The sequence below is a fragment of the Phalangium opilio genome, unplaced genomic scaffold (assembly GCF_054372755.1).
Source record: "Phalangium opilio isolate 3A_F unplaced genomic scaffold, DU_Popi_V2 ptg000026l_1, whole genome shotgun sequence".
NCBI lineage: Eukaryota > Metazoa > Arthropoda > Arachnida > Opiliones > Phalangiidae > Phalangium > Phalangium opilio.
The window spans coordinates 1,341,100-1,401,271 of NW_028324157.1; the positions used below are offsets into that span (position 1 = coordinate 1,341,100).

Genomic DNA, 60,172 nt, shown 5'->3' on the forward strand with positions numbered 1-60,172 from the left:
ACAAATTTTCTTAAGTTTAAAATTGACCTTTTGGGTCTGAGCTCTAGTTGAAAAGTGATTTAAATTTGGTTAACTATTCTAATTGTAAGGTGTTTTTTGAGTTTTTTAAGATAAAAATTATAGATAAGGAGCCGCGGGTTACAGTTAGACGAAATGACGTAGTCTATAGTCTAAAAGACTAATGTTAAAGGTTTTTTCTTTCATACTATTTTTAAATAGTTGCAATAAAAATATAAGTTTTTACAGATTATTTACTGGTTTTTTATCAAATTTGATTAAAGTCTAAAAATATTCAACACCTTAAAGTGAATTTAGCAGAGGACACAGGATAAGCTTGGTAAAGACTCGGTTTCAATTAAATGAATGGTCATCTTAAGAGTTTAACGACAGAGTAGTCAATCAACATTTTTCATTAAAACCTAGAAATTAAGAATTGTCATCTAAAATAGGGATTATTTATAAACAACTTAAAAATGAACGATAAAAGACGTGCTAGAACGCAAGCCTCGCAAGGTATGTTTTCTTTGGACAACAAATGGAACAATAATGGTTGAAAATTAAGTTGAAATAAAATAATTAATAAATGAATTGATTAAATATGAAATTTAAATAGAATACAAAAGACAGTCGGACTCGAATCAGCGTCGTAACAAGTTTTTAAATCAGGATGATGAGAGATATCAACCTAAACCATACAATTATCCTAATTTTGCTCCACCAAAAAGTATAACCATCTTGACATGAAAATCAAATTAAATTTCCGATTAAACCTTTAAATTAATAACGAAATGCCTTAAATTACCCATATAAAGATAATATTAGCCCTTTTATTTTAAACCTATGCCTTTAAAACAAACTGAAAATAAATTCACGGTTTCCAAAAATAACTACAATGAAAGAGGAAATAGCCCATCAAAATTGACAGCGAACTTTCTAAAACTATCCTATACCCCAGTATCCACAGTGCAAAATGAAATACCTAGCAACGAAAACTTTTTCCAAGAAACCAGAGAAATACTACGCTTATTTAGACCCCCAAGCAACAAGACCTTGAGACACTATCCTGGTACCTGGCCCGAGAAACTTCTAGAACATTTTTTTAACCCTTAAACTGACCAATCCGTATTTGCTCCCAAAACAAAAAGTTTTGCCCATTCGCTGTTAACATGAATACGCCCGGCTACGTCATAAATATGGTCCACTATTCGCCAAACCGAAGGCAATCAACAAACGTCATTATCCCAGAAATCCTTGCGAGAAACTAGAAGTTATATATATGAAGTTCCTCCTGTCCCATCGTCAGTCGATACCTGAAATGTCTACACGAGACCCTGTCGGCTCACCCCCAAGAAATCTCTAAACGGACGGAGATTATTTTTTTAAATCGAAACCTTTATTTTTATTCGATGTTTTATTTTTATTCATTTGATACCTTTATTTTTCATCAAATTGAATTGGAGAATATTTTAACCCCTAGAAGAAGAGAGCGCGCGAACCCTTAAATCGCGTAATCAGAAAAAAAAGATCCTGAAGAAAAACCCTTAAATCAAGAAGAAGAAAAAAAAAAGATCCTGGAAAAAAAGAATATGGAAGAGGAGCTACTTGGCGTAAGAAATTAAAAAAACACTTGAAACTATTGATTAACTGGCTTGAAACTATTGTTAAAGAACCTGGATTATGGTTGACGGATTGATTCATTTTAAAAAATCTTAACTTTCTAATAATCAAAACGCGTCTTGGATATAACCAAGACCTAAAAAGTATCGATAAGAACAAGGTTAATCACTTGACTGAATGCACAGATATTGAAACTTTTTTAATTAAAACTTACATGCTTAAGAAAGTAATATTCCATCACCCTATTCCATTGAATAAACTTAGTTTACTGGTAGTCAATTTTTCCCTCTCAATAATTTGAAAAATTTACTTATCTCGGGTTTTCGAGCACAAGTATGACATTGTGTCGTTAATAGGTTGCTAACATATCCCCGTTCATGCCCTGTACGCTCAATAGTGAAACCTTTTCTTTTAGTGCAAATTTCAACAATGGCAGGACATTCAATAGGGACGTTATGATTTTTACTTTTGGTTAAACTGAATTATGTAATAGACCACTTCGACATATCTTAGAGGGAAAGACACGGGGGTAAAACTTTGCCTTCCATCTCGCTTGATGGAAAGATCATCAATAGAGCAGAGACGGCGAGAGGTCAACCCCCTTGTATGTCCCGGTACTGATTGACATCTCTTTTCTATGTAGAAAGGGTCTATAGCAGCGGAACGACAGACAATGGTCACACGGTTCTATGCCATGGCGTTTGTATGGTTCGCAAGCAGTAGGGGAGTTCATGATATTCGTAATTTTTTGATTTTCTTTGTTGTAATTGTTAACTTAAGCGCGGTCGTAGCCTGAAAATTCTGACTTGGTTATTTTGCAATATAGCCTGCGTTCACCGAGTCGCGTGATCTAGGACGCTGTGGCTCGACTCTGCTACATAGTCTGTATATCTTCAGGAAGAAGGATAATGTATTAACGGTTTTTAATGAAATATGGGATTTTTTAAACTTGTCACTGCGAATGCATATGTAGTATTTCTAGTAGCCCCAGAGACTTCTGGTAGCACTCCGTATGCATTTGGTAGAATAGTTTTATAGAAATTGAAATGGTAGAAGATATTTATAAAATAAGATTTGTTCGAATAATTAAACTTCAACTTGGTCGAATTATTTCGTAGTTGTCCTATTTCAAGGCGAGGAATGCTCTCAAAAACAATTACTATTTGCTGACGAATACCTTAAAAAGCACTATTCACACAGAATTCTCGATCAGCTTAACGCGTAATTGAGTGGGCTATTGCCTTGGTGACGAGGGCACGAGGCATGAGAATGGCACAAGGTGTACTTCTAGCAAGGGGGATGTATACATCCTACTGGTTCGTATCGGGCGCAGCAGAGACTAAAGCAGACTACCCTAAACTCGTTTTGTCATTGTTATGTGTAGTTATATGGTATTTTTCCACACGAAAACTCTTAAAAGTGATAATAAATGTAGTTATAAAATGTTTTCGGGGAATGGAATTGTGCTCGAAAACCCGAGATAAGTAAATTTTTCAAATTATTGAGAGGGAAAAAATTGACTACCAGTAAAATAAGTTTATTCAATGGAATAGGGTGATGGAACATTACTTTCTTAAGCATGTAAGTTTTAATTAAAAAAACGTTTCAATATCTGTGCATTCAGTCAAGTGATTAACCTTGTTCTTATCGATACTTTTTAGGTCTTGGTTATATCCAAGACGCGTTTTGATTAATATCTGTTACTTCGGTCTTAATTTTTATTAATTTTCGTACATGCGGTGGTGATTAATTTATTTCCGTGCTCATTCCCGCTAGCTGCAGAAAAGGAAATAGTTTGTCATTCAATAGACTGAGAGTTAGTAGCTAAAGGGACGTCACATCAATATTTTTAATCTTAATTTGAGCTGATGAAGTAAGATATACGAGGGTGTGATGTCATGACAAAGATTTTAGTTTGACTATTTCTGATGAACCCAGACCAGAATATACCAGTTGCTTTCAGGCTAATTTTGAACCCCATTTCCAATGTCATTGTGTCAACAACATCTTATTCAGAACGGATATTTCTCTTAACCTTTACACAAGATTCAACATATAGAATACCATCTTTTGTGGTGCTTTAACTTTAACCTAATTTAAGAAATTAAATGTTATTTTTTTTTGTTAAAAATGACATGATTTAATAAGACAACTAGCAATAATTTGGCAATATTTCGGGGGAAAAGAAATACAATTTTGTAGTATTTTGGAAAAGATGGCAATTTCATAATAATTTGATATACAATAACAGGAATACATTTAGCCATTCAGTTTTAATGCAAAGGCTCCCTCCTTTGGCGCGTCTTAAAAAGATTTTCTCTTCCGTATAGTGTGGTAGTTTGGCATATTTTATTTTTAGCTCTGTCCTTAAGTACAATCTTAATTGGATTAATTTTTCTTATTAATTGAAACTCAAAGGCATGCTTAAGAAAAACAACGTTCCATTACCGTTTTCCGTTGAAATAACTTATTTTACAGGTAATCAATTTCAAAAATTTACTTATCTCGGGTTTTCGGGCACAATTCCATTCCACCAAAACATTTTATCATTACATTAATTACTTTTGAGAGAGTACGCGTATGACATTGAGTTTTAAAAGGTTCTCCCATATGTGCCCGGCATGCTTCGCAGTGGAACATTTTAAAACAATGGCGGAAAATTTAGTAGGGACAGTTAGATTTTTACTCGTCATTATGCAAAATGATGTAATGTCTAGTGTTTTTTAGTCAATCGTCATACTGTTCACTCTCATAGCTCAGGGCATGATTAATACTCCTCCACAATTTCTATCTCTAGTTTCAAACAAAGGTTAGAGACTATTCAGTGCCGCTGGTCGCACATGGTGATATTTCAACCAGACATGGGCGAACCCCCAGCCTCTCCCACTCCCACTCCTCAAATGTTTTTAGCAGGGAACGAGCAGCTCACTCCAACTGGTTTTCCATAGTAGGCCTTTCAGTAAACCTCGCTCCTTTCCCAAACAAAACATCATAGTAACTTTTCACTCCTCTCACTGCTCATTTTATCTCGTAGTTTTAATAAACCTCCTCTCATCTCAATTAAGACAAAAATTAAAATGTTTCACTCCTCTCACTGCTCATTTTCTTTCGTAGTTTTATTACACCTCCTCTCATCTCAATTAAGATAAAATTATGTTACAAAATTCACTCCTCTCACTACTCATTTTTTCTCGTAGTTTTATTGAACCTCCTCTCACCTCTTATTATGTAAAATGTTTTCCAACACTTAATCCACTCATCTCTCTCAATCTAAAATATTTTTCAGACCTCATCCTTTCATCATTATTTAGTAATTCATATAAATAATTCAAATTTTGACTTATATGTCAAAGGAGTGAAAAATATGAAAATTACTCCGGTACTTTCAGAACCTCACCTACACGGTCTTAAGTTCGCAAACTTAACTCTCCCACTTCATTTCATCTATTGAATCTATCTAGTTTGCCAGGGTTTCATACACTACAAGCCTTCAACGCTCCTCGAACATTCTCGAAGTTTTGTTTCATCCAATAAGCATTCGTATTTCACTAGACCGATTCAGACAAGCCATAGCCCACTCGATCACGCGCGTCACGACGCAAGCTGCTCGCGCTATAGAAGCCCGTTCAAAGAATTCAGTTTACATGTATAAGCGCGACTTTTGAAAAAAAATCAACTCGCCGAAAAATTAACATTAAGTTCTATGGGAGGAGGTCAGGTTTTTGGCCATATCCTCTCTTCTATTGATCGTAATGACCTGAAATTTTAATGAGACGTGTGGTTCTACGAGTTTTATTATTCTGAAAAGATTCAAGCTTCTAGAGTGGATAGTTTTTTTATAAAAATTATTTTCAAAATCAAAATGATGGGTTCAGTGCTAGGACTGAACTGATCTTCGGATCTACTGGCCCAAATGTCCTGAAATTTTAACGAGAGGTGTGTTACAATGTATTCTAATATATTAAAAAGGATTCAAGCTTTTAGAGTGGATAATTATTTTAAAAAAAATTAATTTACAATGTCATAATTGTAAATTAAGTACTTAATACATATTATCTTTGGATCTAATGGCCCAAGTGTCCTGAAACTTTAATTAACTTGCCTTTTAGGGAGTAATAGGTTATAAATCCTAGACGTCTTGAACCAATTTTCTAAGCTTTGTAAACGTGCAAAGGGGCAGATGTCCCGAAAACCCTTGGAGTGATGCCCAGCTGACAATATCATTTTCGAGCCATTGGCCATTTTTAAATGTTATCCTTACTTGTTGGGTGAGGCATTTAAAAGATTAATCGATTAAAATATGGAATCTATCCTCAAAATAAGAAATGATATGATATTCAAGAAAAGTTGACAAATGTTAAAACATAGCTTCAAAACTAAGAAGCTACAGAATGTCATTGAACAAGAAGAGGATCGCTGTGAGGAAGTTTTGTTTTTCTTCTTGGACCTCCCTGACAATTAATTATAGTTTAAAACTATCTCTCCACTAAATCTTTGTTTTTTACCAATTGTAACTGGTATTACAATACTTTTGCCCAACCTTTTTCAGTTTCTTAATCATGATTTATCTATGCTTAATTCTTTGTTTTTGTAAATATGTGATACTTTCAATAAAAAATGCTTCTGGTAGAAACACAAGGGTTCTGAACTTCTCCAAAATAGGAGTGAGCCTATAATTTTGTTTAATTATAAGATTTTTAGCGTAATGTTTAAGCAATACGTTTAATCTTGGAAAGGGAGTAAAAGTACAAAATGTTTTTTGTAAAGCTAATTAATTATGAAAAGTTTTAACCATTTTTAGATATAATCGATTATAACACACATCTAATTAAATTTTCAGGACATTTGGGCCAGTAGATCCGAAGATCAATTCAGTCTTAGCACTGAACCCATCATTTTGATTTTGAAAATAATTTTTACAAAAAAAAACTATCCACTCTAGAACCTTGAATCTTTTTTAGAATAATAAAACTGGTTGAACCACACGTCTCATAAAAATTTCAGGTCATTTCGATCAAGGCCGAAAAAACAAACGATATGTGTGAGGTTTATCAATTGACTGAAGTGTCAGATATTGAAATTGTTTTCTAGTTATTTTTATCCACTCAATCCTTAATCAATATTTAATTCAATCAACTGATTTTAATGTTAATCAATCTAGTCCCTCTAAATTAATTTAAAAAGTAACATATCTACGCTTGTTCAAGAACAATTACATTTTCCGAAAAGATTTTATCATGAAATTAATTATTATTGAAAAAGCGTAGATATGTAATTTTTTCAATTAATTTAGAGGGAATAGATCGATTAGCAGTAAAATCAGTTGATTGAATTGAATATTGATTAAGGATGTATCTAACAGGTCTCGAACCTGGGACCTTGCTGCTGGCCCATTGGGCCGAATCCCATTAGACCGAATGTCCCATTGAACCGAATCCCGTTGGACCGAATATAGCCAAAATGTGCGGGTTTATTATCTTAAAATTTTCATTGCTATTAAACGATATATTTTTAACGCCGTATTTTAAAAGCGAATTAGAAAACCTCTTTTGGTTTAAAGAAAATACCCTTGTCCTTAAGCTTGCGTCTATCAATACACTTTCCTATATAAATAATGATACTGTGATGGTCAAATCCCAAGTTTAAAAGGATGCCTCTATTGTAACCGAGCCGAATCAAAGCCAACCTGAAATGACCCGTAAAACAATCAATATTTTGTAAAAGGCATATATTTATTGTTCAAGGAACATAATAAATGAAGCGTTAATTGCTCCAGAATCTTTATAAAAATAATTTGTTGGAAAAGACCCGATTTATTATGAAGGAACCTCAATGAAAATAAAAATATTATGGAAAATCGGTTATCCTACCACTTCCATTCCTAACCTAACCTAACCTAACCAAACATAACTCAAACTAACCTAACCTAGCCTAGCCTAACCCAACCCAACCTAACCTAACCCAACCCAACCCAACCCAACCTAACCTAACCCAACCCAACCTAACCTAACCTAACCTAACCTAACCAAACCAAACCCAACCCAACCTAACCTAACAAAACCCAACCCAACCTAAACTAACCTAACCCAACCCAACCCAACCTAACAAAACATAACCTAACCTTACCCTACCTAACCTAACCCAACCCAACCAAACATAACCTATTCTACCCTGACCCAACCCAACCAAACCTAACCTATTCAAACCTAACCCAACGCAACCAAACCTAACCTAACCCAACCCAACCAAACCTAACCTATTCTAACCTAACCCAACCCAACCAAACCTAACCTATTCTAACCTAACCCAACCCAACCTAACATAACCTGATTTGACCTAACCTTAACCCTCTAAAATATTACCGTAATTTTAATAAAATTTATGCAAAATATTTTAAATATTCAAAGGCCATTATTGCAATAGTTTTTTATTACTTTATAGTTTCCCACACTGTCAAACGTAACTGCAATTAGGTTCAAATGAAATTAATAATCAATTGCCTGAAACTATTATTACGCAGTTCACTTTTTCTTTCGGGGAATGGATCCAAGGACTATCGCACGGAAGTCCGATACTCTTCCACTGCGCCACGGTCAGACGAAAGTTCCTATCGCTAAATTAACTTATATAGCCTTATAAGTAATAATAACATTCCTAATAAAAAATCCCAATAGACAGAAACCGCAAAAACGGCGGGATTTTAAATCATATTTCAGATAAAATCAGTCGATTGGGAATTCGGTCGAATGAGATTCGATCCAATGGGAGGACACCGGGACCTTCCGCGTGTGAAGCGGACGTGATAACCACCACACTACAGATACGTAGTAACACTGAGTTTTCCACGAGATCTAGCTAATTATTATGTCCAATCACGATGCTCAAAGCTATACTTCTGTAATTAACTAAAATTAACATACTTAGACTTAATTGTTTTGATCAAACTGGCTGATATCACACCCTGAATACTTAATTGTTAATTTAAGATAATTCCGAAAAGTAACTTCGCTGTAGTTTTTAAGTTAGCGGTGGGGAAAAATCACGAAAAACCCATGTTAATCTCCGTAGGAAATTAGCAAAAGCGGGTGAATATTACTTTAACGTTACAAAACGGTATCAAGTCATATCTACAAGGGCCTACCGGCCCTGTAGAATATCTTACCTCGGTTTTAAGGACCATTTTGGAAGTGGTTAGGCCATATAATTTAGACTACCAATATTGACGTCACGTCCCCGTAGCTCAGGGTTCATACAAACCTGGAAAACTCAGGGAAATAAATAGTTGACAAAAACACAGGGAAAACTCGGGGATATTTCGTAAGATTCGGGGAAATCAGGACTCCCATTATTATTACTTCATGTATGGGAACAAAACCTGGAAAACTCAGGGAAATCGGTTTTCCAAAAGTTGTATGAACCCTGAATATTTATTCGCAATAGCGTATTTACTTTCAGTTTAATGTAATTGTTATTTTGATGTTTAGTTATAATCAAGGAATTTATTTTAATTTCAGGTCTTTTTTACATTGAATGACGTCGCGATGGACATTTCTTCGAAGGGCCACGTTTGGCCATCAGCGACGGATCAAGATTTCAGCGGCCTAGTGCACAACCGAGCTGCACGGTGGGTCGCTGGAACCAAACCGTACTATTCTTAAGATATAAAATGACGTCACTATAGTTCCCGAACGCGTTGGTTTTTCACGGTATTTTTAAATCGGGTAGCGTGAACTTTGACTTTTGTGGTGCCGTTACATTTGAACTTGACGCTAATTTTGGTTATCTACGAGTTCATCTGGATGCCGAAAATAGTGGGTGAGTACATAAGTTGACAAGCGAATAAGCAAACTTCAAGGTCAGAGCGCCGCGTCCCATAGACCCTTTCCCAGCTGTTAGGTCATGTCAGAGTGCTGCGTCCCATAGTCCCTCTCCCATCTGTCAGGTCAGAGCGCCGCGTCCCATAGACCAATTGTAAACAAAATGTTGCGCGCGCATTAACAAACTTTCAGGTCAAAGCGCAGCGTCGTATAGTCCATTTCCCTATAACGTGCACATCTGGAAGTCACGTGATCATCTCACCTTGAAACATTGAGTAAATAGAGGCCGATCAAGTTTATTACGGTCCTATATATCTGGAAAGCTACAAACTTTCGTGAACTGTCTATTGAACATCAAAATGCATCAATCGGTTTCTCAAACTGTTAAAACACATTGAGTCGCGTCGCGAGTTAGTTTTTTAAAGCCAGTTTAGCTTTGTGAACTTTTCGCGGGCAAAAATAGACGGCCCTTTGTGGACTCGTTATTTCTGCCCGGGTTGATAATGAGCAAAATACCCGGGCACAACTAGCCATAAATTTAACTTCGGCTATTTTTGCCCGGGTTTACCGCAACGGGGAACCCGGGCAGAAATAGACGGCCCCTTGTGGACTCGCTATTTTTTCCCGGGTTGATAATGAGCCAAATCCCCGGGCAAAACTAGCCATTAATCATTCATCAGCTATTTTTGCCCGGGTTTACCGCAACGGGGAACCCGGGCAGAAATAGACGGCCCATTGTGGACTCGGCTATTTGTGCCCGGGTTCTCGACTTTTGAGAAACCCGGGCACAAATAGACGGCCCACTGGGGGTCCGCTATTTGTGCCCGGGTTTGCATCAGTAAGGAACCCGGGCAGATATAGACAGTCCACTGTGGGCCGGCTATTTCTGCCCGGGACCCGGGCACTTTTAGCCTCGCATTAGTCGGCCGCTATTTCTGCCCGGGACCCGGGCACTTTTAGCCTCGCATTAGTCGGCCGCTATTTCTGCCCGGGACCCGGGCACTTTTAGCCTCGCATTAGTCGGCCGCTATTTCTGCCCGGAACCCGGGCGTGTTTAGCACCCTTTATGCTATTTCTGCCCGCAACCCGGGCACAAATAGACACTCCGTAATTATAATAAAAGACTAATTAATTACAGCTGTAGAATGACCGAATAATAGATTTCATTAAGCCTATTATATTCTGTGATATTAAAAGTTTTTTAATATCACAGAATAGAATAGGCTTAAGTTAAAACATACAATTAAGTCAATTATTACAATATTCGCTAAGCCTTTGTCATTAACCCCCGCGGATATTAGGCCTAATTTTTAATTTAGAAATCGGATTTTTCATGAAACTTTTAACCTTTATTAAAATTTGTACAATAAAGACAAGCACAATCTTAGTATCAAAGAAAAAAAACTCCGAACTGTTAAGTAACAGCTTTAGTATTTGGCAACAAACAATACCCGAGGTAGCTTTTGACAACTTTGTAGTTGGCACTCTTTGGTGTATTTTAAGGCACTTAATTTTGTAGTTTTATGTGTTCAGGCTTATTAACAATACATTAGAATGTATTAGAAACATAAAAAACATTAAACAATCCTGAAAAAATGAAGATCATATGATCATATTTGGAATATTTATAGAAAAACACGAAAATAATACTGTTTTGAAAAATTAATTTTTTTTTCAGTATCAAAACCTAATCGTAAAAAATCAGGGAGTGATAGGGAAGTCAGTGACTATGACTTACTTTTAAACCAAAAACAACAAAAAAACACCTGATTTTTACCTTGTGTTAATAAATTGGAAATAGGAACATTTTAATGGAAAGCCAATTTATGGGCGTATTGACAAGGAGCCGGGACTCTGATGGTTCCTTGCCAATTGAAATACATGTGCGTCAATTTGTAAGCGATTCGCTGCATGTGAACAGGTTTCAAACCAGTAGTATCCTCAATTATGTTGAAGAGTGTCAGAAAAACAGTCCCCTGACGAATGCTATGTGAGATCAGGTAGAAATCATACCTAAAAACAAAGAAATAAAGAACAAAACCACCAATTAAGTTCAAAGCAACACATCAGGGTCCGAATTCCACGAGGTTTCCCTGAATTTTACTCAAACTTATGGTAAACTGAACTGAACCATATCAATAGATTCCGTCATCTGCTAACAACTATGTATAAAGTTAAGTTAGTCTAGACTGTGTTTTTGTCGAGAGTGGATCAAAATGAAATGATTCTAATAACTAATTTATTTAATTTATCAAACTATTAAATTAACTTGCAAACCACAACCTGTTTATTTATTACCTATTATATCAGAGGAAGGAATACATTTTTTCGATCAACCTATACGGGCAATCCCACACGTGGTGCGAGCACCCCCATCGGTAACACGTTAGATTAAATGGTGCTGCCAGGGGTAGGCAACAATGCCCGACCCTGGCCAGACGGAGGAGGAGGCGTCGGCAATACGGCAACCGAAGAAGATGGTGTCGCCAACCGTCGCAGGAGTGCCCCTCGAGAAATACCCCGAGAAGGCACCCCAGCAAGGGTTGGAGCGACACCAGGACTAGGTTGTACATTCGGGGCGGTAGAAGTAGTTACCGACACTTTATGTGTCGAAACCGGTGGTCTTGGTGCTACGATTAATATGTCATCATCTAAGTCCTCGTCATCATGAAGATGCAGCACGTCCTAAATTGTATAAAATATTGAATAAATAACCGACACTTCACGTGTCGAAACCGGTGGTCTTGGTGCTACCGTTAATATGTCTTTGTCATCATCTAAGTCCTCGTCATCATGAAGATGCGGCACGTCCTAAATTGTATAAAATATTGAATAAATAAGGGCAATTTAACGAGCCATCCGGGTTATTTCCCAAGGAGGCGCATAAATCGCTTTTCTTGAATAGTCAAAGTCCTCAATGGCTAGTTGAGGGTTCGGGAATTTTCGTAAATGCTTCGCCACGTCGTTCCGGGATCTTAACATGATCAAGCGAGGCCGAGGTGTATAATCTATATCTATATAAATCAAAGTCCTGACTGACTGATTGACTGACTGACTGACAGACAGACTGACAATCAACGCCCAGCCCAAACCACTTGCCCTAGAAGGTTGAACATTTGCAGGAACGTTACTCATAAGTAGTATTCGCGTACTAAGAAAGATTTTCAAATCCACCGCCATCTTAAAAAATGGCGCCCAGAAATGTAAAAAATATTTTTTATGCAACAACGTCCGCGCGTTTCAACCGATTTCGCAAATATTTAGTACACTGTTTTCCTTTAACCTATAGACGGGCTGAATGCTCTTTTGGGCTCGTTTTGTTGCCATCTTTTAAAATGGCGGCCAGAAATTTAAAAACCCTTCTTTATGGAATAATGTCCGCGTGAAAAGTCATAAAAAAGGTCCCGATGGGCTGACGGGCAACGCCGAGTGCCTTCGCTCCTAGGGTGCTACAAAAAAATTGGTCATCAGTAAAATCTGCCCATTCTTTGTATCATTTTGATGGAAGTTCTTTTTATACGCGAGCGACGCCGCGGGTAACAGCTAGAAGTATATATCTCGCTCCGGACCACCAGGCTGAAATATCCGCCGCTGCACTACCTCTCTGGTGTAACCATGTCGAAACGGTCGTATGGTTCGAGCAGTAAGGAAAGGATATTGTAGAAGAAGCTGAGAGGGAGACGCTGCGACAGGTGCCGAGACGTCTTCCTCAGGTGCAGGATCTTCATTAACAATATCCAAGGCTTCCGATATATCAGAAGCGAGCTTCTCTACCATGATTTAAATAGAACGGTGTACACTTCACGAAACACTTTCAAAAGGATTTCACGAAACACTTTCAAAAGGATTTCACGAAACACTTTCAAAAGGATTTCACGAAACACTTTCAACAGGATTTCACGAAACACTTTCAAAAGGATTTCACGAAACACTTTCAAAAGGATTTCACGAAACACAAAAATAAAGGAAAATAATACCATGATATTACTTTCAAACATATAGGATTTCATGGGACATTTTCAATAATGTAGGACAAAGCTTTATTATTATTACTATTACTACTTTCAAAAATATAGATTTCCACGGGAAACGTTCAAGAATATAGGAATGTATACTCAAAAATATAGGATTTTATAAGAACAAAAGCAACAAGACGCTTACCTGAACGGGTAATTCAGTTTTTCCTTGACTTCCTTCAAATATGAGTCCAGTGCGAAGAGAAAAGCATTCTTAACAGGGTCACTATCATCTTGTTCAGTTGTTTTTGGAGAAGATTCCTTTGTAGGATTTGGTTTAATTGTTTTTGGAGAAGATTACTTTGGAGGTTAAACTTCCTTGCTTGTGACAGTCGGAGTCAGACCCAATGACTTTGATTTACCTTTCGATTTCTAACAAATTTACAAATTTTTAATATTAAAATTTTGTTATTTAGGATTTCTTTGATTTATTTTTAACATAACCTAGACTCATACTATAAACTACAGTTTTCCCTGAATGTTACTAAAAACTACAATTTCCCCTGAATGTTACTAAAAACTACAATTTCCCCTGAATGTTACTAAAAACTACAATTTTCGCTGAATGTTACTAAAAACTACAATTTTCCCTGAATGTTACTAAAAAAACAAATTTTCCCTGAATGTTACTAAAAAAACAAATTTTCCCTGAATTTTACTAAAACAAACAAATTTTCCCTGAATTTTACTAAGAAAGCAAATTTTCCCTGAATTTTACTAAAAAAAACCAATTTTCTCTGAATTTTACTAAAAAAAATAAATTTTCCCTGAATTTTACTAAAAAAAACAAATTTTCCCTGAATTTTACTAAAAAACAAATTTTCCCTGAATTTTACTAAAAAACAAATTTTCCCTGAATTTTACTAAAAAAAACAAATTTTCCCTGACTTTTACTAAAAAAAACAAATTTTCCCTGAATTTTACTAAAAAAACACAAATTTTCCCTGAATTTTATTAAAAAACAATAAATTACCCTGAATTTTACTAAAAAACACAATAAATTTCCCTGAATTTTACTAAAAAACACAATAAATTTCCCTGAATTTTACTAAAAAAACACAATAAATTTCCCTGAATTTTACTAAAAAAACACATTAAATTTCCCTGAATTTTACTATAAAAAACACAATAAATTTCCCTGAATTTTACTAAAAAAAAACTTCCCTGAATTTTACTAAAAAAAATAAATTTCCCTGAATTTTACTAAAAAAAATTTCCCTGAATTTTACTAAAAAAACAAAAAAATTCCCTGAATTTTACTAAAAAAACACAATAAATTTCCCTGAATTTTACTAAAAAAACACAATAAATTTCCCTGGATTTTACTCAAAAAACACAATACATTTCCCTGAATTTTACTAAAAAAAAACACAATAAATTTCCCTGAATTTTCCTAAAAAAACACCAAAAGTTTCCCTGAATTTTACTAAAAGAACACAATAAATTTCCCTGAATTTTACTAAAAAAACACAATAAATTTCCCTGAATTTTACTAAAAAAACACAATAAATTTCCCTGGATTTTACTCAAAAAACACAATACATTTCCCTGAATTTTACTAAAAAAAAACACAATAAATTTCCCTGAATTTTCCTAAAAAAACACCAAAAGTTTCCCTGAATTTTACTAAAAGAACACAATAAATTTCCCTGAATTTTACTAAAAAAACACAATAAATTTCCCTGAATTTTACTAAAAAAACACAATAAATTTCCCTGGATTTTACTCAAAAAACACAATAAATTTCCCTGAATTTTACTAAAAAAACACAATAAATTTCCCTGAATTTTACTAAAAAAACACTATAAATTTCCCTGAATTTTACTAAAAAACACTATAAATTTCTCTGAATTTTACTAAAAAAACACTAAATTTCCCAGAATTTTACTAAAAAAACACTATAAATTTCCCTGAATTTTACTAAAATAACACTAAATTTCCCTGAATTTTACTAAAAAAAACTATAAATTTCCCTGAATTTTACTAAAAAAACACAATAAATTTCCCTGAATTTTACTAAAAAAACACTATAAATTTCCCTGAATTTTACTAAAAAAACACTATAAATTTCTCTGAATTTTACTAAAAAAACACTAAATTTCCCAGAATTTTACTAAAAAAACACTATAAATTTCCCTGAATTTTACTAAAAAAACACTAAATTTCCCTGAATTTTACTAACAAAAACTATAAATTTCCCTGAATTTTACTAAAAAAAAATTATAAATTTCCCTGAATTTTACTAAAAAAAACTATAAATTTCCCTGAATTTTACTAAAAAAACTATAAATTTCCCTGAATTTTACTAAAAAAAAATTATAAATTTCCCTGAATTTTACTAAAAAAAACTATAAATTTCCCTGAATTTTACTAAAAAAACTATAAATTTCCCTGAATTTTACTAAAAAAAACTATAAATTTCCCTGAATTTTACTAAAAAAACTATAAATTTCCCTGAGTTTTCCTTAAATTTTTAATCAATAATATATTAAGGGTGGGCGAATACTCGTCTAAAACGAATAATTCGATCGAATATCAAGACGGTGTTCGTTTGAACCCATTTTTACTATTCCAACGAATATCGAATACTGATTTTACTATTCGATAAATATTCGGCAACCAATTTTTCAAAGGGCCAAGGCCTAACTCCACTATTTTAAGTACCAAAATGTGAAATATTAACCCCTTAAAATATACTTCCACTAAAGCATAGTCATTTTCATTTCCGAATAAATATTTTGTAAAAAAATGGGTACTAACAGCTTCGGGGGGGGAGAATGAAACTGGCCATAGAGCTAATGGTAAAAATCGCGAACAACAAGATTCTGTCGTTGCGCATAGAAAGCATTAGCCAGCCTGTTCATGGACATACAACCTTATCGTAGTGGTTTATATGCTTCTTGGTTTTTCTTTCAAAACTTCCGTTGGCTGGGACAAAGAAAATATTCGCGAATAGCAGGCTTAAGTCGAGTGAGGTCAGATGGAAGAAGAAGTATATCGTTATAAGAGGTTATCTGTCGGAAAATCTTTAAATCATCCGCGAATAGACATAATTGGGAAACAAATTTATCAGGCAGGTCGTTAATAAAGATTAAAAACAAAAGTGGTCCAAGCACGCTCCCTTGTGGGACTCCACTAGTAACTGGGAGGGGGTACTGAGACTGGCTCGATATTCGATTAAAAAATCATTATTCGTCTCGGTATTCGATAAGGAAATTTTTGGGTATTCGATATTCGTCTCGATAGTAAAAAAGTGGTATTCGCCCATGCTTACAATATAGGTTCCTAACATTTCCAGGCTTGTATGAACCCTGCTTAATTCCTTTAATAATTAAATTAAAAACCTTAACTACCCTTGAACTAGATGGTGATCTTGTTTTAGGAACTGCTGCTCTTGGGATTTTACTCTTTCTCCTATGCCCGCAATCTTTTTGATGAGGTTTACGTCCTTTGGCAGGACTGTTTTTCTGAAGTTGCTCTTTTGACTCCGTTTGTAACCATCTTAACTCAAAAATCAAATTAAATTTTCGATTAATCTTTAAATTAATAACAAAATACCTTAAATTAACACTATAAAGATAATACAAGCACTTTAAACTTAAAAGTATCCCTTTAAAATAAACTGAAATGAAATTTTCTCGTACAATAGAAAAGGAACAAGCCCATCAGTGTTGACACAGAACTTTCTAGAACTATCCTACACCCCTATATCCCCAGTGCAAAATGAAACACCTAACAACTAAAATACTTTCCAAGAACTCAGAGAAATGTCACGCTGATTTAGACCCCAAGCAACAAGACCTTGAGTCACTATCCTGGTACCTGGCCGGAGAAACTTCTAGAACATTATTTTTTAACCCTTAAACTGTTCAATCCCAATTTGGTCCCAGATTTAAAAGTTTTGCCTATTCGTTGATAACATGAATCCACCCGGCTACGTCATAAATATGGTCCACTATTCGCCAAACCAAAGTCAATCAACAAACATTATTGTCCCAGAAATCCTTGCGAGAAACTAGAAGTTAGAAAAGAAACTCGGAGACATTTTTTTTAACCCCCTAAGAAGAAGAGAAGGAGCGCGAGTGCGCGAAATATTAAAAGAAAAAAGAAAATGATTAACCCTTAAATCGCGGAAAAAGAAAAAAAAATGAAAAATTAACCCTTAAATCGAGAAGAAGAAAGAAACCTGAACCCTTAAGATGAAAAAGGAAGAGGAGCAACTTGTAAGAAATTGAAAACTTGAAACTATTTTGATAAACTGACTTTAAACTATGGTTAAAGAACTTACATTTTGGTTGACCGATTGATTCAATTTTAAAAAATCTTAACTTTCTATTTTTGAACATTATTGTTTTTAGTGCATAACTGCACGATTTTAACCTTAACACCCCTAAAATTTAACTTAAAAACCTTACATAGAAGTTATAAATTGCAAACCTCCCTTAGATATAACTTTTGATTTTTTGCTTAAATTCTTATTTTGACCCTTAAAACGTTTGTGAAAATTTATGAACAAGATTGAATATTATGTTGAATATTATGTTGAATATTAAAAATTTGGATTAGAATCTATTTTGACTCTCAATTGACACATACCATCAAACGCGGTCACTTTTGATTCAGAAATTTTATGAGCCCCTCGTTCCCGTTAAAAGTCCTTAACTCTCCACAACAGACTGCATTCTAACATCTTGTCTAGCGTTAGCGAGGCTGAATCATAAGTGAAAAGAGGTAGGTGTTTGTCTTGCATCTTCCTAACCCCTCTAGTAAGAAGTCGAACACCCCACCCCACCCCCATAAACAACAACTGAAGAAGGCAGGTAAAGGCTTATACGTTCTAAGATGACTAAGTTCTAACCTAATTCTTTTATATTGTTCCGATAGATCTTCGTCACTAGCATTCTTATCTACACTTTCAATAGAAACACGTGGTTGCTCTTTAGCTAATAATAATTAGTGTTAAAGACAATTAAATCCCTTAAATATTGTCACAATAATTAAACAAACACGTTCATTGGCTTCGGATTGTTTTAATTTTTTTTAAAAAGGATACGTAGAGGTTTTCTCTTTGCTGTACCTTCCCTATAAACTACAGGTGGTTTATGACCACTCATTCGTCTAGGATAACGTTAATTAGTACTGCGAAATGGTGTAAATGAAAAAGACCGTCCTTTAGATGCAGGAGAGTTACTTTTAAACACGGGTGCTGGTTTAGGCAATTTGGCAGGATTTTTGATACGCAAAGAAGTAATTTCGTTCTTCCTATCTAGTAATTGATTATGAAGTAACGACTGAACGTTTTCAAATCGTAAATCCACATCATTCATTGATGTTTCAACATTTGGTGGCATTACCGTCACCGGAGAAAGTGCCACCAAATTATGTGTGTTACCTGTCCCCATTAATTGTGCTCTAACTAACACTGGCATGCGCAATGGTAAAACGTTACGAATTGCGGTAACATTATCACTGGGGGCGTTGTTGTTTACTGTCAAATCTGGCCTAAAAATAGGACCAAGTAATTGGGGTAATCAACCAAATTTTGCAAACGTTCGTCTCTGTCCATAAATGGGACGAGTATGGGTATTAAACCAGAGTTTTTTTGCGGTAAAAACAGACTGGCCAAATTTTCATCGTGACTGTGATTGCTATTGCTAAAATTTACACCCAAATTACCCCCGGAATACAATAAATTAGTTCCAGTTCCAGTTCCAATTTGTGAAAGTTGTGCAACACCATCACCAACATCTGCCTGGCCAAGGCTTAATATTTCGGTTGGGCATTCCGAGGAATCTTCAATAATTTCATCTATGGGAGGAGGTCAGTTTTTTGGCCATATCCTCTCTTCTATTGGTCGAAATGACCTGAACTTTTTATGAGACGTGTGGTTCTACGAGTGTTTTTATTCTAAATAAGATTCAAGCTTCTAGAGTGGATAGTTTTCTTTAAAAAAATTATTTTCAAAATCAAAATGATGGGTTCAGTGCTAAGACTGAATTGATCTTCGGATCTACTTGTCCAAATGTCCTGAAATTTTAACGAGAGGTGTGTTACAATGTATTCTAATATATTAAAAAGGATTGAAGCTTTTAGAGTGGATAATTATTTTAATAAAATTTAATTTACAATGTCATAGTTGTAAATTAAGTACTTAATACACAATATCTTTGGATCTAATGGCCCAAGTGTCCTGAAACTTTAATTAACTTGCCTTTTAGGGAGTAATAGGTTATAAATCCTAGACGTCTTGAACCAATTTTCTAAGCTTTGTAAACGTGCAAAGGGGCAGATGTCACGAAAACCCTTGGAGTGATGCCCAGCTGACAATATCATTTTCGAGCCATTGGCCACTTTTAAATGTTATCCATACTTGTTGGGTGAGGCATTTAAAAGAGTAATCGGTTAAATATGGAGTCTATCCTCAAAATAAGAAATGATATGACATTCAAGAAAAGTTGACAAATGTTAAAACATAGCTTCAAAACTAAGAAGCTACAGTACAGAATGTCATTGAACAAGAAGTGGATCGCTGTGAGGAAGTTTTTTCTTCTACATGGACCTCCCTGACAATTAATTATAATTTAAAACTATCTCTCCACTAAATCTTAGTTTTTTACCAATTGTAACTGGTATTATAATACTTTTGCCCAACCTTTTTCAGTTTCTTAATCTTGATTTATCTATGCTTAATTCTTTGTTTTTGTAAAATATGTGATACTTTCAATAAAAACGGTTTTGAACTAAAATAGTGTTTATATAAAAAATGCTTCTGATAGAAACACAAGGGTTCTGAACTTCCCCAAAATAGGTGTGTTCTAGGCTTTAGAGCCTATAATTTTGTTTAATTCTAAGATTTTTAGCGTAATGTTTAAGCAATACGTTTAATCTTGGAAAGGGAGTAAAAGCACTAAATTTTTTTTTGTAAAGCTAATTAATTATGAAACGTTTTAACCATTTTTAGATATAATCGATTATAACACACCTCTAATTAAATTTTCAGGACATTTGGGCCAGTAGATCCGAAGATCAATTCAGTCTTAGCACTGAACCCATCATTTGGATTTTGAAAATAATTTTTACAAAAAAAAACTATCCACTCTAGAACCTTGAATCTTTTTTAGAATAATAAAACTCGTTGAACCACACGTCTCATAAAAATGTCAGGTCATTTCGATCAAAAGAAGAGAGGATATGGCCAAAAAACTGACCTCCTCCCATAGAATTTGATGTTAATTTTTCGGCGAGTTCAAATTTCCCGCCAAGAATCCTGAAGTTGCACTTTTTGGCCTTTTGAACGGGCTTCTATAGCGCGAGCAGCTTGCGTCGTGACGCGCGTGATCGAGTGGGCTATGGACAAGCAGAGGGAGGGAACCCAGACAGTCACATGACTATTTCAATACACAGCTGTCAGTTTTGTTTCTCTATTTACCTTCCTACCCCCTAGTCGCCCAAACCCCCATCGAGATACAGTGGAAAGATTTTTATTTTCACCCCACTCCAAAGGCGAGAAGGAGAGAACCCCCTCTCCCAATATATTTTTCCTCACACTCACGAGCCTTTGTGAAACGCATAGTTTTCAAACTCTCCCCCTTTTACACCCCTCTTACACCGCCCGTAAAAACTCGCGCTCTTTTAATATAGGTTTTTCGAGTAGGCAAAGAGGTTCACTCCAATGTTTCATGATATTACTGTGTTACGCTCATTTTCTTGCCTATTGTTTTGTTAAAGGCCTACCACTCCCACTCACCCTCCACTCACAATAGTATAATTTCTGAGTCTCTCCTCTCAAAACGCACATTTCACTCCAAAAGGAGAGGAGAGCGCCCATGTCTGATTTCAACTACAGTTTACATCACTTCTCCGTGGTCGTACTACTAGCGAGTTAAACACTAATTTGTTCAGGACATGTCTCGAAAGGGTGCTTGATGTAACTTTTTAAAGCAGTGTTGCCAATGTGTGGATAATTTATTTACCACCAGTCGGTAATCTAGCTTAATTACCAACTATCGGTAATCTAGCTTATTTACCACCAGTCGGTAATCTAGCTTATTTACCACCAGTCGCTAGTCTAGCTTATTTACCACCAGTCGCTAATCTAGCTTATTTACCACCAGTCGCTAATCTAGCTTATTTACCACCAGTCGGTAATCCAGCTTATTTACCACCAGTCGGTAATCCAGCTTAATTACCAACTATCGGTAATCTAGCTTATTTACCACCAGTCGGTAATCCAGCTTAATTACCAACTATCGGTAATCTAGCTTAATTACCAACTATCGGTAATCTAGCTTAATTATTAACTATCGGTAATCAAGCTTAATTACCAACTATCGGTAATCTAGCTTAATTACCAACTATCGGTAATCTAGCTTAATGACCAACTATCGGTAATCTAGCTTAATGACCAACTATCGGTAATCTAGCTTAATGACCAACTATCGGTAATCTAGCTTAATGACCAACTATCGGTAATCTAGCTTAATTACCAACTATCGGTAATCTATCTTAGTTACCAACTATCAGTAATCTAGCTTAATTACCAGCAGTCGGTAGTCTAGCTTAATTACCAGCAGTCGGTAGTCTAGCTTAATTACCAGCAGTCGGTAGTCTAGCTTAATTACCAGCAGTCGGTAGTTTAGCTTAATTACCAGCAGTCGGTAGTTTAGCTTAATTACCAGCAGTCGGTGTTCTAGCTTAATTACCAGCAGTCGGTATTCTAGCTTAATTACCAGCAGTCGGTATTCTAGCTTAATTACCAGCAGTCGGTAATCTAGCTTAATTACCAGCAGTCGGTAATCTAGCTTAATTACCAGCAGTCGGTAATCTAGTTTAATTAACAGAAGTCGGAAATCTAGCTTAATTAACAGCAGTCGGAAATCTAGCTTAATTACCAGCCGTCGGTAATCTAGCTTAATTGCTAGCCGACGGAAATCTAGCTTAATTGCCAGCCGACGGTAATCTAGCTTAATTACCAGCAGTCGGTAATCTAGCTTAATTACCAGCCGTCGGTAGTCTAGCTTAATTACCAGCCGTCGGTAATCTAGCTTAATTGCCAGCCGACGGTAATCTAGCTTAATTGCCAGCCGACGGTAATCTAGCTTAATTACCAGCAGTCGGTAATCTAGCTTAATTACCAGCAGTCGGTAATCTAGCTTAATTACCAGCAGTCGGTAATCTAGCTTAATTACCAGCAGTCGGTAGTCTAGCTTAATTACCAGCAGTCGGTAGTCTAGCTTAATTACCAGCAGTCGGTAGTCTAGCTTAATTACCAGCAGTCGGTAGTCTAGCTTAATTACCAGCAGTCGGTAGTCTAGCTAAATTACCAGCAGTCGGTAGTCTAGCTTAATTACCAGCAGTCGGTAGTTTAGCTTAATTACCAGCAGTCGGTAGTTTAGCTTAATTACCAGCAGTCGGTAATCTAGCTTAATTACCAGCAGTCGGTAATCTAGCTTAATTACCAGCAGTCGGTAATCAACCTTAATTACCAGCATTCGGTAATCTACCTTAATTACCAGCAGACGGTAATCTAGCTTAATTACCAGCAGTCGGTAATCTAGCTTAATTACCAGCAGTCGGCAATCTAGCTTAATTACCAGCAGTCGGTAATCTAGCTTAATTGCCAGCCGTCGGTAATCTAGCTTAATTGCCAGCAGTCGGTAATCTAGCTTAATTACCAGCAGTCGGTAATCTAGCTTAATTACCAGCAGTCGGTAATCTAGCTTAATTACCAGCAGACGGTAATCTAGCTTAATTACCAGCAGTCGGTAATCTAGCTTAATTACCAGCAGTCGGTAGTCTAGCTAAGTTACCAGCAGTCATTAATCTAGCTAAATTAGCAGCAGTCATTAATCTAGCTTAATTACCAGCCATCGGTAGTCTAGCTTTTTTACCAGCAGTCGGTAGTTTAGCTTAATTACCAGCTATCGGTAATCTAGCTTAATTACCAGCTATCGGTAATCTAGCTTAATTACCAGCAGTCGGTAATCGAGCTTAATTACCAGCAGTCGGTAATCTAGCTTAATCACCAGCAGACGGTAATCTAGCTTAATTACCAGCAGACTGTAATCTAGCTTAATTACCAGCAATCGGTATTCCAGTTTAATTACCAGCAGTCGGTATTCTAGTTTAATTACCAGCAGTCGGTAATATAGCTTATTTACAACAAGTCGGTAGTCTAGCTTAATTACCAGCTATCGGTAATCTAGCTTATTTACCAGTTATCGGTAATCTAGCTTATTTACCAGCAGTCGGAAGTTTTGCTTAATTACCAGCAATTAATTAATTAATATTTGATTTTTAAATCACGACATTTATATTGATTACAGAATTTTGAGATATGTTGAAATATATACCCCAAAATTTGAATAAAGCGGGCAAGAGGGGTACCCGTCACTTTAAACGTCAATATTAGCAACGTTTATTGTATGGTAGATCTTCCTCGTTGGTGGATGTTTTGGGGGTATATTTTAGCGTCTTTGGTGATGCTTGTTGTCGATTGTTGCGCCACCTGGGGGTGGGGTTTTTTATTTTATTTTATGATGTGGCTAATTTTAGGCTTTTTCTATGGCAGATCTTGAAAAAAATAGGCTTATGCTATGGTAGATCCTGAAAAGATAGGCTTATGCTATTGTAGGCATAATTTATGGTAGATCCTCTTAGGCTTATGCTATTGTAGGCTTAATTTATGGTAGATCCTCTTAGGCTTATGCTATTGTGTATCCTCAAAAAGGTAGGTTTTTTCTATGGTAGATCCTGGTTGGTTTATGCTACACACTCAAAACTAACTGTAAATCTAACCGTACGTTCACAATTTTTTATACAGAAAGTTGCCGTAATTATGATAAACAGCTCAACACTGTAGAATTTACAATAGTTTGCTGTTTTTTATTAGTTTACAGCCCATGCTGTAAAAATACAGCGTAATTTGCCGTTATTTTAATTTACTACCGTAAAAAAACAGTAATATACATTTTGTGGTGTTTAACAGCAGGAAAATGTAAAATGAACCACACATAGATGTTTTATTTCTAAACAGCATTAGCTGTGAAATAAACATCTAACCATACCGTCAACGTGACAATACAGTCGCACAAGAAAACATTTAGCAGTTATTTTATTCATTTCAGAATAAAACTCTTTCCCTTAATAGGCCTTTTCAAAAAGTCCCCTATACAAAATATGTAGCCGGGGGAAAAAGCAGAGATGGAAGGCATTTTTCCCTCCCTAATTTCTGCGCGCGCATCTATGAAACGTCATTTTTAAAATCGCCTATTGTTTCCAAGTGCAACCTGACGCAATAGAGTTGTTACCGCGTTGGCTTGCACTGTCAAAAATCCGTAATCGGTGTAATTTGAGAGTGATTAGCCCCTTGTCAAATTCCCTTTCGAGTAACGTGACCTAATGAACAAGTTTTTTCAGGTCGTATTATATAACGTGTGCCCGTATTTGTTAGGTATGTTTACCGTTTCATCTACTTTTAAATTATGAATTTGGGCGGTTATATTTTACTACTGCGCTTGGACAAAAAAGGGGATAAAATTAAAGATAGTACTTACACTACATTCTTGGAAGATTTAAGAATTGACGAAACTAAAAACTTTGATGACAAAAGATATGTGAGATCATCCTTTTTATATTGGTGTATTAGGTACATATATTAGGGGATGAGAAGGCAACCTGACCCACATAGTACTCATGGTGTGTTAGATTTTGTTACGCTATATAGTTTAGGTTTGGTTCTGTTAGCTTTGCTTTAACGGGGGATAAGGTTGCCGTCTTTTATCCCTATAATATATTGTTTCGTTACCTTTGTTTAAATTTACTTTAGAGAAAACGAGCTTTAAATTTTCGTATTTTTAAAGATCTTAGCGAGGGGCCAGTCACTCAGCGTAATTGTTGTACACGCTTGTACCCTTGATTGTACTAAATTGATTACGCGTAAACTTTAAAGGCCCTGCCTTTGAGAGTTCTAAAATGATTACGCGTAATCCGTAATCGGTGTACAGCATGGAGGAAGAAGGGCTGTGTACAGGGAATATGAGAGTGGATATCCCCTCGGATCTTAGTACTAAAAAGATTTGTTGTGCTTCAATACTAAGTACGATACTATTTAGTATCGAATATCAACGTTATCATAATAATAATAAAGTTACGGTAAAACTATATGTATATATTAAATATTTTAAACTAAGGATGGTAACGATAGTTTACAAATTATTGTCTTTTACGCTGATATAAAACAAGATTTAATATTTTAGATGTTTAACTGCTCATTCGAAATGCATGTAGAAACTGATGAGTTCGAGATTATTATGTAAGACGTCACTAATCACTATAAATTGAGGTTCCAGCATTACAACTGTTGAACGTTACTAACTGAACTAAAGTGGTAAGTCTATCGTAATGTTTTAAGTAGATTCATAGTCGTTTTATTATCAAATTTACTGAATTTGCAAAAATTCCCAACATATTTTTGAAATAGAGAGTTTCGCTTTCGTCAGGGAGAGGCAGCGTGAATAGCGCCAAAGAATTTAAATGTAAGGAATGGAAAGTTTCCATTGCTTGCTTTTAACTTCTTTGTTTGCATTAGGCAGCCTCTCCCTCTCTCCCGCGCCCCCTAAACGTTCCTGCTTCAAAACTTCTACCTGGGGCCTAACCTCTATTGAGTTCCTTCGTCACTCGTCAGTACGGTCACTCGAATTCGATCAGTTTACTTTTTTTTTTTGCAATCGCGGTTATCGGGAGGCCGCAATTTTTTGGTTTTTTAAATCGTGATTACCGATTACGCTCGATTTAATTGGACTTGTGAAGTTTTGACATTGAAATAGGAAGTGTGGAACGTCTGCACATTTGGAGGTGAAACATTAAGTGTAAGTTTGATTTTTGTAATCATTTGTAAGAGTGCATGATTCTTTCAACATTTAGGCTCTCATGGTTAAACGCTTTAGGTAAATGGTCCATAAAGGTTCACTTTTGTGCTGCGTACGTTGTTTGAACAGGGAAACGAAAATTAATAGAAACTTTAGGCTTAACTCTAGCTCGTTATGTATGTTCCCTAAACTTATTTTTCCCGAAAAAAATGCAAATATTCATAGCTGCTCTAGTAAATTCATAAAAAACGGAAAGTAGTAAAAGTAAGGGAATTATAATTATTGAGAAAAAAGTTAAAAATCCTTAATATTAATTTGAATACATAGATGGAGGGAGAACCCGAAGGTCTAATCACTCTCAGATTCTTTGTACACCAATTACGAATTACGCTGAGTGACTGGCCCCTCGGGAGAACCAGTTCCATTCATTCACCCAAAATAGCTGTCTTCACAGAAAACAAAGTTATGGAATGGAATTCCTACCAGAGCTTTATAAAATCCGCTGAAAAACGGGAAAATAGGGGGGGGGGGTAGTAAAAACAATTTTCGGTACATTTCGTCGTTTAGTTTTAGTCCTTTTCGCATGGGGCATTGACCTCCTCGTGTTATCTCTGTGATCCCCTACATCAACTGTGGGCAAGAAAGCAGCGCATAGGCACCGCGGGGTTCCCTAGATTTACCCCCGTTTTCACCACGCATGGATCACGGCTGCCTATACTGATTCTCTCTCGCTCTTTCTCTCCTCTCTGTTCCTACAAAAGCAGGGAGAGGAAGAGGTCGCCTATGCTAACATAACTCTAATCTAGCGGGAAGGGGTAGAAAACGGGGGTACGAAATTATTATGTTCCTCTCGACACCTGGAGGATAATTCACCATGCCCAAAGTGACGTCACGAATTCTTTATATTTATATTCTTTGGCGCTATATGTGGGTTTCCATATTCACTACGTAAGAGCTGAACTCGCAGGTGCAAAGAAGACAAATAGATCGCCAAAATTTCCCTGCAGGTGGCTGTACAATAGCAATGTAAAATTTCCATAGAACCGCTCCTTGGGACCAACTCGCGAGATGTTTTAGCATTAAACCCGTCTTCTTAACCCCTTTTAGCCTATCTCAATACTTCACTGAAGATTGAAGAATTTGGAAACCCACCTATTCACGCTGCCTCTACCTGAAAAGGCGAGCCTTTCTCTCGGGCAAAAATAAGTTGGGATTTTTACATCATAATTTTTACCCTTTCAAGGACGGATCCTAGTATAGTGTAGAACCAAGTTCTCCATCCATCGAAATCATTACCAAATAGATTAATTATAGATAGTTTTCACACATGGAGGATTCATACCATTTACACCAGGAGGCCGGGCTATCTGGCGGACAAAAACCCGTCTGCTTTTGTCCTCCAGATAGCCCGGCTTCCTGGTGTAAATGGTATGAATCCTCCATGTGTGAAAACTATCTATTCTAGCTTTTTCGCTTTGTGAAAGCTTCGACTGAATCTTGTTGTTTGACGCTTCTCCGAGGGGCCAGTCACTCAGCGTAATCGGTGTAGAAGCATGTACCTTTGACTGTACTAAATCGATTACTCGTAATCTTTAAACGTCCCGCCCTTAACAGTGCTAAAATAATTACGCGTAATCCGTAATCGGTGTACAGGTAATTTGAGAGTGATTAGCCCCTCGCGCTTCTTCTCCATGCCTATATGGGAATTTACAACTAGTGCAACGTACCTATTTCTTTCACATTAGATTTCGTCGAGGGGCTAATCACTCTCGGATTCCCTGTACACCAATTTCGGATTACTCGTAATAATTTTAGCACTGTGAAATGCAGGGATTTTAAAGATTACGCGTAATCACCAGTCACAGGTACAGTGTGTACACCGATTACTCTAAGTGACTGGCCCCTCGGATTTTAAAGTATCATATTTATAACTGATAAATCTATAAGTAGTATACTTCAACCATAGCAAAATATTTAGATAGAAATTTTACATCTCTTATTTTCTATAGACTTCCACCCCTCCCACCGCCCAGTTTTAAAAGGTTTCTGATAAAATGAAGCCCACGAGAAACTGCGCTGTTTGCTTTTCATCTTTCGAGACAATCGAAAATTACATGAAACATTACAAACTCCACCAGAATGTGCCCAATGTTCAATATCCTTGCGGCTTTGATTCATGCGAGCAAACATTTTCAAATTATAACTCTCTAAAAAGCCATTGTCAAAGACAGCATAGAAAAAGACCACACGTTGAAAACGACACAAGAAATATACCTGGCACAAATTTAGCGCATTCTATCCAGTGTTATGTTGGGGATTGCAGTGAAGGTTTTATGAATTTTAAGGGTCTAATGAGACATCTAAAATCTCACATAATGCAAGGCATTGGCGTGGCCTGTCCTTACAAATGCAAAGAACTAAAATACTTCACAATAATATCTTCCTTTACGGCACATATATCACGATATCACAAAGGGGAAATAGAACCCCCCGAAAAGCGTGATCTCACAAAAAGATCTTTATCTTCCCCGGAAAAAATTGCCCAAAACTCCACTGAGTTTAATTTCGACAACAGTGATAATAATGTTTCAAAAATAAATTATAATGAAGAAACCGACTGTACTGATCCTGAAACCCACTTTGCTAGAAATTTAGGGCTTTTTTATTTAAAACTTGAAACGAAAAGGCTAATTCCGGTATCAACCATACAGACCATAATCGAAGAGTTTCAATTTTTAAGAGATATTGAAAATGATTACAATGAAAAAAAATTAAGAGTTAAACTTAATGATATGGCACTTGACGAAAACGTTGTTTCGGAAATTTTGAGAGCAGTAAAAGAAAGCGATTTACTAAAAACAACAAATGACTACAATTTTAAAACTGCATATCGCCGTGACGCATTTAACGAATCACATCTGAACTTTGTATCTCCAGTTAGCGTTTCACTTGGGTACCACGAAGGGAAAAAACTATTTTACCACTATGTCCCTATTAAATCTTCGCTTAAAACATTCATATCTAACCCCGAAGTAGCAAAAACTCTTCAATTTCCAAAGCCCACTTACGAAAAGGGCTCCAATTATGTTCTAAAAGACGTAACAGATGGTAAAGTTTATAGCGATATTTTTGGGTCTTCGGAATTAAATACAATCTACTTAATAGTGTTTCAAGATGGGTTTCAGATAGTTAATCCACTTGGCTCAGCAAAAACCAAAAATAAACTAATTGGGGTGTATTATACGGTCTTAAATCTTCCCCCAGAAAAGAGGTCCAATATCGACCATATTCAATTAATATCTCTTTGCAAGGAATCGGACATGAAAAAAAAGGGTGTGACGAAATTCTTTAGTAAGCTGGTGGATGATCTTAAAGATCTCGAAACAAATGGAATCGAGTTGTCTAACGGAAAACTTGCAAATGTCAAGCTTTTCTGCCTAGTAGGGGATAATCTTGGTTCTCACGAAGTAGGGGGTTTCCAACTCGCGTTTGCCAATGGGAAAATCTGTCGTTTTTGTGAAATTGACCATGTAGATATTGAAAATGATGTTGAAGCCCCAAAAAGATCTGTTGAAAATTACCAATCTGCTGTACTAGAGTTAAACACGGGTGAGAATGACTCTGTAAGAGGAATTAAATTCAATTCCCCATTTCATATTTTGAAAGTCTTTCACGTTTGTAATCCCGGATTACCACCCTGTTTAGCCCATGACCTCTTTGAGGGAATCGTGGCTTACGATCTACGTCTTTTTCTAAATAACTTGATTAAAGTTAAAAAATGGATTACATTACCACACCTAAATTTTCTAATTACCCACTTTAAATACCTTGGAAGTGACGCTAATAGCAAGCCGTGCCCCCAAATAGATACATCAACAAAGCTAACAGGAAATGCCTCTCAAAATTGGTGCATGCTTAGGATGCTTTCCATGATTTTGCGGGATTACGTTAAAGATGCATCCGATCCAGTGTGGTCTCTTTATTTACAATTGAAGTTAATTGTCGAATTCATTTGTGGCCCAAAAATATCGAAAGACGATGTATCTATTCTAATTGGGCTGCTAGACCAATACAAATCAGATTTATTAGAGTATTTTCCTAACTATAGACTTAAACCTAAACATCATTACGTCTTTGCACATTATCCAGAGTTAATATTGCAATTTGGTCCGTTAATAAGGGTTTTCACTCTAAGATTCGAAAGCAAAAACGGTTTTTTTAAAAAATTCGCTAGGCAAACAAAGAATTTTGTAAATCCAACGAAATCTCTCGCAGTCAAGCACCAAAAACTCCAAGCCTATTTATCAAGCGGATCATATTTTGGCCCAAATTTGGATTTTAATTTTCACGGGGGTACAAAATTTTCAAGAAAATATTTTGACGATGAGTGTGTTAAAGAAGCAGCGGGAAGGTTTCATCTAAATGAAATAAACAGTATATCTATCCCCAAGCTCTCTTATTTGGGGACAGAGTACGAAGTAGGCCATTTCATTGTCATTCGCAGTACCGAAGATGGCATTGATTTCGGGAAACTTGAGACTTTAATAGTAAAGAACAATGAGATATTTTTCCTAATGCGGAAATTTTCGTCAGTGTTAAATCTCACTCTCTTCGTTTATGAATTGTCTGAACTGAATGAATCGACCATAATACCGATTAAAGATGCCAATGACTACTACCCTTTACGAGGGTACCGATTTAATGGGAAAGAACACGTCTCATTAAAGCACCGAGTACATCACAGTCTTAGAGATGTCTCGTTGTAAAATGTAAGACAGACATTTATGAAGTATTGTGGAATTACAATAATATTTAATAATAATATCATTAGGGTTAGGTACTTGTGTATAAGGAAACAATTTAAATGAAAATAACATAGATTTTAAGCATGCCTCTGAATGCAGTATGGCAAAACAAGTCGTCTAACGTTCTTAACGGTTTTAATATTTTAATAAATGCATTAAATGTGTAATTAACGTCTTTTTTAATGAAAACTATTTAATTGCTATTAGAGTCAATGTAAAAAGGATAATTAGAACATTTAACAGTTTTAAAACTTGTATAGGAAGTAAAAATTTATTTACAGATGGCCAGTAATGAAGCTATGGAAACGGGTGAAGAGGAAACTAAGACTCTCATTGAAAAACATTTGTTACTCGCATTGCCGCAACTGTCAAAAAATCAAACTAGTCTAGCCAAGGTACTCGATTGTATATTAGCGCTAGGAGTTGAAAAACCGTCAGAATTTCACCTTATCAACCAAGATGATATCGACAAATCAATTTTGAAGCCTATTCAAATTAGAAAAATTCAGCAGTACGTAGAAAAAGACACTGGGACAAGTGATGAAACTATATCGAAGATTTCTGACGATCAAGCCAGTGGCTCAGCCAAAAAAGTAAAAATAACCTTTTCTAATTAACTTCCCTAAGTGTTTTCCACCATTAATTAGCAAAACTCTTATACTCCAATCAATTTTATAAAGGCAGTTGAATATAATTTAAAAATAAAGATACAGCATTGACTACCATATCTTGTTCCCTGCCGCTAACTTTAAAATTATCAAATTTATATCAAGCGCAACTGCACATAACCTTTAAAAACAGTAAACAAATAAGGGCCATTTGCAAGAATCACTTCATTTAGAGTTTTTAATTTTTACTTTCTCAAAAGTGGAAAATTTCTTAGATTAAATTTAAACATTATTGTTTTTAATCTTCATTAAATGGATTTTTTTTTTCAGGTTTGTCAAACCAGAGCACCAAAATCTAATTGGGTCGAAATGTATAAGATTGATCCAGAAATGTTTCGCAAAAGTGTCAAATGTGCGTTATTAAGTGGGAAAAATCTCAATAAAAAAACCCGAAAAAATGCTGTACAGGATCTCTTGAACGATATTTTAAAAGTTTGCCCAAGACCATTGACAAGCCAGCTTATGGAAATTGCTAAGATGTTATATTGTGCATACCCGGAAGCAATATGCGACAAATACGATGGAGCAATTTTAGGTTGTGGATACTCAAGATTTGGTTATCAATTAAAAACCCGGATAGAAAATATGACCAGGGATAAGGATAACAACATACCAAATGTTAGAAAATCGCAAAAATCCAAGTATGTTAAAAGAGCAGACTGCATCAATTCTCACCCTCAAGTTGAACTATGCGAAAAAGAGAGTGCATTAGCGGCTCAAACCGACCTTAAGGCCCTTTCTCACGAACTCAATCCAGACACAGAAGTAGTGAAAAAGAAGCTTCATGAGAGTTATGTTTTACAAAGGGCTGATTTAAACAACGAGCTCCATGGGAAACAACTTCATGAAAATTGGCCTTTTCTATTTGAAATCTATGGCATTTACTTGCATAACCAGTTATTGCTCCAGAAAGATATAGGAAGTCTCTTCGCGAAATTTTTCATGGAAAATGGAAAGAAGATATTGGGTTTTTTTTCTCGAATAAAAACCAAGGAAATCAGAGAAATCATGAAAAAATATGATAGCAAATTTTCATTCGATAGTCAAAATTCTGTAGCCTGCATCATCCAATTACTTCTGACACATTTTAAAGAAGACCAGCAATGCCTTTTTCCTTGCTACGAGGTACTATTTTATCTTATTGTCGGAAATGATTGTAGACACTTTTCTGTATATTGTTTTCATATTTTATAGCCAGGAACTGATCTGAATTCTATTCAAAAGAAAATTAAAGCCCATCCATGTCTGGTGATATCTGGTTCGTTTTAACTCCATGTTTTTTAATGGTTTTTTCCTCGTTCAACATATTAATTGTTTTTTTTACAGGGAGAGACATATTTACGGCTGACAACTTCATGGTTGCATTAGATAACCATATTGTGAATGACCATGTGAAAGGAGAACATCTGATGGATGCTTTGGGAGCGCTCTTAGGGACGTATTACATGGTTAATGTTAGCTATCCACCTGACTGCGCTTGCTTTTTGGAGTTTTTTCAACGGTAATGTCCTATACTCTACCGAAAAATAATACCCCTTATTTACAAAAATATTTTTGTTTTTGAAAATAGTTGTGCGGCCAAAATTAACCCACAAGAGGCGCAGGCAAGAAAAAAACCACCACCAATAAACCAAAAGGTTTTGGCTCTAATCAACAAGCTAGGAAACTATGAATGGTCAAGCGAAAGGTAATATGTATTTCCAAAACTGAGCGCCAAATTACGACTAATTCAAAAATGTTTTTTTATAATTGTTAATCGCTTTTTACAAATTTAGAGAGTTTTAAATATTTATGAAAGGGTTTATATAATATAAAACTGAAGAAACATTTTCACCATGCATTTTCGAAATACACTATTTATTTGAAATAAAATAATTTTGAATTATGTCCTATTTGACGTCTCACAACTTAAGAGAAATAATTAGGAAAATGTTTTAATACTTGATCTAACTTTTATTTTATCATTTTAGTGATATCAACATAATTGATAATTTGGAGGAAGACTAACCCTCGCCGATTTTTAATACGTTTAATAACTTTTAAAATTCAAAATAAACCATTTGTTATTCAATTGCTTTTCAAATTTCTTCCTGACTTATACAAAACAACTGTTTAAATTATGGTAAAATCTCGAAAATTAAAGGCCCTACTATTTTCAAATTTACAAGTTACTCCCAAGAAAACAGCGGGCTTTAGGGAAATGAAGGAAGGGTATGGGGTAATAAAAACTACAATTATAGTAAAATATATTGTTCAAGCTAATATAAAAAACTGCAACGAAAAGAAATATTATAAGAGCTTGGTGTGAACAAAACAGCAAACTTCATAAAATTAACATGGTAAAACGTTCAAGATAACAGCAACGTTTGTTAAATAAAGAGTTGAGGTTGTCTTACAGAAAACCCAACAATTTGTAACAAAAACAGTAAGCTTTGTTAAAATATACGGTTAAAATTGATGTCTTATGTACATCAATTAATATTAAAATTTATGGTTTAAGCGCCATCTTTTTAACAGCAACCAATAATATAATTTACAGTTTAAGTGGTGTTTTAAAAACAGCAAGCAATTTTGAAATTTACGTTTTGGTTGCTGCCAAAACCACAACAACAACACTAATAACATTGCCTATTAATGTTTTTTTTACAGTGGCTTCTGTGGTTTTTTAAACCTTAAGTGCTATTATTTTTACTGCTAGCATAACTGTAATAGTGATAGTTAACTAAACACTTAAATAAACATTTACTACGCAGTGAAAAAAACTGCCAGTGTACTTAGTTAAATTAACAGCAACCTGCTGGCATCAGGTGCTGCCAGTAGGTTGCTGTAATTTTGAAAGCAAGATTTTTCTGTGTGTATATTAGATCCTGAAAAGATAGGTTTATGCTATTGTAGGCTTATATTATGGTAGATCCTGGTAGGTTTATGCTAAATTAGATAGGTTTATGCTATATTAGATAGGTTTATGCTATTGCAGGCTTATTCTATGGCAGATCCTGGTAGGTTTATGCTAAATTAGATCATGAAAGATAGTTTTAGTCTATGTTAAATGCCGAAAAAGATAGGTTTATGCTATTGTAGGCTTATTTTATGCTAAATGCCGAAAAAGATAGGTTTATGCTATTGTAGGCCTATTTTATGGCAGATCCTGGTAGGTTTATGCTATTGTAGGCCTATTTTATGGCAGATCCTGGTAGGTTTATGCTATATTGGATCGTGAAAGATAGGCTTATGCAAGGTTTATTCTTTTGTAAATGCTGAAAAAGATAGGCTTTTGGTATTTTAGACTTATTCTATGGTAGATCCTGGCAGGCTTATGCTGTATTAGATTCTTTGGTAAATGCTGCAAAAATATACTCTAATGCTAGGTTATTCTATGGTAGATCCTAGGCGTTTTAAAATAGCTTCGTACATGCATTTTATAACTTGATCATTCAAAAGGTTGTAGTGAAATTTCATAAAATTTAATTTATCGTTCAGTTTCCATGCCTCGGTCTTTGTTAGAGTGAAGACGCTACCCGCGTTGAATACTATCTCCCCTCCATAACGGTTACTTTTATTTTCAAGTTTAAGTAACGATAATTACCCCAGTCGCTGAATAGCTCTCCGTCCACTCCTCCATAAATTCCTTCAAAACGTCTTCTGATATGGTAACAATGAATCTATCCTTTTCTGTCAAAAGTAGACTTGGCTCGTATTCACCCCGAAAACGGCATAACATTCATCCCCATAGTCTAACGAGTGCATTTGCACGGTTTTCTTGAGAGTTCGGGTTGATAATTAGCCTGAGGGTATATTGACTGATGCTTTTTTATTGTCCTTTCTTGGCTACATACCAGGTGATTTAGGACCTTAAAAGGGGGCGTGGCTAAAGCGTAACGAATGGAATTTATCCCCGTCGGCTTTTTATTTATAGGTAGAATAACCTGGTGGTGGTTTTCTTGATGGCGTCAGCCCTAATTTTTGATGACGTCACGTGGCTGATACCTGTAGGGGTAGGCTTATGCTAGGCTTATGTTATGGTAGATCCTGAAAAGATAGGCTTTTGCTAGGTTTATTCTTTGGTAAATGCTGAAAGATATGCTTATGCTTGGTTTATTCTATGGTAGATCATTAAAGATATGCTTATGCTAGGTTATTCTATGGTAGATCATTAAAGATATGCTTATGCTAGGTTATTCTATGGTAGATCCAAGTTGGTTTATACTATATTAGAGCTTGAAACATGGACTTTTGCTAGGTTTATTCTTGGTAAATGCTGAAAAATATTGTCTTATGCTAGGTTATTCTATTGTAGATCCTGGTAGGTTTATACTATACTAGTTCTTGAACCATAGGCTTATGCTAAGTTATTCTACGATAGATCCTGAAACAATGGCTTATGTTAGGTTATTCTAGTTGTATAGGCGGAAGAATCAGAGTTTGTATTAGGTTAAGAACATTTAATGAGCACGAAAATCTGATTTTTCATAGAAAAATTACTACCGTTTTTTCATACGAATACTACTAAAATACACAAGAATATTGATTAAAATACTGGCATTTATATATTACTACCTTAAAAAACACCAATTTTACCCTGCACAAGTGGCTTATTAGAGACTAATACCGATTTTCTATACGAATAATAATACTAAACTACATGGGATTTATATAAAATACATGCAAAGGTTATAGCTGACTACTACAAAAATACCCATTAATATTGAAAAAAATACTGGCATTTATATAATACTACCTTAAAAAACACCAATTTTACCCTGAAAAAGTGCCTTATTATATACTAATGCTGAACTTAATACAAACAATACTAAATTTCACGTGATTTATATAATATACATGCAAAGGTTATAGCTGACTACTACTACTAAAATACCCATGAATATTGATTAAAATACTGGCATTTATATAATACTACCTAAAAAATCACCAATTTTATCCTGCACGAGTGGCTTATTAGAAACTAATACTGAATTTCATACGAATAATACTAAATTACACGCGATTTATATAAAATACATGCAAACGTTATAGCTGACTATTACTAAAGTACACATGAATATAGACTAAAATACAAGCATTGTTATGATGCAAAGAGAAACATACCTTTTTTTATGAAGCAAAAGTTGATTTGCATTAACTATGATGCTTCCAAAATTCTATTCCATCTCAAAAGTCACTGCCGTACCTGATTTAAATCTCTGGTGAATCATCTGTCCATTTGTAACACGGGCACAAGTCCTTAATCCGGTATTTAAACTCACCGCACAGAGTACAAAAGTTTCGCTCGTCAAGAAGATGTCTTCGCTCTTTATGGGTCGACATACGGTTAAGGTTTTTTGGTTTTAACTAAAACGCAACGTCTGAAGTGCGCACAGTCACGTGATGTGCAGAAATAATTTAATTGGCCGCAGTCAGGCACGTCTTTTAAAGTCCCATCACAATGAGGGCAGTGTAGATGACCCGTACGTGGCATGGGGGCATACCCTAGTTTTTTGAGGTTTTCATGAACATTTTCGGCCATACCGAAAGAGATGTGGTCAGATGAATGAAATATACCGGAATTAAACTTATTATGCTAAAAAACTTACCGATCTTAACATTTTCGAGTAAAGTATACACGAATATGGCTAGACTGTCTCACATGTTTTCTATTTAGCACACATTTTAAGGGACATTTTTACCAAAACAAGAATTACATATTACGTAAGGTGCATCGGAGGAAACACGTGATTTCTTAATAGCCTTGTCAACAACCTTTCTCTCCGGAGTTCGGAAGTGAAATGACTCTCTATAGTTTACAAAATCGCCTTTTGGCCACCCAGGTGTGTGTTATATGACATTAAGGGGGGAGGAGGGGGGTCGAACATGGTTCATAACAAAAGAATTTACCCCAATCTGTTTTTTACTTATACGTAAACACGTTCAGACGTGTCGTAATGGCTTTTGGGGGCGTGGTCGAACCAGTTGTATTGTTATCAATGGAATTTATTTTGTCCTTTCTTTAATTGGACCACCCACCAGGTTTTATGACATTGAAAAGGGGGGGGTGGTAAACCTATATCCCCATCTGTGTTTTAGGTATACGTGAACATGTCCAAGCGTGTCTTAATGGCTTTCTGTAGAACCATTTGTAGTGCAAGGTTATCAATGGAATTTATTTTTAGAGTGATTTATTGCTTTATTAATAGGGGCTGGTGATTCGCCAAGGACGCTAAAATATGCCGCACAGAAACACACCACCAATTCAAATTTCCCACCAACAACATCACGTGACGTCATCAACTCCCCCCCCCAATCCCCCCAACCCATTCCTATTTCTAATTTGGTCTATGAGAGTTCACAAAGTGATTTATGGCCATTTGGGTGGGCACAGCAGAAATTACACTACCTCAGAAAAAGTTTAAATATTATATTAAAAAACTCTTAAGGCATGACTCAAGCAAAAATATATTAGCACGGTAGAATGTCATTAAGAAAATACACTATTATAGGTACTACTTTAGACAAAATTTATATATAATGTAAGAAAACATCATAGAAAAGTTACACTGTAATATATTCTGAAATGAATAATAGCATTTAAATGAAAGGCTATTTGTAAAAAATGTAAGAAAAAATCTTAGAAAGTTACACTATAATATATCCTGACAATTTTAGACAAAATTTATAGACAATTTAAGAATACATCCTAGAAAATTTACACTATAATAAATTCCGACATGGATAATAACATTTAAATGAACGGCTAGTTGTAAACCCCCAAAAGGCCATAAATCACTTTGTGGAACTCTCATAGACCAAATTAGAAATAGGAAAGGGTTGGGGGGATGGGGGGGGGGGAGTTGATGACGTCACGTGATGTTGTTGGTGAGTCCGGAGTTCGGAAGTGAAATGACTCTCTATAGTTTACAAAATCGCCTTTTGGCCACCCAGGTGTGTGTTATATGACATTAAGGGGGGAGGAGGGGGGTCGAACATGGTTCATAACAAAAGAATTTACCCCAATCTGTTTTTTACTTATACGTAAACACGTTCAGACGTGTCGTAACGGCTTTTGGGGGCGTGGTCGAACCAGTTGTATTGTTATCAATGGAATTTATTTTGTCCTTTCTTTAATTGGACCACCCACCAGGTTTTATGACATTGAAAGGGGGGGGTGGTAAACCTTTATACCCATCTGTGTTTCAGGTATACGTGAACATGTCCAGGCGTGTCTTATTGGCTTTCTTTAGAACCATTTGTAGTGCAAGGTTATCAATGGAATTTATTTTTAGAGTGATTTATTGCTTTATTAATAGGGGCTGGTGATTCATCCTACAAGGGGGTTCAAGCATTTAATTGATTACAGGTGGTTGCCCCGAGGGCATTATTAGGACAAGTCTCAACAAGTTTAAGATGTTTCCGTTGCGTCAACAAAAAAGGCAATATATCATTAGACCAAAGATTGACCTAAACGTACTATATTTATCAAAATTATCGGCAGCGTATTCAAAAATTTGTGGAAAACGTAAAACGGTATTGAAAGAAGAATCATTCACAACGCATTTCGTGTTAAAAGTAAAAAACAATCTAAACGTTTTTGATCAACTACGATACATTTCTTCGAAACGAAAACGCTAATTTACAATTCCTAAAAACCCATAGGAATACATGGGAAAATGAATAAACCACCGAAACGAAATCAGTCGTTTAGGATACATTTTACCGAAACGAAAAACGTCATTTGAAAAACATTTCAAACTGTTAAAAACGTTGAGTTAAATTTTAGCGAAATTTATCAAAATTACTCTATGTTTCACCAAAAAAAACTTTTAATTTAGCACCGATTAAGAATTTAGGATACATTTCTTAACGGTATATACTCCACCCAAGGGGGGTGGGAGGGAGAAGTAGATCAACAAAGATGTTAACGGCATGATTGTAAAAATAACTCACTATGACACGCTGAAGGGTCCGTTACCATTAGGTGCGGGAGGTTGCTACGTTCTCCCCATCCCCATTGTATGTTATGAGTTGTTATGGAGGAAAGTACACAAAGGTTGACAAGAATACGCCAGATCTTGGAGATCAACCCCCTAAAAATTACTTATTGTACTATTTATTTTATTGATCTTGGGAATGCTGGAATTCCTTAATCTCTGGTTTCAGAGTTTGGACGAGATTGTTTGAAGAATGACGTCATCTTACAAACATGTTGAAAAAACGCGCCCGTAAAGAATAACTTAATCCTTTTGTTAAGAAATACTCTTTGTAATCTCTTTTGTATTTTTAAAAAAATAAATGTGTCACCTTTTTAATACTGTTTTCTTTTATTTCATATATAAGGTAATGGAGGGGGGGGGGTAAAAGAGAGGGGTAGGAACTATTGGTGATAAATAAATCGAATATTTCTATCATCATATTCATTCATCATCATGAACTCGGAGCTGCAGAGATATCATACTTTTTACTCCTGGCCACAAGATAAAAACTATAAAAAAGCTTTAAGCAGAGCGGGGTTTTATTCGTTACATACCGATGATCTAGTACAGTGCTTCGAATGCAACGGCATTTTATTAGCCTGGAAACCCACCGATAATCCTTACGAAGAACATTTGAAACATTTCCCTAAATGGAACTTTATCAGAGGTAGGCACACAAAAAACATACCCTTTAGCATAGATGAAACAGAGACGTACACCAAGTCAATAAATAAAAAAATCAGGACCGAGGAAAAAACACCTGAAAAACTCCAAGAAAACCAGGAAGAAATTTATCATACCTTAAAAGTTAAAACTACTGATCTCGAAAGATTAGTCTTGGAACTTTACGTTAGAAAACAACTAAACGCTTTGTATATCAAAGAAAAACTTAATGACTAACGTAAGATTTAAAAATAATATTAAAATTTATCATCTTCCTTACGAAGATAGAAGAAATTACTATAGGTTAAATCAAATGCAATTTAAAATGAAAATTGAAAAAATATCCTTATTATTAGAACCTATACTTTTAAAGAAAATAATAAACTTTTTACTTTATATCATAGTCTTTACAAATTTATTCCTGCAGAAGCATTCTTTGTTATAAGCTTACAAAACTATAAGCCTACACAATCAATCAAATATTGACAGGTTGAGAAAAAAAGAGGAGAGTACGTAAAACCCGGTCCCCGCTTTAATAGTGGCCGGGCATCTTGTTTCCCATGCATATTTATGGAATTACAGAATATGTAAAATATTATTTTCGCTTAGGTCGGTGGCAAAGCAATTGATTCCAAAAAAAATGTTGTTACACACAGATTGTGCACAGAACTAGGCATTATCTTCTATAAGTTCCGAATTGAAAAAGGGGGAGTGGTTGCAAGAGCTGAAGAAACTCACTATCGACCAAACATCAAAGGTAAACCTAATTTAAGAGTGGAACCTTGCGTTGACAAAGCATCCATTTACCGCCAAGGATGCTAAAATATGCCGCACAGAAACATACCACCAATTCAAATTTCCCACCAACAACATCACGTGACGTCATCAACTCCCCCCCCATCCCCCCAACCCATTCCTATTTCTAATTTGGTCTATGAGAGTTCCACAAAGTGATTTATGGCCTTTTGGGGGTTTACAACTAGCCGTTCATTTAAATGTTATTATCCATGTCGGAATATATTATAGTGTAAATTTTCTAGGATGTATTCTTAAATTGTCTATAAATTTTGTCTAAAATTGTCAGGATATATTATAGTGTAACTTTCTAAGATTTTTTCTTACATTTTTTACAAATAGCCTTTCATTTAAATGCTATTATTCATTTCAGAATATATTACAGTGTAACTTTTCTATGATGTTTTCTTACATTATATATAAATTTTGTCTAAAGTAGTACCTATAATAGTGTATTTTCTTAATGACATTCTACCGTGCTAATATATTTTTGCTTGAGTCATGCCTTAAGAGTTTTTTAATATAATATTTAAACTTTTTCTGAGGTAGTGTAATTTCTGCTGTGCCCACCCAAATGGCCATAAATCACTTTGTGAACTCTCATAGACCAAATTAGAAATAGGAATGGGTTGGGGGGATGGGGGGGGGGAGTTGATGACGTCACGTGATGTTGTTGGTGGGAAATTTGAATTGGTGGTGTGTTTCTGTGCGGCATATTTTAGCGTCCTTGGCGAATCACCAGCCCCTATTAATAAAGCAATAAATCACTCTAAAAATAAATTCCATTGATAACCTTGCACTACAAATGGTTCTACAGAAAGCCATTAAGACACGCCTGGACATGTTCACGTATACCTAAAACACAGATGGGGATATAGGTTTACCACCCCCCCCCCTTTTCAATGTCATAAAACCTGGTGGGTGGTCCAATTAAAGAAAGGACAAAATAAATTCCATTGATAACAATACAACTGGTTCGACCACGCCCCCAAAAGCCATTACGACACGTCTGAACGTGTTTACGTATAAGTAAAAAACAGATTGAGGTAAATTCTTTTGTTATGAACCATGTTTGACCCCCCTCCTCCCCCCTTAATGTCATATAACACACACCTGGGTGGCCAAAAGGCGATTTTGTAAACTATAGAGAGTCATTTCACTTCCGAACTCCGGAGAGAAAGGTTGGTGACAAGGCTAGTAAGAAATCACGTGTTTCCTCCGATGCACCTTACGTAATATGTAATTCTTGTTTTGGTAAAAATGTCCCTTAAAATGTGTGCTAAATAGAAAACATGTGAGACAGTCTAGCCATATTCGTGTATACTTTACTCGAAAATGTTAAGATCGGTAAGTTTTTTAGCATAATAAGTTTAATTCCGGTATATTTCATTCATCTGACCACATCTCTTTCGGTATGGCCGAAAATGTTCATGAAAACCTCAAAAAACTAGGGTATGCCCCCATGCCACGTACGGGTCATCTACACTGCCCTCATTGTGATGGGACTTTAAAAGACGTGCCTGACTGCGGCCAATTAAATTATTTCTGCACATCACGTGACTGTGCGCACTTCAGACGTTGCGTTTTAGTTCAAACCAAAAACCTTATCCGTATGTCGACCCATAAAGAGCGAAGACATCTTCTTGACGAGCGAAACTTTTGTACTCTGTGCGGTGAGTTTAAATACCGGATTAAGGACTTGTGCCCGTGTTACAAATGGACAGATGATTCACCAGAGATTTAAATCAGGTACGGCAGTGACTTTTGAGATGAAATAGAATTTTGGAAGCATCATAGTTAATACAAATCAACTTTTGCTTCATAAAAAAAGGGTATGTTTCACTTTGTATCGTAACAATGTTTGTATTTTAGTCTATATTCATGTGTACTTTAGTAATAGTCAGCTATAACCTTTGCATGTATTTTATATAAATCACGTGTAATCTAGTATTATTCGTATGAAATTCAGTATTAGTTTATATTAAGCCACTTGTGCATTATAAAATTGGTGTTTTTTTAAGGTAGTATTATATAAATGCCAGTATTTTAGTAGTAGTCAGCTATAACGTTTGCATGTATTTTATATAAATCACGTGTAATTTAGTATTATTCGTATGAAATTCAGTATTAGTTTCTAATAAGCCACTCGTGCAGGATAAAATCGGTGATTTTTAGGTAGTATTATATAAATGCCAGTATTTTAATCAAGATTCATGGGTATTTTAGTAGTAGTAGTCAGCTATAACCTTTGCATGTATTTTATATAAATCACGTGTAATTTAGAAAGAGCGTCGGAGACTATAGAGCCCCCCCGGTTTCTCCATGGGTACTATAAATACGGCAATTTACCCAATACAAAAATCACTCTCAGCCTAAACACTGACGAACCACTACTACTAAGACTAAATCCTGCACCAAACTTTCAACATGTGAGTATAATGTTTTTTCTCCTGAAATCATAGAATAAGTTTTTTTGTTATTTAGGGCACCCAATCCTTTACCGTTTGGGGATGAGGTCTTTGAATTTCTAAACCCACCTGTCCCAGATGAACCTTTAGAAGAAGAACCTTTTCCTCTAGCGAAACTAGAGGAAGTGGTTGTGGGGGGAGGGGAGGAGGAATGGGAGAATGAATCCAATTCTGATGAGGAATTGGATGAGGATGCTGAAGATCCTACGCCATTGGATTGTAACATCCAACGGTAAACATTCCATGTTTTCTCCTATTTTTTAGTAGCTATATTTCCTCCGTAAAATTTGAGCAGGATCTTAGCCCAGATCCATCAGGCGGCCGAGGAAGAAGAACGGCTTGCCAACAACGAAGTACGCACGGCCGTCGAACAAGTGTACGCGGTCGAGACAAATTATGTTATCGAAGCCCTGGGTCAAACCCTGTTGGGTTTCATGGTATTCCCTGTAGAACCCCTAGAAGAGGCACCCCTAGTCGAGGAACAGCCCTTAAACATAGCTAACTGTTATTCCGGCTTGTAAGTTATATAGTTTTTTTCTTTTTTAAGACCATTTCTAATTTATTTTTCTTTACAGTCTCAATACGGCCATCTTAAAGTTTTTTAAAAGGAGAGCCCGAATATACAGGGAATCTGAAGGGGAGGTTGATGTTGACGGCGTGATTGACGCCGCATCCGTTCGGACAGCAACCGAGCACGACATACGTCGGGCGAAACTGTTCCTCGACAAAGTCGCCTACGGGGTGCTCGCCCAACAGATGGTAGACCTAGGGCTTTTTCGATAACATAAATATCCGCGTCTCGGGGGGCTATTCAATTTCCCGCCCCTAGCCCCCAAAGGTAAGAAACCGTTTTTGTATATTATAAGGGGGGGTAAAGAGTGTCTGGGTTTCAACGGTCCCCCTCCATACTATATATACGGAGAGTTTCCAAATACTAAAATCATTCTCGCTTTAGCTTCGGCCAGAACATCATCCACCATTATCATGTGAGCATACTGTTTTTTTCTGAAATCGTGGAAAGACTAACTTTTGAACTTAATAGGGCGTACAGTCATATTGACGATGTTCTTTTGTACACGGACGACGAGGAGGACCCGAGACAAAATTTTTACGAGTGGCAACAGCGTCAGCCACCCCCACATCAACCCCAGGAAAACCCGCCGAGAGTAAATGAACATCCGCCAATTGATTGCAGCCTCTTCAGGTAAAGTCTCTATATTTTTTAAAACTTTAATGGCTATATTCAAACATTTTTTATAGGATCCTTGCTGATGTCCATAAGGACTTAGTGAGGATTCGCGCGGAGAATCTCGGACATGGTTTTGATCTCCGCGAGGACGACGTTGTCTTCCGGGAGTTGAGTTCTCGACTCATACCATTCGTTGACATAACACCCACTCCCGGAAACCCTATGCCGGCTTACGTTAACACGTCTCGCTCGGGCTCGTAAGTTAATTAACATTATTTTTTTAAAGATGGATCCCTAATATCTTTTCTTTCTATTTTTAGTCTCAATACCGCTATCACCGACTATTTCAAGGGGAGAGCGGGTAACCCCAATGAGGGAGTCCTAGACCGGCATAGGCAAAAACGTTTCCTCAGAGCTGCAGCCGATGATGTTCATTTACAAACAGGCCTTTAATATTTCAATTTTTTCTATTTAAAATTATATATATACAAATAAAACATGGATAAAATATTTAACGCCTCTTGATTTATACATATCGCAAAAGTAAAAAAAATGCCCCGCTTTAAAAAAAAAATTTTACCGGAATTAAAATGCCGCGTAAAATTAAAAAAACGTTGGGAGAGAAGTTCCTAGGCTTGTACATGTATTCCCCCGCTTTGCGCGTGTAACGGAGAGAGGAAACCTAGAGATATATTCCTATAACATTTCAGTGCTATTCGGAGAGAAAACGCGCGCCGCTATGCTTGTACATGCATTCCCCCGCTTTGCACATGTAACGGAGAGAGGAAACCAAGAGAGAGGAAAAAAAAACTCTCCTTCACAGCGCTCTCGCGCCGCTCGCCGCTAGGCTTGTACATTCGCAAGCGTAAAAATAAAGAGACGGTCAAAGGGAAAGAGACGGTGAAAGTCAGGGAACCAAGAGAGAGAAAAAAACTCTCCAGCCTTCACAGCGCTCTTGCGGGTATCGGGCTGGGTAAAGAGAAAGTGAAAGTCAGAATAAAAAAAAGGGGACTTAGCGCAAGGAGAGAGCATACACTCAAGAACAACCTCCACCCTTCAGGTGGAGGAGGTGAGGGGGAGACACACCAACCCCCCCTCCGGGGATGGAGGCATGGGGGCAAAAATTCGTCCCCCCCTTCGTGGGTATAAACCATGGGGGAAAAAATTCATCCCCCCCCCCTGCGCTGCCCGCGGGTATCGAGGCTTACTATTCTCTGGTGGGAATGCGTGTTAGTTTCGTTTGTGCGAATGTAGTACAGTATTCATGTTTTCTAACTCGCTAACTTAATATTCGAGATGGCCCAACGTTTAGTGTACATTTAGTTCTTACCACATCTAGATAAAAAGGTCTTTTCGCCTATCCAGCCTCCAAAGACAATCCACAAACATACACACTCACAGATCATAATCGTAGAGCCAGTATGTCTTTCACTACGTGGATAAAACCTATAACAAATACACATTGAAGGGTCAGGAGATATTTTCAACGACAACTATAAATAAATAGCAGCAACCCAGCCTTTACACATAGTGCCCTTTCCCTATGAAAATGAATCTCTCATTCTTGCTACCTTGCCCGTATTCTCCATCCTCCTTCGCTGACTCCAAAAACCGGAGTAAGGAGAAAAATTTTTAATCCGTTTCGATACGGCTGTCTGTCAAATGAACCCTGAACTTTATCCTCGCCGCAATCTAACCGGGTGAATACTTTGACGATGCCGATCTTATTTCTTTCCCAATACTTTGAAGAGCCTAAAGAGGATCTTTTCTTAACTATAGGCCCAGACAAACTTGTTTTACGTCCTTCGGAAGTCGGAAAATTTCCTCTCGCAATTCTTTCACATTACGAGAAAAGTTTCATCCTAAAATTAACGTAAATGTTTTTGGGGCTATTCACTTTTTATTGAATCTTTCGGTTAGATTGTATTGATGACAACAAAAAAAAATTATTTCAATTAAAATAATTTAGTAAGAGTAATAAAAACGGGTACTTACAATCCGCGACCTTGGCCCAAATACTTAAGCAGTCGACAGGGTCACGGGGTTGCACTTCGTTTATTTTACGGTATTATAAGCGCCCCCTAGCGTAAAACCACGGCGAACTAAATTGGTTAAGAAAATATTGTCGCTTCGCGACAAGCATGGGCCTAGTTCATTTCTGAGGCTCCGGTCAAAGTCATTGTGCAAATAAGAAAGGGCGTGATTTGAAATAAGAAATCCAGAAACGAGCTCCACCTCACGGGGAAACTACGCAATTATATACAAGTTGAAATCCCCATCTGACGAGGGAAGGAGCATACTCGGGCCTTTATTCTTACATAGGAGGTAGTGACCAATGAAAATATTGGACTATCGTTCAACTTTTCCAGCGCCTGACTCGGTGAGTGGCGAACTGCCGATTTGGATTTCGACGAAAGGGAAAAATGTGGGAGCTAGCGCGCAGTGCTCGCGTTGCGTCAACAATCGGCAATTGCCACGAGGTGGGTTAAGATTAATATTGATGGTGAAATCAAAGTACGAGATGGTCGCCCGTCCATTCCTGGACCACTTAACTTAATTAAAATTAGCGTTACTTCTACATCAATGCAAAGCCCAAAACCCTCGATTGCTTACCCCAGGAAGGTGAACGCTAGTTTCGCCAAGGGTGATGCGAAATCTGAGAGAAATCGGCCAGCGCGCTAACTGTGGAACGGCCGAGGTTGGGTGGGACGCCAAGAAAAGGGGGAGGTATAGCCGGACTCAATTGTAATTAGTCAAGAAGGGCTACGGAGGAACCAATTACAATTGAGTCCTATTATTCCCCTCCCCTACTTCTGTCGCGCTAGTACAGAGAGGCAACAATGTCGCGCTAGTACAGAGAGGCAACAATGTCTCGCTAGTACAGAGAGGCAACAATGTCTCGCTAGTGTCGAGAGGCAAATATGTCGCGCTACTGTAGAGGCTAAAATGTCGCGCTACTGTAGAGAGCAAAAATGTCGCACTGCTGTAGAGAGGCAAAAATGTCGCGCTACTGTAGAGAGGCAAAAATGTCGCGCTACTGTAGAGAGGCAAAAATGTCGCGCTACTGTAGAGAGGCAAAAATGTCGCGCTAGTCTAGAGAGGCAAAAATGTCGCGCTACTGTAGAGAGGCAAAAATGTCGCGCTACTGTAGAGAGGCAAAAATTTCGCGCTACTGTAGAGAGGCAAAAATGTCGTGCTACTGTAGAGAGGAAAAATGTCGCGCTACTGTAGAGAGGCAAAATGTCGCGCTACTGTAGAGCGGCAAAAATGTCACGCTACTGTAGAGAGGCAAAAATGTCGCGCTAGTCTAGAGAGGCAAAAATGTCGCGCTAGTCTAGAGGCAAAAATGTCGCGCTAGTCTAGAGAGGCAACAATGTCGCGCTACTGTAGAGAGGCAAAAATGTCGCGCTGCTGTAGAGAGGCAAAAATGTCGCGCTACTGTAGAGAGGCAAAAATGTCGCGCTACTGTAGAGAGGCAAAAATGTCGCGCTACTGTAGAGAGGCAAAAATGTCGCGCTACTGTAGAGAGGCAAAAATGTCGCGCTACTGTAGAGAGGCAAAATTGTCACGCTACTGTGGAGAGGCAAAAATGTCGCTCTAGTCTAGAGAGGCAAAAATGTCGCGATACTGTAGAGAGGCAAAAATGTCGCGATACTGTAGAGAGGCAAAAATGTCGCGATACTGTAGAGAGGCAAAAATGTCGCGCTTGTCTAGAGAGGCAAAAATGCCGCGATACTGTAGAGAGGCAAAAATGTCGCGCTTGTCTAGAGAGGCAAAAATGTCGCGATACTGTAGAGAGGCAAAAATGTCGCGATACTGTAGACAGGCAAAAATGTCGCGCTAGTCTAGAGAGGCAAAAATGTCGCGCTACTGTAGAGAGGCAAAAATGTCGCGCTACTGTAGAGAGGCAAAAATGTCGCGCTACTGTAGAGAGGCAAAATTGTCACGCTACTGTGGAGAGGCAAAAATGTCGCTCTAGTCTAGAGAGGCAAAAATGTCGCGATACTGTAGAGAGGCAAAAATGTCGCGCTTCTGTAGAGAGGCAAAAATGTCGCGCTACTGTAGAGAGGCAAAAATGTCGCGCTACTGTAGAGAGGCAAAAATGTCGCGCTAGTCTAGAGAGGCAAAAATGTCGCGCTACTGTAGAGAGGCAAAAATGTCGCGCTACTGTAGAGAGGCAAAAATGTCGCGCTACTGTAGAGAGGCAAAAATGTCGCGCTACTGTAGAGAGGAAAAAATGTCGCGCTACTGTAGAGAGGCAAAATGTCGCGCTACTGTAGAGAGGCAAAAATGACACGCTACTGTAGAGAGGCAAAAATGTCGCGCTAGTCTAGAGAGGCAAAAATGTCGCGCTAGTCTAGAGGCAAAAATGTCGCGCTAGTCTAGAGAGGCAACAATGTCGCGCTACTGTAGAGAGGCAAAAATGTCGCGCTAGTCTATAGAGGCAAAAATGTCGCGCTAGTCTAGAGAGGCAAAAATGTCGCGCTACTGTAGAGAGGCAAAAATGTCGCGCTACTGTAGAGAGGCAAAAATGTCGCGCTACTGTAGAGAGGCAAAAATGTCGCGCTGCTGTAGAGAGGCAAAAATGTCGCGCTACTGTAGAGAGGCAAAATTGTCACGCTACTGTGGAGAGGCAAAAATGTCGCTCTAGTCTAGAGAGGCAAAAATGTCGCGATACTGTAGAGAGGCAAAAATGTCGCGATACTGTAGAGAGGCAAAAATGTCGCGATACTGTAGAGAGGCAAAAATGTCGCGCTTCTGTAGAGAGGCAAAAATGTCGCGCTTCTGTAGAGAGGCAAAAATGTCGCGCTTCTGTAGAGAGGCAAAAATGTCGCGCTACTGTAGAGAGGCAAAAATGTCGTGCTACTGTAGAGAGGCAAAAATGTCGCGCTAGTCTAGAGAGGCAAAAATGTCGCGCTACTGTAGAGAGGCAAAAATGTCGCGCTACTGTAGAGAGGCAAAAATTTCGAGCTACTGTAGAGAGGCAAAAATGTCGCGCTACTGTAGAGAGGAAAAAATGTCGCGCTACTGTAGAGAGGCAAAATGTCGCGCTACTGTAGAGAGGCAAAAATGTCACGCTACTGTAGAGAGGCAAAAATGTCGCGCTAGTCTAGAGAGGCAAAAATGTCGCGCTAGTCTAGAGGCAAAAATGTCGCGCTAGTCTAGAGAGGCAACAATGTCGCGCTACTGTAGAGAGGCAAAAATGTCGCGCTAGTCTATAGAGGCAAAAATGTCGCGCTAGTCTAGAGAGGCAAAAATGTCGCGCTACTGTAGAGAGGCAAAAATGTCGCGCTACTGTAGAGAGGCAAAAATGTCGCGCTACTGTAGAGAGGCAAAAATGTCGCGCTACTGTAGAGAGGCAAAAATGTCGCGCTACTGTAGAGAGGCAAAATTGTCACGCTACTGTGGAGAGGCAAAAATGTCGCTCTAGTCTAGAGAGGCAAAAATGTCGCGATACTGTAGAGAGGCAAAAATGTCGCGATACTGTAGAGAGGCAAAAATGTCGCGCTTCTGTAGAGAGGCAAAAATGTCGCGCTTCTGTAGAGAGGCAAAAATGTCGCGCTTCTGTAGAGAGGCAAAAATGTCGCGCTACTGTAGAGAGGCAAAAATGTCGCGCTAGAGAGGCAAAAATGTCGCGCTACTGTAGAGAGGCAAAAATGTCGCGCTACTGTAGAGAGGCAAAAATGTCACGCTAGTCTAGAGAGGCAAAAATGTCGCGCTAGTCTAGAGAGGCAACAATGTCGCGCTACTGTAGAGAGGCAAAAATGTCGCGCTACTGTAGAGAAACAAAAATGTCGCGCTACTGTAGAGAGGCAACAATGCCGCGTTAGTCTAGAGAGGCAAAAGTGTCGCGCTACTGTAGAGAGGCAAAAATGTCGCGCTACTGTAGAGAGGAAAAAATGTCGTGCTACTGTAGAGAGGCAAAAATGTCGCGCTACTGTAGAGAGGCAAAAATGTCACGCTACTGTAGAGAGGCAAAAATGTCGCGCTAGTCTAGAGAGGCAAAAATGTCGCGCTAGTCTAGAGGCAAAAATGTCGCGCTAGTCTAGAGAGGCAACAATGTCGCGCTACTGTAGAGAGGCAAAAATGTCGCGCTAGTCTATAGAGGCAAAAATGTCGCGCTAGTCTAGAGAGGCAAAAATGTCGCGCTACTGTAGAGAGGCAAAAATGTCGCGCTACTGTAGAGAGGCAAAAATGTCGCGCTACTGTAGAGAGGCAAAAATGTCGCGCTACTGTAGAGAGGCAAAATTGTCGCGCTACTGTGGAGAGGCAAAAATGTGGCTCTAGTCTAGAGAGGCAAAAATGTCGCGATACTGTAGAGAGGCAAAAATGTCGCGCTTCTGTAGAGAGGCAAAAATGTCGCGCTTCTGTAGAGAGGCAAAAATGTCGCGCTTCTGTAGAGAGGCAAAAATGTCGCGCTTCTGTAGAGAGGCAAAAATGTCGCGCTACTGTAGAGAGGCAAAAATGTCGCGCTACTGTAGAGAGGCAAAAATGTCGCGCTACTGTAGAGAGGCAAAAATGTCGCGCTAGAGAGGCAAAAATGTCGCGCTAGAGAGGCAAAAATGTCGCGCTAGAGAGGCAAAAATGTCGCGCTACTGTAGAGACGCAAAAATGTCGCGCTACTGTAGAGAGGCAAAAATGTCACGCTAGTCTAGAGAGGCAAAAATGTCGCGCTAGTCTAGAGAGGCAACAATATCGCGCTACTGTAGAGAGGCAAAAATGTCGCGCTACTGTAGAGAGGCAAAAATGTCGCGCTACTGTAGAGAAACAAAAATGTCGCGCTACTGTAGAGAGGCAACAATGCCGCGCTAGTCTAGAGAGGCAAAAGTGTCGCGCTACTGTAGAGAGGCAAAAATGTCGCGCTACTGTAGATAGGCAACAATGTCGCGCTACTGTAGAGAGGCAACAATGTCGCGCTACTGTAGAGAGGCAACAATGTCGCGCTACTGTAGAGAGGCAAAAATGTCGCGCTACTGTAGAGAGGCAAAATTGTCACGCTACTGTGGAGAGGCAAAAATGTCGCGCTACTGTAGAGAGGCAAAAATGTCGCTCTAGTCTAGAGAGGCAAAAATGTCGCGATACTGTAGAGAGGCAAAAATGTCGCGATACTGTAGAGAGGCAAAAATGTCGCGCTTCTGTAGAGAGGCAAAAATGTCGCGCTTCTGTAGAGAGGCAAAAATGTCGCGCTTCTGTAGAGAGGCAAAAATGTCGCGCTACTGTAGAGAGGCAAAAATGTCGCGCTAGAGAGGCAAAAATGTCGCGCTACTGTAGAGAGGCAAAAATGTCGCGCTACTGTAGAGAGGCAAAAATGTCACGCTAGTCTAGAGAGGCAAAAATGTCGCGCTAGTCTAGAGAGGCAACAATGTCGCGCTACTGTAGAGAGGCAAAAATGTCGCGCTACTGTAGAGAGGCAAAAATGTCGCGCTACTGTAGAGAAACAAAAATGTCGCGCTACTGTAGAGAGGCAACAATGCCGCGTTAGTCTAGAGAGGCAAAAGTGTCGCGCTACTGTAGAGAGGCAAAAATGTCGCGCTACTGTAGAGAGGAAAAAATGTCGCGCTACTGTAGAGAGGCAAAAATGTCGCGCTACTGTAGAGAGGCAAAAATGTCACGCTACTGTAGAGAGGCAAAAATGTCGCGCTAGTCTAGAGAGGCAAAAATGTCGCGCTAGTCTAGAGGCAAAAATGTCGCGCTAGTCTAGAGAGGCAACAATGTCGCGCTACTGTAGAGAGGCAAAAATGTCGCGCTAGTCTATAGAGGCAAAAATGTCGCGCTAGTCTAGAGAGGCAAAAATGTCGCGCTACTGTAGAGAGGCAAAAATGTCGCGCTACAGTAGAGAGGCAAAAATGTCGCGCTACTGTAGAGAGGCAAAAATGTCGCGCTACTGTAGAGAGGCAAAATTGTCGCGCTACTGTGGAGAGGCAAAAATGTGGCTCTAGTCTAGAGAGGCAAAAATGTCGCGATACTGTAGAGAGGCAAAAATGTCGCGCTTCTGTAGAGAGGCAAAAATGTCGCGCTTCTGTAGAGAGGCAAAAATGTCGCGCTTCTGTAGAGAGGCAAAAATGTCGCGCTTCTGTAGAGAGGCAAAAATGTCGCGCTACTGTAGAGAGGCAAAAATGTCGCGCTACTGTAGAGAGGCAAAAATGTCGCGCTACTGTAGAGAGGCAAAAATGTCGCGCTAGAGAGGCAAAAATGTCGCGCTAGAGAGGCAAAAATGTCGCGCTAGAGAGGCAAAAATGTCGCGCTACTGTAGAGACGCAAAAATGTCGCGCTACTGTAGAGAGGCAAAAATGTCACGCTAGTCTAGAGAGGCAAAAATGTCGCGCTAGTCTAGAGAGGCAACAATGTCGCGCTACTGTAGAGAGGCAAAAATGTCGCGCTACTGTAGAGAGGCAAAAATGTCGCGCTACTGTAGAGAAACAAAAATGTCGCGCTACTGTAGAGAGGCAACAATGCCGCGCTAGTCTAGAGAGGCAAAAGTGTCGCGCTACTGTAGAGAGGCAAAAATGTCGCGCTACTGTAGATAGGCAACAATGTCGCGCTACTGTAGAGAGGCAACAATGTCGCGCTACTGTAGAGAGGCAACAATGTCGCGCTACTGTAGAGAGGCAAAAATGTCGCGCTACTGTAGAGAGGCAAAATTGTCACGCTACTGTGGAGAGGCAAAAATGTCGCGCTACTGTAGAGAGGCAAAAATTTCGCGCTAGTCTAGAGAGGCAAAAATGTCGCGCTTCTGTAGAGAGGCAAAAATGTCGCGCTACTGTAGAGAGGCAAAAATGTCGCGCTACTGTAAAGAGGCAAAAATGTCGCGCTACTGTAGAGAGGCAAAAATGTCGCGCTACTGTAGAGAGGCAAAAATGTCGCGCTACTGTAGAGAGGCAAAAATGTCGCGCTACTGTAGAGAGGCAAAAATGTCGCGCTACTGTAGAGAGGCAAAAATGTCGCGCTACTGTAGAGAGGTAAAAATGTCGCGCTACTGTAGAGAGGCAAAAATGTCGCGCTACTGTAGAGAGGCAAAAAAGTCGCGCTACTGTAGAGAGGCAAAAATGTCGCGCTAGTCTAGAGAGGCAAAAATGTCGCGCTTGTCTAGAGAGGCAAAAATGTCGCGCTAGTCTAGAGAGGCAAAAATGTCGCGCTAGTCTAGAGAGGCAAAAATGTCGCGCTAGTCTAGAGAGGCTAAAATGTCGCGCTACTGTAGAGAGGCAAAAATGTCGCGCTACTGTAGAGAGGCAAAAATGTCGCGCTACTGTAGAGAGGCAAAAATGTCGCGCTACTGTAGAGAGGCAAAAATGTCGCGCTACTGTAGAGAGGCAAAAATGTCGCGCTACTTTAGAGAGGCAAAAATGTCGCGCTACTGTAGAGAGGCAAAAATGTCGCGCTACTGTAGAGAGGCAAAAATGTCGCGCTACTGTAGAGAGGCAAAAATGTCGCGCTACTATAGAGAGGCAAAAATGTCGCGCTAGTCTAGAGAGGCAAAAATGTCGCGCTAGTCTAGAGAGGCAAAAATGTCGCGCTTCTGTAGAGAGGCAAAAATGTCGCTCAAATGTTTAGCGACAAGAAGGACGAATTTATCACATTATCATTGCGTGTTTGTTGTGTTATTTAACGCTATGAAGTCTCAACTAATTAGCAACATCTGAATGATATGTTGTGGTTATGTAGAGCAATAGTGGATGTGTAACTGTACAACCATGGTATCCTTTTTATTATAGCAACCTCAAAGCAACCATCTTTTTGCTAAGGGTAGCTTTAGTAGACCAGAAATAAAAATTAAGGTTCTACAGAAAACATGTCCGAGGACCGTTAGACTAAATATTTAATATTGTGGTCCGATATATATAGAAACATGTGCAGATATTCTCACTAGTTATTCCCCGCGTTACTCAATCGTTAGCTCTACTCAAAAAGTTTCTCAAACGGAGAAATTGGTTTCAATTATACGGTTGCTAGAATTTTGAAGTAATATTCTAAATTCTTTCGAAGCACTTGAAATTATCATTAAGTTAGACTTAACTCCAGCAAAACACGAAATTCATATCCCTTGAAAGAATTCCTCCAAAAAACGACCTTTGAAGAAGCCATGAATTGCGAAAATATTTTTTAGATGAATTTAACGAAAACAGCGAAAATCATTTCTTCAATTACTAAATGATTCCAAAAGCTACCGGGAATATAGATCTTTATTTATTGAGGGCTCCAAAGAGCGTGAGTGTTCCCATCGTAGTATGTGAGGTAATGTAAAATCGACAATCAAGAAATAAGGTGTGGAAAATTGTCTATTAAGAACATCAACCTCTAGAGTCATTATTGCAATTGATCACCTTTATTGAAGAGTTTCATCTCAAACAGTTTAACGTAAAGTAAGGGGTTGATAATCACTTGCATTTAGAATTTTCCAAGACGGATAGACCTTTTCAAATCGGTTGGAAAAAGTTCCAAAGTGTGTAGTGTCAAGGCGGCTAAGAATGTTGGCAATACAAGTAAATACGAGATATAGGATTAGCAACTCTAATTTTCTTTTCGGTAATTTTAATAAGTCGATCTAGTTTTATTAAAATGTTGATGATTGGTCATATAATTCTACATTTGATTAACATTGTGAGTGTGAAATTGTATACGAATGTAAAATTTAGGCGTAAACGAAACATTTCCATAGCTTAGAAGGGTTAATGCGAATAAGAACTTAAATTGGCTCTACTGAAACCATCATAAACTGTTTGGCTAACGTGCAACAGAAAGTAGGCTAGGAGACAATTTTAAAAATATTAACTGGCTGGGGTAATCAATACCAAGGCACTGCACGTATTTTCACTTATTCGCGTGCATTTATCAATATTAACCGCTTTTCTCTTTTGCAATGCACTTAGCCAACAACTCTTTTCAATCAAGCATGTAACGTTGCCGCCGCTTAAAAGTATAGGTGAGTTTCTTCTGAGGATTTTTAGCTTTAAGTATTGCTAAATACAGTCATACACCTTATCACCAAATTATCAAAACGAGCCCCTTATTAAGTATACCTAAAAAAATCCAATCTTTGACAACCAACTGAGAGGCTATGAACTGCGAGAATTTATTTGGGATGAATTTCACCAAAGTTTATAACAGCGAAAATCTCTTCTACAAATACAAGTAATAAAAAATACTTGGTTCAAATATTTAAAGCTATTTATTAGAAAATTGGTTCTATATTTTTTTCAGGGCTGCAAAATGCGTAAGTGTACCCGTCGTAGTATGCGAGGTAATGTAAAATTGCTTAAAAACAACAATCGAGATTATAAGGTGTGGAAAATTGTCTATAAGGAACTTCTAACTCTAGAGTCATTATTGCAATTTGTCAAGGTCGTGGAAGAGTTTTATCTCAAACTGTTTAACGTAAAGTAAGGGGTTGATACTGACTTCGCGAATAATTGAAAAAAGTTATATTGCGTGTAATTTTGAAACCACGTTTTGATTTTCAAAATACCAGATTTAATTATTTAGCTATTCCTTATGCTGAACTGACGACAAACGGAACCACCATTGTACAAATTCAGGTAAAAATGATACGATGAATATCATTAACTACCAAACATAAGTAACATCATTTTAATCGGATATTTCAGAATATAACGGGTGTACTATTTCCCGTGGAGCTTTCGGACATTGCAAAAGACGATTTTTGGTACTATTCACCGGCGTTCTTGACATCAGAGCTTGTCTTAATGACTGGGCCACCGGCTGAAGTTGAAAAATATTCTATGTCCTTCTTAACCATCGACGACACGGTACAATATGAACTTTCTAAAAATATTCAACCAAAGGTGTGGCTTCTAAAGATAATGAATCGTTCAGGCTTCTTATCTGCTTGTTTCGTGCGTCATCGTTCTACCGCTGCTGGCGAAGCTTTCCGAATTTGTTACAAACAGAGGTCATGGAAGACGTCGAGAAGAAAAATCCATTCGTCAGAGTGTTCAAAGCCATTTCAATTTCACGTGGGATTTCGTTTGTATATTTTTCTTCGAACGTAAGTACTTAACTATAGTGATGATTGACTTTCTCCTGTGACTATTTTCCAAATTGCACAATTTCCAAAAGATAATTTCAAAATATGTTCCAGCCTTTATTAGGGTTCCGAAATGCATTTCATGGAGGATCACAATCGGTTCGTGGCTCATTGCTATTTTAATCATTTCAATATTCATGGAATCCGCCTTGAAAACAGAACTGTACTCAACCGAACATGTGTTGATCGACAGTCTAGAAAGTTTCAGCAAATACAGCAAAGCTAAAATTCAATTTAGCTCCACAGACAACGCGGCCGGCTATTTTAAGGAATGGGTAGGTTATGTTTTTAATGCTTAAAATTGCCTCATTTTTAATCTCGGTGTTGTATTAGGAGAAGACCACCGTAGAAAAGGAACCCCAATTGTCTCTGGCTTCGAGAGTCAAATATGTGGAAATAGAAGACTCCTTGGACATTAATACGTATAGGGATGTATTTTTAGGAAGAACTGGACTCTTAGCACCACAGCTTTACTTGGACAATCTAATGTCAATTCTTCTTCAAGACGACGCTGATTTCAGAAAATTCGTTTTCTACTTCAACGCAAAGCGAATCAAAAATCTGCTGTTGGTCTTTCCTGTCGGTAGCGAAGCGAAAAGGTGTCCTGAATATATTGAGCAAATGACTCTTGGGTAAAAACTAAATAGCCTTGTTTTGATGAGAAATTAGTACTCGTACAATTCATTTCACTTTTTTTAGAACAATGGTGGTCACCGAGACTAAATTCATAGATTACTTGTTTTCCAAAAACAATTTCTATCTTTCAAGAGTTTCTTGGCAAAAGCCGACCAAAAGCCTTTCAGCACTGACAATCGATGAAACAGACGGAATATTCGTGTTGTTTGTCTACGGGTTGGGAATTGCCACAGCCACCTTCATTGCTGAAGTTATAATCAACTTAGCGTCAAGCTTCAACTTAACATGTTTTAAATGAAGTCCTTTTTAAAAACTTTCGGTTTTGTTTAATATTTTGTCATTGCCGCAAACAACTTCGTAATGAAAAACATTTAGCAACATGTTTAATTGTAATACCCAGTTGGTTATTTATTTAGTGGATCTGTGATGCAAAATGGCAGTGCACGCGTTTCTATGGATATTTCAGTCGTCACTGGTAGTAGTGACAGCTTTGACAGTACAAAATTCGTGGCACGAGGACGAATATAAAGCTAGGAGTAGTGAAACGCATCTTATAATAGTTTGTAGAAGAGTAGAATCATTTTTAAGCTCGTCCTGAAATTTAATAATTTTGCATTGTTGGATAGTCCCGTATGAGTATGTATTGTATGTTACCCTTCAGATTTACGACTTCAGAACCCGTTTTCGTATACATATATACATGTATAGAAGGCCTTCCCTCACGGGGATGCGATTAAACGCGGTGAGGCTGCTTTCGAACTTCCATAGACATCTATAACACCTTTCATTGACCAGTATAATGATGAATTTAGTTTTTTTTGGCAAAAACTAAACTGTAAAATTTGTTATTGCAAGGCTTTATTTATGATTGTGTTGATTTTCTACGAGTTATGGAAAGAGAAAAAAAACATGCTAAACTAGAAATGGCACCTTATAGTGTTGTGGCCACTGTATCACGCGTGCATTGAATTTAGCGAGTATTTCTCAATTTCATGTGGCACTCTTCTTAACGTTTACTACATGTGAGCACTGTATAGAATTAGATCGTTGCTGGGTGCTGCACAACCTGTATACCACATTGAAAACCATACGGAGTATTGCAAAATCATTTTAGTCCTTATATTATTAAACAAGTTGGAAAAATCCAAATATTACCTCTCCGAGTCAAGAAGAGGACTACTACTACAAACTTATTAATCTAGATATAGAATTATTTCTCTTTTTTGAAGATAAAATTTACGAATTATTAAAGCAGTAATCCAAGAATAGCGAATATACAGTAAAGCAGAAACATTTACATCCAATAAAGATATGTCTTGGACACATAGAAATCAGTAAATAGGGGAAAAAACAGGAAATTAAGTGTATAAATTTTGGAGATATATAACCTTTATGTGTTTGAAAAGACCCAATTGTCTACGCCTCAACTGTTAACCCTACATTCCCATAGCTACATGCAAAACTGGTTTGCAGTATAAACACTATGGTCTCGTTTCACTTCTATGATATTCTTAGTTTGCTCACATGAGTGTTAACGTTAAATATCACCAAAGCTGACTTGTGGTTAGACGCAAATTTACAAGAATAAAACTTCGAAGCTATAACCCGATTATGATTAGCCTTTTCTTTGATCCAATTGCTACCATGATGCTTTATTTATTACAAAATCTAAACCTGATTATTTAAGCGTGTATTTAACTTTCGGCTCACTCTGAACGGTTAATGTCCTTCATTACAGACACGAAAATCAAAACCCAAAGTTTACTTCACCTCAGGTCTCAATTATTTACTCTTTGGTTCACTATTCCTATAGCGGATAATAATTGATTTACCCGACATAGTCCAGGTCTTAGCTTTCTTCATGAAATCACTAAATCAAGGATTATTCTATATACAGATGTAGTATAGCTTAAGTAATATATATACAGCCATTTCAAATAATAATAATAATATTGAAAAATATCCTTGGACTATCAAAATGAAACAGAGCTATAATAAAACTCTCAGAAAAAGATTTGTTGCTTGCACTCATTAAAATTTAACACTAATAAATTAACTCTAATGGTGAAATATATTCAAGAAACATAAAAACAAAACTCCATGATTGAAGATTATTTTATAAATATTAACAATTCCCGTGTAAGTGTGAACATAGCTTTAGAAGACGTGAAATAAAAGTTAAGGTTCCACAGAAAAATGACATAGAAACCATTAGTCCAAATATTTACGAGTTTGGCCCAATCATAACAGAAACACGTGCTGATTTTCTCACTAGCTTTTCCCCGTGTTGTATAAAGATCCCCCACTGAAATTACAATTGATAACAGTTGGACCTACTTTACAAAATCGTAAGCTAAGCTCATATTTAAAAGAAAATTAATAAACGGAACAATTTGTTTCAAGTAGGTTGCTGGTATTTTCAAATAACAGGCGAAATTCTTTCGATAGACTTAACTTCTTGAAATTATCATTAAGTTAGTCTTAACTCCAACAAAACTTAAAATGTACCTTTTTTATTTACTTATCTTTATTATCTTTATTTTATTTTATTTTTTTTCTACATATACCTGGTTTTAATTAATCTCGTGTTGTTATTTTTGCCCAATGTTATTGTACTATTTG

At 37.3% G+C, this 60,172-nt stretch overlaps 3 protein-coding genes and 1 long non-coding RNA gene across 5 annotated transcripts; 3 read left to right on the forward strand and 1 right to left on the reverse strand.

Moving 5' to 3' along the window:
- Positions 1-13,673: 13,673 nt before the first annotated feature.
- LOC149691161 (uncharacterized) lies at positions 13,674-17,984 on the reverse strand. The gene is made up of 2 exons (XR_016383563.1): positions 16,804-17,984; positions 13,674-13,822 (listed from the first exon to the last, which is right to left on the reverse strand). It is a non-coding gene; the product is annotated as an uncharacterized LOC149691161 (long non-coding RNA).
- A 7,791-nt stretch (positions 17,985-25,775) lies between these two features.
- On the forward strand, positions 25,776-34,636 carry LOC149691162 (uncharacterized). Of its 2 annotated transcripts, none has more exons than XM_089869457.1 (7): positions 25,776-26,319; positions 31,406-31,717; positions 32,063-32,917; positions 32,987-33,050; positions 33,119-33,293; positions 33,363-33,479; positions 33,763-34,636. In XM_089869457.1, exons 2-7 carry the CDS (start codon positions 31,406-31,408, stop codon positions 33,797-33,799), a joined length of 1,560 nt encoding a protein of 519 aa, XP_089725583.1. In that variant the 5' UTR covers positions 25,776-26,319; the 3' UTR covers positions 33,800-34,636. The 2 variants fall into 2 exon arrangements, with proteins under 2 accessions (XP_089725583.1, XP_089725584.1); XM_089869458.1 differs by lacking the exon at positions 25,776-26,319 and adding an exon at positions 30,962-31,088.
- LOC149691163 (uncharacterized) lies at positions 28,374-31,085 on the forward strand. Its single transcript, XM_089869462.1, has one exon. The coding sequence runs from the start codon at positions 28,374-28,376 to the stop codon at positions 31,083-31,085; it is 2,712 nt and encodes a 903-aa protein (XP_089725588.1).
- Positions 34,637-44,451: 9,815 nt separating the features above from the next.
- On the forward strand, positions 44,452-45,324 carry LOC149691164 (uncharacterized). Its single transcript, XM_089869463.1, has 5 exons — positions 44,452-44,520; positions 44,638-44,668; positions 44,725-44,886; positions 44,943-45,128; positions 45,192-45,324. Coding segments are annotated over exons 2-5 (483 nt in total). The 5' UTR covers positions 44,452-44,520; positions 44,638-44,666.
- The last annotated feature ends 14,848 nt before the right edge of the window (positions 45,325-60,172 follow it).

What these genes read in the sequence shown, in the direction of transcription:
- LOC149691163 (XM_089869462.1), top strand. Translation starts at nt 28,374, where the DNA reads ATGAAGCCCACGAGAAACTGCGCTGTTTGCTTTTCATCTTTCGAGACA.
- LOC149691162 (XM_089869457.1), top strand. Translation starts at nt 31,406, where the DNA reads ATGGCCAGTAATGAAGCTATGGAAACGGGTGAAGAGGAAACTAAGACT. An exon ending in CCAGTGGCTCAGCCAAAAAA is followed by an intron (nt 31,718 to 32,062) that starts GTAAAAATAACC and finishes TTTTTTTTTCAG; the next exon opens with GTTTGTCAAACCAGAGCACC. An exon ending in TTTTTGGAGTTTTTTCAACG is followed by an intron (nt 33,294 to 33,362) that starts GTAATGTCCTAT and finishes TTTTGAAAATAG; the next exon opens with TTGTGCGGCCAAAATTAACC.
- LOC149691164 (XM_089869463.1), top strand. An exon ending in ATTGATTGCAGCCTCTTCAG is followed by an intron (nt 44,887 to 44,942) that starts GTAAAGTCTCTA and finishes CATTTTTTATAG; the next exon opens with GATCCTTGCTGATGTCCATA. An exon ending in AACACGTCTCGCTCGGGCTC is followed by an intron (nt 45,129 to 45,191) that starts GTAAGTTAATTA and finishes TTCTATTTTTAG; the next exon opens with TCTCAATACCGCTATCACCG.